Source organism: Phodopus roborovskii, unplaced genomic scaffold (genome assembly GCF_943737965.1).
Source record: "Phodopus roborovskii unplaced genomic scaffold, PHOROB, whole genome shotgun sequence".
Classification (NCBI taxonomy): domain Eukaryota; kingdom Metazoa; phylum Chordata; class Mammalia; order Rodentia; family Cricetidae; genus Phodopus; species Phodopus roborovskii.
The window spans coordinates 18,294,556-18,366,644 of record NW_026126434.1 but is presented as its reverse complement, the minus strand read 5'-3'; the positions used below and the strand labels follow the sequence as shown (position 1 = coordinate 18,366,644).

Sequence of the window (72,089 nt, the reverse complement as noted above, 5' to 3'; positions counted from 1 at the left end):
CTGTTCTTGACAGACACGGGGAGAACAAGTCTCCTGTAAGTAAAGACACCAGCTTGAAACCCAAAGCTAGGCACAGATGGTGTCACCAAGCCAATTGCTTTTCTTTAATTGTGAAAAGCAACTAAAATAAATGAAGCTCCTAAGATAAAAAGCAAAAGCAAAAACATCCTCACCACCACACCCCAGGGGTGTTTCCTTCAAAGAAGCAATCCCACTGTTTATATGAAATAATTTCTGTGCATCAAAAGTGAGTTCATAAGGTATTCTGTAGTCAACAAAGGAACAATTCATCCTGAACTGAAGTCAGAAGCTAGTCCTCCAAAACCTTGATATACCAAAGAAAAGATAGGAGAGGCCATATAAAATGGTGTTTTCACATTGTTAGTGTGGGGCAGTCCAGAAATAAGGAGACATATCTGCCATGATGATGAAGAGAGAGCAAAGTGTTCTTGATGCACATGATGACTACGTGACCATGCATGAGACATTTTAGATGCACAAATGATCTGGGGTTGAGTTGGGGTTATTGTTCATGAGGGGCTGATGCTTGAATAGGGAGGATGGCCCACCCCAAAGATAAATACCCACATCATCACACCTTCTATCACAGTACTGGAACTTCAAGCTGCTACACAGCAAGACAAAGAAATAAAAGGACACATTTGAGCACTGGGACATCAGCAGAAGTCTGAGAAGAAGGAAAATACAGAGGTCAATCAATAAGAGGGGGCTGCCATCAAAACTGCCCTAACTGTGAGTGTAGATGAGTGAACCTACGCATGGGATAAAATCACACAAAACTAACTGTGCTCACACTTTACATGCCAGTAATTACACATACTAAACAAGAAATCAGAATAAAAGCAACACAATAGACCAATGTCTGTATTCTAGTCGGGCTACTTGTAGATTGGAAAATGTCATCAGCCAGAAAATGAACAGAGGGTTATTTTGCAGTCTGTATAATTTTAAAAACAAGATAATTGCTAAACTTTTTGGCTTTGTTTGTTTTTGTTGTTGCTGTTTCAAGGCAGGGTTTTTCTGAGTAGTCTTAGCTGTCCTGAATGCCCTCCACTGACCAGGCTGGCCTTGAACTCAAGATCCTCCAGCTTCTGCCTCCTGAGAACTGGGATTAAAGGTGTGTACCACCACTGACTGCTAAAAAAAAAAAAAACAAAAAAAACAAAACAAACAAACAAAAAACAAGATAATTGATACTAAGCAATAACTAAATTATGCTAAAACATACGACCAAAACCAGAATCCATTGTGAATATAACTTTCAAAACACTCACTGTTATGTAATTCATGGCTTCCTATTTAGGCTACAAAAGTCTGAACCAGATGGTAAAATCAGAGTTCATGGCCCCACCTCTTAGCTTTAGGACTGAGAGCCGGAGATTTGGGGCAGAGTAGCTGTGTTCACATTCTGTCTGATTTATCAACCCCATATCTGGACAAATATTTTCATGCGGACATATTTTTAGCCTTGTAAGCTAAGATTTTTGTATAGGATGTTTCTTCAAAATATGCATCTTCTTAGAATCCCCCCTTACCAGCAGGAAGTAGTTTGGAAAGAACGACGCCCAAATTCCCAAATATTGTCTATAAATGTTTGTTTTCATTTAAATGGACTTGTTTATATAAAATAAATAAATAAATAAATAAACAAAATATGAACCAAGCCAAATGACACAGGTTGTCATTCACCTACTGAAAAGCTGAGGCAGGAGGATAGTGAGTTCAAGGCCAGCCTCATCAATTTAGTGCAACTTTATCTCAAACTTAACAAAAGTAAGGGGGAAGGGGGAGGGCTGAGGATATAGCTCAGTGATGAGACACTTGCAAAAGTCCTCAATTTAAACCCTAGTATCGTGCACCCCAAAAGTTTATGTGTTTTGTGTATGTGTGTGAGAGAGGGAGCTATATTTGACCAGCTATGAGAATTCTGAGGTCTCATGCATTTATCAGATTAGTGTAAGAAATCATACATGTAAATCATTTTTACAAGGAAATGTGTATTCTTTCTACCTCCCATCACCATCATTATAACTGCCAAAAAGTGTACATAAATAGAGAAGCACCAACCAAGGAACTGATTCTAAATGTATAAAAATAGAAATATAAATAATACACATTGCTTCTGTGGCTATTAGAATGGAAATCCAGAATGTTCTCCCTGGCTTACACAGTGGAAGCTGCTGCATTCTTGGCCCATTCCTACTCCCACAGCCAGAACTTGTGCCAGGGAGTTTGGAATTTGAGCATCTGTTCACTGCTCCCCCATCAACCCCAAGAGCCACATACAAGCTGCTGCTACCTTCGTTAAGGTTCTGAATATAAAGAAAATTCCAAGGAGATTTCATTGCAACTCCTTTTCCACACATGGTCGCACATGTCCTCCTGTCAGAACTCTACCATCTGGCCACAAATGCCCTCATGAATTGGTGCACATTGTCTAACAGATACACCCCCATCTGTGCACACAAGGAATAATCTGGAAATTCTTTTCCCAATAATGAGCATGGGGAACATGTAAGTTTCTGAGACGACACCAAGGGAGACTGGTGTGCACTATCTATGCAATGATCCCCAGGACACTGACTGACAGGGAAATGTGGACAGCCTGCTGGTACAATGAACACTGAAGACAGCTGCAAGCAATATGGTTCTTGTTTCCCCAAAGTGGTCATCTGGTTTCTTGTCGAGTCTTGAATTATCAAAGCCTAATGACGCCAAGTCTGTTTCTTCCATGTGGCCCTATATCTGCCCACCTCTCATTTCTCTGTTTCTCTCCCCCACCCCATAACAACCTAACAACTTTAGTTACAACCCTGAAGAACAGTTCTCGGCTGCTCATGGGGGCTGGTAAATACAGCTTACTACCAATGCAAATCACATACTGAATTATATAAAGAGAACATATGCAATAGTTTATAAGCATTCTAAACGTTCTAAAATGTAGAGCCCCCACCCATTCCATTGACCAGCAGTTGTATTATGCAGTGTCTACATTCTCCTTGGGTGTGGTATAAACATCCGGAGAGTGAAACAGTGAATGAATGTTTCCATTCATGACACACTGTCCATAGAAAGTAAACATTAGACACTGTTGATATTTCAGTCAAAGGTTCAATGAAACAGTAAGTTGAAGGTTCATTGAGACGCATGAGAGACCTCAATTGAAATTAGTTTTGTTCTGATGCTGGCTTTTTAGAAACTAAAATCCTTAGAATGTGTCAACTTGCTAATGATTAATTTGCATTTGATATAAAGTGGACATAAAATTGCCTTGGGTGTTATTTTAACTCATAAATAACATGGTTTAATAATTCAGTAATATTAGGGCCCTTTTTTTAATTTTCTGCCTTAAGCCATGAACTAGACATCATAAATCATAGTTAACTAATCTTGAGGATTAAAGAGTTTTGATTTTATTCACTTTTTAATGTTCATCTATATGGAGGACAGTGGACAATGTTCAGGAGTTTCCCCTTTGATAAATAAACTTGGTTCCAGGGAGTGAACTCAGGTCATGAGGCTTGCCATGAAACACTCACATCCCCTGAGGCATCTCAGCAACACAGTTTTGATGTTTTAGAGTTCTTAATTGAAAAAAAAAAACTATATCAATATCTAGATTCAAGACACTCTTGGTTATTAGCCCAGAAAACCAAATTCAGGATCTCTTAATGCCTTTGGGACATAGAGGCTGGTTTTCAGCTTCAGTGGACTGACCTTTTTCTAAACTGTAAGCACTTGTGTGCCAGCTACTGCTCTGGGCTTTGTGGATTTTGTTTGAATATGATTAAAAAGTGTGTGCCTTAAAGATGTCTATACTCTAATGCAAGCAAACAAAAATATTCACAGTTAAGAAAACTCTATGAATAAAAGTCACTGTAATGGCTACACTTTGTATCACTGTGAAGAAGATGTGAATGAATCAACTCACGAGAGGAAGGACTGCTTTGGGCTTTCAGTTTCGGAAAGTTCCAGTCCATCATGGGAAGGAAGGCTTGGTGGTAGAAGTGGCTCCGTCCATCTTGGTGGGAGTGAGAATCAGAAGCAGAGAACGCAGATGGAAACATTAGCTCCCAGAAGCTTCCTACTTCCTAGAACCTACACCTTCCCCCAAATGACACTACAAAACATAAACCTATGGGGACATTTCTGATTCAAACCTAGCATCCACCTTGGTCATGTTCTTCACTGTTTTACAAATGCAAATGATGATGCCAGTCAAAAAACCATGAGAAATGTCAAATGGAGAGGAACTGGTTGTTGTTAGGTTTAATTAGAACAGCTCTCTACCTGGAGAGGATTCTGTGTTTGATGGATCATGATAGAGATGGGGCGTGTACACAGTGTGTGAGCCCCAACTTCAGCAGCAACCGCCAAACATGATGGATACTTACTCCAGCAGTAAAACATTAGCAATGTGGCATTGACAATTTTGTATTTAAGCCAATGAAATTATTTTAAATGGATGTGCATTAAATGATAAAAGATTATTCTGCTGTAAAATCAAGCTGACTGGGTGCTGGAGAGATGGCTCGGTGATTAAGAGTGATTTCTGATTAGTCATGAGGACTGGGCTTCAAATCCCAGTATTGATGTCAGACTGTCCACACTTTCTGGTTTCACTCCAGCTCCAAGGGATCTGATATCCTTTTCTGGTCCCCCACCAACATCTGCATACACATTTGTGCTTATACACACATAGACACATGTGCACACATACTCATGCACACAAGACAAAATTAATACATTTAAAAATCACATTCACCTAAAGATTAATATTCTATTTTGTGTGAATTGTTCTGACCTCTCAGGAGTCAGGAGCAATTCATAATATATATTTCAGAGAAGTCTTGCTGTGAAAAAAAATCTTTACAGAGAGTTTACACCTTCCTTTCACACCTCAGTACACTGTCTTGTTGATGGAGTTCAACATCACCAAAGTCTAGAAATAGCAGTTACCAATATCAACTAAAACCTGAAGTGGTATATTTCCCCAGCCACAGGTTTTAGTAGAATGACTTGGTGACAGAATCCTTGTACACATAAAGTAAAAGTAAAATCTAAAAACAATATAGTGTTTCTTCACAGCTGGGTCACAGTGTGAAACGCAATTCCTCTTGATTTGGGACTATAATAGACATATGACCTTATGTTATAAAAGTGATTGGCTTCTAAGTAAGCTTAGAACATATTCTTTATGACTAGTTATTTTTCTTTAACTACACTCACCAAAATATGACAAATGGGTTATGTACCTGAGGAAAAGGCCACGTCAAAGACAAATGGGTCAAGTGGAAACCTTTGGCTTTTACTAGAAAAGCAAGCCTTTAACAGATTTACTGCAGTCAAGACTGTTTCCCCAAATGTTCTTAGAAAAAAGGGAAGGAGCTAGTGACAGACTGGAAAGATCCATCTTTGTTTGACACTGGGGTATTACATAGTCATAGTGTCCTCAAAAAGATCCTGAATTCATTATTCTATGAGTTTTGAAAATGACACGGGTACCAGGTTACAAAGTAGGTATCCACCTTGAATAAGCTAAAATAGAGAGTATTTTTATCATCAGGATACTGATTGCCTCAGAAAATTCCAAATGAGGAAGGAGTCAAGACCCCACAACAGCCTGGGGCTCTGGGACTCAGACCACCACAACAGCTGTCCCAATTCTTCCATCCCTTTCTACAGATTGACTCTGATCCTCTATTACTTCCCCCTTCAAAGACAGGTAACTTCTTTTCACAACCATCAGGCACATGTTCTTGGATCAGTCTTGGCTTTGAGGAAAAATGAAACCAGTCAATTCCCCTCCCAGAATCATGAATGAGAAGGAAATCCATGCCACCAACAGCATGGAAGAAGAGGAATCTGTGCTGGGACACATACTGGTCTCGTCCAATATAACTCTTTCTCATCACATACATCACCTCTGAGACCTGACAAGTGCCCAGCTGCTACTCTCCCCTGTAAGCCTCCACATCTGGTTGCAATCTCAACATTGCACAGAGAAGGTGAGTGTAAAGCGGAAGGACTTCATGAACTTGCAGGTCTTGGTTATTTAAAAAGCAAGATGACTTTGCACCACCAAACTGGACAGACTGAGGTCAGTCCCCAGGATCCACATGGTGGAAGGAGAAAGCCAATTTCCCCTCTGACCTCCAAATAAATAAATAAAGGGATAGACAGATAGATGATAGATTTATAGATAGATAATAGATGATAGCTAGATAGATGATAGATAGATGCAATTGCAACTTTTAAGTTAAAAAGAACAAAAAGTAGGAGGTGTTCCCACAGTGCCAATTGGTACAGGTGTTTCATTTTCTTAACCCTACAAGCAGACAAAAGGGCAAGAATGACAAGGCAATGTTAGGGAATGCATTGGCAAAGCACATCCCCCAAGTGGGGATTGGAGACTCATGACTGTAGAAAGCACTGAAGGACAATTTGGATTATTTGATAAATAAATAAAAATGTTTGTAGGAAATAAAAGTCGCTGGTAGGGATTTCAACATGAAATTTTAATGAGCTTTAGAAATCAATGCTCCTTCCAATCTGTAAACATTCACACAACAATATTAAGAGTGAACCTAAATTTTCAATTCTTAATTAGGAGCCAATTTTTATCACTCTCAATGTAGATTGTTAGTTAATAACCAATTTTCACAAAGGCACAGTAAATAAGCACATGAATAAGAAAACACCCTCAAAGTAACAAAGTAATAGAAAATGTGAAGTTTAAATTTACTTTTATTGGTTTCTGCTCTGAAACTTCCAAGCTTATTAATTAAAAGAAAACTGGAGATACTCAAATATATTCATTATTGCTGTTAAGGAATTCATATTTATAGGTATCAAATATGTATTCAATTCATAGCTCAATAGTTTTTCTTAATTAAAAACTTGGAAATTTAAAAAGTATGCAATGAAGTGTCACCATTTTAGGTATCTTCAGAAAGACATCAAAGATCAGCTAATTAATGATAGAATATGAAAGCATTTGCTTAACTAGTAATATTGAGAAAAATTTAGGATTATGCCAACCAAACTAAAATTCTATTCAGGAAGCAAAAATAAGTTAACAAAAGCAGGTGGTAATATTTTTTAAATTTCTTAATTCATGAAATCTATCATATGTCATCTAAAAATCATGGCAGAAAACTGAAATATTATTTCATAAGTAATTAAAACATGAGGCTAGTTTTTCATGGGTTTGCTTAAAATAAATAGAACAGAAACCATAGCATCTAGAAAAATGCATGCATAATTCCATCAACATGTTACACTCTTGTCCATCAAGTTGTTGATTTCCCTCAGCCCTTATGCTCTTATATGACTGCTCTATTTACAGTCTATTTACAGTCACCCCAACAGAGAGGTGAAAACACAACCAAGAAACGGAAATCTCCAACTCCAGTTGAGCAAATCAACGGGTTTATTGGGCTTACTTACAGGAAGGGGAACAGATGTTCCTAAAACAAGCTGCATCACTAAAAGGTCCCACCACAGCAAGTTTGATGATGTGTAGGGAAGCTGCATAAATGGAGCCCTACTCCAGTTACTCTACCACTCATATCTATTCTAGCATCTCCTAAAACTACATACAGAAGGAAAGGAGTGATGGGGATCTCACTAAGGAGGGTCTTATGACTCTTCTCACACACTCATGAGGGAATGGAAGTAAGATCGATCTTTCGCCAGTCTCCTGAGTGCAGGTGAGCAAAGCTACTCTTATTATTAGATGCCAGCACCCACACTGTACCCAGACAACATTCTAGAAATGCAAGCCAATGGTTAATCTACACATTGCATGAGTTTGCATTCCAAATATGATGACTCTACATCTACCCTTTGCTTATTGGATTTTGGAAGTGTGTAATTCTTTAATTTTTCAAGTTTTTGCCTGATTTTTTTTCTATAAATATCATGGAGAATGCTACTATGGGCATCCATTTCTTAAATGGCAATTTAAGTAGGCTGATATAGATTATCAAAGACATATTCTCTTTTCTTTTTTTAAATTTTTCTTTTTGAGACAGGGTTTCTCTGTGTAACAGCCCTGGCTGTCCTGGAATTCACTCTATAGACCAGGCTGGCTGCAAATTCACAGAGATCCACCTGCCTTTGCCTCCTCAGAGCTGGGATTAAAGGTGTGGGCTACCACCACCCAGCCCAGTCATATTTTTAATCAATGCAATTGGTTGTTACTGAGATAGAACTTCTAAGTTGGATCTTCAACTCTCTTCAATGGAGGGTGAACTTAGGTGATATAAGGCTACTTTCAGGCCCAGCCTCAAAAGCATCCCTGTATCATCTTCCCCAGAAGCTGGAGACCCAGTATAAGACTCTAAGGAGATTTCACTGGAGAGGAGCCCCTTGCTCTGGGACTGCACCAGAGAAAAGTGCTACAAACTTACACTCATCCCATGAACAAAATAAGAGCAAAATGAGTTCTGAGAGTTTAGACTTCATTTATAAAGGACTGTTATGGTATGACTCTGAAAAGTACCCCACAGGCTCATGTGTTACAGATTCGGTCCATAGCTGGTAATGTTATTTTGAGATGTAAAAGCTTTAGGATGGAGATTAGCTTGAAGCAGATGACTGGCAGAGGGCCTGTGTAGGTTCTTCCTAGTTCCTTGATCCCGCTCTGCTTCCTGGTCACCTTTGACCTCACAGCCTCCAGCTGGGATGTTCCATCCCAACACATGAACCAAACACAAGAAAGACAGCTGCTGATGAATTGACACTCTGAAATCATGAGCCAAAATGACCCCTTTATATTGCCTCATATATTTGTTGCAGCAACACAATCCAAGTAACAGAACCATAATTCATCCCACCCAGCTTCTTACATGTGTACTGGAGGTGAAACATGGACCCTCGTGTTTACATAGGGTCCATCCATGTTCACATACTGATTGAGTCAATTTTTGAGCCATAAAACCTCTTTCTAATACATCATTAGGAAAATGAAATGGCAAGCTCCTTGGAAATAAAATATCCTAAATATAAGAACCAAGGTTTTTTCCCAACATATATGTTAAAAAGTCTCATTGATAATAATAAAAGAAAAAAAACATAAGAACAGGACTAAACACCTAAACATACTCCATAAACACATACTCAAAATTGTTAGTTAGCTTGTGAGAAATGATCCTGGATAAATATCCTCAATCAAGTGTAAATTAGCAACACTATGAGATACATCTTCTACCTGGCATAGGGTTAGAGTTAAGGACTAGTAACAGTGACAAGTAAGGAAAGGGAGAAACCAGATTTCCATGTATTGATGAAAGGGAGTATTGCAAACTTAATAGTTTACTCAATACAAGGTTAAAATTATACTCATTTTAAGTAGCAAATTCACTCTATATATTTACTGGAAGAAAATTAAAGCGCTGTGATAGTACAAACACTTCTACCCAGATGTTCTTAACAGCCTTGATCTTATTAGACAATAATAACAACAACAGTAAAAGTATCTCCCACAAAGAGAATGGATGCATATGTTCTAGCATTTTGTTCACTACTTGTGACATACCTTGGCAGTGGGAGGAATGTGGATAGTCATGAATAAACATGATTACTGGAGTAGCATGGGAAAACACATACACGTTAAGCCAAGTAAAAGAGGCAAGAATCATTTACAAGGATTATAAGTGATTACACAAGGATTCTATTTGTGTGCAATTCTAGAGGAGACAAATTAACCTACACATGGTAGAAATGAGGTTAGAAATTTTCTGGGATGAATAGGGTTGAAAGGCATTCATATCAAAAGGGCACAAGAGAAATAAACTCCCTAACATGGATTGACTTAGTGGAAATACAGTCATTGAACTTAACTACATGAACTGCATGGCAAATAAGCTTCAATTAAATATTGGGATATGGAACAATATTCTCTGGTGAGTGGACCTTTGACTAACCTCTTAACTTCTGATGTGCTATTCGACACTTTACTGCTGGACTAAGCCTGTTAATAAAAATCCATGTGTTTGTCTAATAAAATGCTAACATTACAGGCAGCTCAAGCTTTGTCAGTAAATACCTGTTGTGTGAAATTGTAATCAGTTAAGCATTAAGGTCGTATTGCAGAGCCTGGTCAAAGCCCTGTGGCTTAGATATCTTCTAAATTAGGGCATTTCTTACATTAACAAAACAATTTCCTTGTAGGAAGAGAAAGCAGGGATCCCCTTGTTCTCCAAATATAAAAGTGAATTCCACACTAACCTGGGACTCCTTATACATATGATCTTTTCTATGTAACATGGATTGGAGGTGTGAGTTGATTATACAAGCCATGATTAGCCCACAGACATGTTTCACACAAGCCACTGTCACTCCTGGACTACACAATGTTCAATTTTTTAAACTGCTCTATAGCATTTAAATTTAGAAAGAATTCTCCAATATTGTGGGAAGAAATCCACACTTGTTAGTTTCTTGAATAATCTGAACATCTGGCATGCTGAGTTCCATTATTGCCTGGTTCTTCCCAGACTCCCACAGTCCCTGCTACTCTATTGTCCATGCCTACATTGACACCAGGGATGTCAAATCATCATTTGTATTTTAACATGAAAGGAATTAATTTGGTGGGCCTTAGAAGTCAACAACTAGGAGGTAGATATATAAATTATAGATGACTATATGCTTTATATAAATAAGCACAAGATTTTTGAATAGTTTTATAAGCAAATATAACTCAATCTTCTTTCAAAGAAAAAGCTCATTGCTAACTGAAAGCTTTAGAAGTTCATGGAAGTACGTTCTAAAGACTGACTTTAAGTGAGTTATACATTCAACTACTATAGACATTTCCATATGTTCATACCACCTAAGGTCATAACAAAAAGTATTACTATGGAAAAAAGAAAAGACTATTAGCAACATTAATTACATGATGATGGTAACATTAGGCAAGAAGGTATCAGAACCACTAGAACTAGAACAGGTAGTTATGAGCCAACATATGGGTACTGGGAACTGAACTTGGGTCCTCTGCAAGACCAGAAAGCACTTGTAACTGCTAAGTCATCCCTCCAGCCCCTGAATTATTATATTATCATCTAAAACATAGCAACTGAATCTAAAATCCTAGCACCATGTTATCACATATTAGCTAAAACAGATGTTTAAAGGCATTATTGTCAGATACCAATTGCCTTACATTTGTATGTGTTGTATGTAAATTACTTCCAAATGGATATAAAGACAAAGGAAGAATTTTAACCCAAATTGTGATGGGAAATATTGATGGGCTAAAAATGTCAACATATAACTGGTCATCTGAGTCTATTTGGGAACCTGCCCTTGAAACAATACAGATGCAAAATCTCCAGATGCTCAAGCACTTGAATAAGATGGTGCTGTTTCTATAAGAACCTTTTGCATACTTCATTCTTGGACTACTTTCAGTACCTAACGAAATATACATTTTAAATAATTACTATAAAGGATCATTCAGGGAATAAGAGCAAGAAAATAGGTCTGCAGGTGCTCAGTATACATGAAATGTTTTCAAAAGACTGTCAATGTTCAGTTCCTTGATTGACTTCCAAGTGTGGAGAACCCACAGATATGGAAAGCAACTGAATTTATCTGCCAGTCCCTCTTCAAAGTCAACAAAACTCCATGAGGAGTTTCAAGTATAAATTGCAAATCATAAATATTAAAGAAAAATTTCTCTTCTTGTTCTGACAACTAGAAATACTTTATTGGAAATTACATTGAATATGGTTCATTTTTTTTAGTTTTGTTATTCACTGAAAAATATGTATATATGTATATATATGTATATATATACATATATAAAACTAAAAATATGTATATGTATATACATATTGTATGTGTTTCTCTTGTGTGGCTATACATGTGCCATACCATATGTGTGGAGGTCAGAGGAAAGTTTAAGGGAATCAGTTTTCCCCTCTACCATGTGTGCTCCAACTCGGGTTGTCAGGTAAAGGCCAACACCTTTGTGCACTAAGCCACCTTGTGTGGTCTGATGTGGACCTTCAGTATGTGCATGGTATTTTTCCTGTCTCCTTCTCTTGTGTCTGGCTTTCTCTTGCTTCTCCTGATACATAGGTTTAAGGAACCAATCATCCTTCCTGCTTCTTTGGGGACAAAACTGAGTCCTTATCTCTGATACTCATTTTTGAACCTGTCTTTTGAAACAACAGGCTCCACCAATAACTGACCCTACTGCTTTGAATCTATTTCTTCAAATTTTGTCTATAAAAATCATAGAGAGTAAAGCCTGAGTCTTCCTGTCCTTGTTCCAGTGCTCTGTCTCAGTTCATTTGCATAGCATTCTAGGGTGGGAACCCACTCAGCAGTGGCTACAGCCTGCTGCCATAGTCACATCTCACAGTTTTTGAAACTGGAGGGTTGTTACCGGCTGACACATCACTTCCAGTTGTGAAGTTATTAAACATGGCATTGAACTGTTTAAAATGAAGATGTGGCTCTTCAGAACCCCAGGTATATCTTTTTCTTGACAAGAAGAAGAGATTCATAAAACACAACAGGGATGAGCACCTCATGCAGAGGCAGTAACTGGGTTTTATTGCCAGCCTCAGAGAAAACATTTCCCATTTAAATACTAAATGTGACAGGTAGCAAGAAAAACTACAAGGAGATATGAAAGTTTGCAAATACCGCCAAAGTTCAAATATGAAAACCCATCTTTCTAAAACTTTCCCAACTTGGACCTACTCATGGATTGTCATCTGTCTGTTTATGCTATCCATGGGTAACACTGTGTGGGATTTTCTAACCCACCTGACTTTATAAGGATAGGAGAGCTGTTTACACAGAGGTCAGGAAAACTGATCTTAGGACAAAGCCAATCAGAGTATCTTCAGCTTACAGAATTCTGAGTTGTAAATGGGTGGGGGGAGGGGCTGGAAATAGGGATCAGCAGTTAATAGCACTGGCTGCTCTTGAAAAGGCCCCCCTGAATATGGGTCTCAGCCAGAAGGACTGAGCAGTCTGAGAGACCTCCGACAGTGGAGCCAGGATGTATCCCTGGTGCACAAAAGGACTTTGCGAACACATCCCCCATGGAGGGATAACTGCCTTAATCTAGAGACAGGAGAGAAGCCCTAGTCACTACTTCACAGGACCTGTCAGATCTACATGACCCCAACTGGATGGCATTCCCCTACATATGGAATTGGGGTGGGGGGATGGGAGGGGAGGGTGTTTAGAATGCATGTGAGAGGGCAGAGAGGGTAAAAGGGAGGGAAGGAGGGAGGGAGGGCTGGGGGGGAGGGAGGGAGGGAGAGGGAACTGGGATCGACATGTAAAATAATAAATTAAATTTAAAAAATGCTTTGACTCCAAAATTTAAGTTGAAGGACAAGTTACTGGGGAAAAGGATTTCTATTTTTGTTTCCACAGAAAATGAGAAGCTGTGGATTCCTTCCAGACTAATGTGGTTTGATCACGCCAGACCGCCTGAAACAGAGTACAAGCTAATCCTACATTCAAAACAGCTGGACAAAACAGCCCTACAGACTACAGCTAGGATATCTGAATCTTCTTCGAATCCCCCAAGACAGCGCCCCTTACCAGCAGGAAGTAGTTTGGAAAGAATGACGCCCAAATTCCCAAATATTGTGTATAAATGTTTGTTTCATTTAATTGGACTTTGTTATATAAAATTAAATTTAAAAAAAACAGGAAAAAAAAAAGAAAGAAAAGAAAAGGACCTCAACTCAGTTTTCATATGCATATCCGGTGGCTCACAACTGCCTATAACATCAGCTGCAAATAGTCTAGAACCCTCACCTGGCCTCTTTGAGCACTGTACGTGCACATACCCACCCAGAGAAACAGAAACACACATACACAAATACTCCAAAGAAGAAAAATATCTGAAAATAATTCTAAATCCAGTACAACCACCATTAAAATAAGAAAGTAGAGTGAAGATATTTCAAAGATCTGAAGAGAATTCATTACCTATAAGTATTTTTCAGAACAAAAGATATATAAGAAGCAAAGTGACAAAGAAAGAAAGAGAGAGAGAGAGAGAGAGAGAGAGAGAGAGAGAAAGGACGGAAGGAAGGAAGGAAGGAAAGAAAGAAAAAGAAAAAAAGAAAGAAAGAAAGAAAGAAAGAAAGAAAGAAAGAAAGAAAGAAAGAAAGAAAGAAAGCTTAAGACAGTGAGAGAAATCTCACATTTAAGAATACATACCTCTCTTGTGGAAGACCTGACTTCAATTCCCTGGACCCATGCGGGGTAGTTCAAACTGCCCATAACTCCAGCTCCATGAGATGAAGTTTCATTTTCTGGCCTCTGCAGGCACTATGCTCATGTGTACGCACACATACAGACACACATACAGATACACACAGGCACTCATGCACACACAGATACACAGGCACTCATGCACGTGCACACACACACACACACACACACACACACACACATTCTATTAACAAAGACTGGAGCAGGAGCATGAAGAAAGGAGTTATAAAGGTCAGCCCTCCAATAAAGAAGAACATGGAAATGATGAGTTCTATAGCAGCTGTAACTGTAGTTTGGAAAAGTTCAGGAACACTTTAGTAACTGTGGCAGTTTGAATAGGTATGGCCCACATAAACTCATGTGTCGGAATGGTTGGTCCACAATGAATAGCACTATTAGGAGGTGTGGCCTTGTTGGAGGAGGTGTGGCCTTGGTAGAGGGAGTGTGCCACTGTAGAAGATGGTTTTCAGGTCTCTTATGCTCAAGCTATAGCCAGTGAAATACGCAATCTCCTTCTACTGCCTGTGGATCCAGATGTAGAACTGTCTAGCACCATGTCTGCCTACATGCCTCCATGCTTCCTGCCATGATGATAATGAACTGAACCTCTGAAACTGTAAGCCAGCCCCAATTAAATGTTTTCCTTTATGAGATTTGCCATGGTCATGGTGTCTCTCTTCACAGCAATAGAAACCCCTAACTGAGACACTATCTTAAAGGCTTAACCAAAGGACACTACATTGTTGTAAGTCAAAGATAATCAATATTGGCAAGACATTTATTCAACCTAGAACTCCACATGTATGACATGAGTGGAGTAAGAGAAGAAGAAATACATCTAAAATTAGTAAAATGAAAGAGAAGATGGCAGAGAGTATTTCAGAAATGTAGAGTCATGCACCAAAAGAAATAGCTTATTGAGTTAAGAATGGTTCACACAGAGGGACAGGAGTCACAGAGAGACTTGATATATAGATATTCAGAACTGCTCAACTTGCATACCTGCATGCATGTCTTATCATAGAAAAAAATATTCATGTTTTCTAAGTAAAACACATTTATAGTTTATAGTTATTTTCTAAGTATACAAAAATTGCACAAAGGCAAACATGCTATAGACAGTGGTCTCAGCCTTCCTAATGCTGTGACCCTTCAATACAGTTCCTCTTGTGGTGACCCCAACCAAAAAATTCAGGGTTTTTGTTTTATTTTGTTTGTTTGTTTGTTTATTTTGTTTTGTTTTTTGCTATTTCACATCTGTAATTTTGCTACTGTTATGAATTGTAATATAAATGTCTGATATGGAGGATACCCGATATGTTACCCCAAAGGAGGTTGTGTACCACAGGTTGAGAACTGCTCCTGTAGACATGCTTAGAAGGTTCCTGATACTAATCAGGAGGTTCCCTGTGTCCTCAGATTTCTTACTGGAGTTTCAGGTCTGCAAATAGTGTCATGTGACACATTCCCAAGACATCTTTCCGACAGCTTGCTATGGAGTGACCACCAAGCTTTCATTAAAGAAAATACAAATTTTGGGGTGAGGACCTAGGCCCTGCTCCAAATAATATGACAGACTTTGAAGATCCCCCATAGAAGGCCTCACCCTCCCTCCCTGAGGAGCAGAAAGAGGATGGGATAGGGAGTTGGGGGGTCAGGAGAGGAGGGGAGGGAGAGGGAACTGGAATTGACATGTAAAACAAGCTTATTTCAATTTTAAATTTAAAAAGGGGAGGTAAGAAAATACAAATTTTAGGGACATTTGATAAAATACCATCAAGGTTTTTCAAAAGTTTTCATGCTATCAAAATAACTCTAACTTTGAAGGTACACATAAATATTCCTTCCACTGAAAATCATGCCATTAAGAACATTACACGGAGAGACTGTTCTAGAAGAGTAACGTTAAAAGGCTTGTTTTCAGAGTCTGTACCACCAGTTTGACACATAACAGACAAATTGCCTGCAAGATAATTTCCACTGTGGCTCCATTTTAATTAGTGGCAACCCAGAAGTCAAGTGATTCCTTGTGAAACTATGAAGAAGTAAATTACATCACAGTGGATCACATAGCCACTATATGGCACGGTGATAATGTCCCATACATCAGCAATGACAGCCCATTTCCATCCACTGTTATGAAAAGGTGTGGGTGATGGAAAGTCATTGCATTTTCAGAGCTAATGTCACATTCTAGAACCAACCTGTCTCTTGCTCTGTCAATTTTCCCCTAAACGAAACAAATAAGGCTGCCACTGGCTCACACAGATAACAGCTTCCATGCTGGCCCACACATTCAGCACTGATGCATTCAGCAACACAGCCCCAACAAGCAGAAAGCAGATTTAGAATGCCAACAGCTCCCCTTAACTGCTTCATGTCTCTGCCTTCTGGAAATAACTGCACAGAGTCTTGCCTCGAATGACTCTTTTCAAAGCAACAGTTTCTGTATGCTATGCAGATAATAATCAAACCCACTTCATCAGGAAACATAACACTATGGCCTAGTTTTAGCAGCTAATGTAATGTCTAGTACCTAGTGTTAATACTTAGCACAATATCTATCACCTAGTATTAGCACCTAGTACAATTTCTAGTACCTAGTTTGAGTACATAGCATAATGTGTAGCACCTAGTGCCAGCACTTTGTACAATATCTGGCACCTCGTTTGAGCAATTAGTGAAATGTCTAGCACCTAGAGGTAGCACTTAGCATGATGTCTAGTCAACAATGTAAGTAAGCACTTAGCACAATGTCTAACACCTTCTTTGAGTACTTATCACAATGTCTAGCACCTAGTGTTAGGAGCTAATGGAATGTCTACCTCCTAGTGTTAGGGCTTAGTACAAAGTCTGGTACTTAACACTATTACTTACTACAGTGCTTAGTACTAGTACCTTCTGTCTAATAATACAATCACTAAAAGCTTGAGCCACACAATCAAGATGTGCAAGAAAGGTTTGTGCAGATATCTGAGAGGACCCCTCCACAATTGCACAAAAGCACTGAAGGCATAAACGAAGAAGTTCAGCTAATCTCTCTCCAATTGCAGGAAACAACCACTTGCTAAAAGCAGTCATCTAACCTGCAGCAGTCTCTTACTGTCCCAGTGGTCTGCAATATTAGAACAAAAGAAGAACATAAGAACCTTCACTCTGCAATGACAAGTGTTCCACAACTTAGGACTTAGGAAAAGAGAACTTGAAGGATGAAGGGCATCATGGGTGGGGAGGTACATTTATTCAATAGCTACCTGAGCCTCTTCTATGCCTTCTTGTGCAACACTGTTAGTAGCAACACTTAAAAAACATAAGGTCTGGCACTGAGGAGACAGTTCAGTGATAAAGAACATCCACTGTTCTTCCAGAGGACCTGAGGCCAGTGCCTAGCACTCATGCTACACACCGCCCAACTGCTTGGAACTCCAGCTCTAGGAGATCAGATATCCTCTTCTGATCTCTGCGGGTACCTACACATAAATGCCATGCACACACACACACACACACACACACACACACACACACCATGCACACACGCATGCACAGAGAGACCACAAATATTATAAAAATGAAATTATAATTTTAAAAACATAGGATTGAGTAGATTCATCTTCGGTAGAATTACTTCCACAGGATCCAAACTGCCTGTGGTACTTGGCACTATGTGGGCCACCAGCAAAGATCCCACTGGGATCTCAGCAAAGGCATCCATGAACAGTCATACAGAGCAGGGAGATACAATCCACCTGTTCTACCATTTACTGGGTTTTATCCTCATGTCAAACTCTTCAATGAGTTCTAGTATGATATGGATCAAGCACACAATTATATCACTTCATTATTTTGATAGAATGACAAGAAAAATCTCACATGAAAGCTGAAACAAGCAGACATGAAACTGCATAGATATTTCATTTAAATTAAACTATTCCCTCCTGGGGAAAGATGAGAGGTTAGTCAACTCAAGAAGCCACAGAAAGTACAAGACTGAATGAAGGTCTCATAAAACTTCCAGACTTGCGTCTTCTCCAGGGTTGGATGAGCAATGAACAACTGCTATAGAGGAGGAAACTCTGGGCAGCTGTCAGTCAGCCCAGCAGAGGGCACTAGGGAGTCTGTATGCCTGAGCTACCACACTAGGGAGCTTTGGATGTGCATCTCTGTTGAGTCATCGACACACCTGTAACTAACAATAGTGAATCACTCACTGGCTATAAGCTAGCCTTGAGTGGAGTCCTTTCTAAGGCCTGTCATGGATACCCTGTCTAAAGTGAACAGAAGTTAATTCCAAAATCCCTGGGAAAGTCATGCAGTCTCTTGAACCCTGTACTGGTCTCCCTATACCTCAAATTCTCCATCTGCCCATATCTAGTAATCTGATAGGCCATGTGTGCCATACAAAATGGCAGGACATACTGTGATAGGAGAATCATTGTATAAAGCATTAGAAACTCCTTCCAAGTCTCACTCAAGATTTATTTCATCAAAATCTCTCTTCCAGGAAGCAATCTGTCAGATTGATAGTGTACTTCTAAAGTTCAAAGTCTTTTGTGAGCTATTTAACTAGATTAAAGATTTTTTTGAAATATAAAAAAATGAATTGCTTTAGGAACAAATGCCCTCTATCCATAATATTTAGAAAATAAATATACAACAAACCCCTAAAACACTTGGTACCAAAAAAAAAAAAATGGTGTTTGTCTTTGCAGTGTATAAAGTAGCTTAGGCCATGATGAAATGAATATGACAAGAGGCATTGTAAGGTCATGCTTGAAATAAATTCTCATTTCTTCTCCCAGGATGTCAAGAATATAGTGGTGTCAGACAGAACAAAGATGGGAAATGAGAAGGTGCAGAGGAGGAAAGTCATGCAGAGAGAGGACATGAGGTGGCTTGCAGCCTGTAAGTCTCAGAAATGTAAACTGTAATACAATTAATGGAAATGGAAATCATCCATAAACATTGTTCCTTAAGCCTTCTATATATGTAGGACTCCAATCTGCAGCAAGAGAAAAAAAAACAGGGATTTCTAAATCACACCAAGACCCTTGAAATCACGAAGGAAAATAATGCAGGCGAGATGATTTGGAAGAGAAGCTGTGGACCAAACATAGATAGAGAAAACGTAAGGAGATTAAGAGCTAGACAGAATGCTTCCATGGGCACCTCTAGATGGGGGCTGCACTGGATTCTGGAGTCAAGGAAGCACAGGACTCCATATTACAGGATATGTAAATATCTTTTAAAATTAGTAAATTCAGAAGACAGCACAGGGCTCTAGAATTTCTGATTTTGGGGTTTTGATGGTTTGGGAGGATGCTCCTGCCTGTCTGTCAGTCAGTAGGTCTGCTTGTTCATTTGTTTATAAAAGAATCTCATCATGTAGCTCAGGTTATCTTTGAACTCCCAATCCTCTTGATTCATCTCCTCACATGCTAGGATAACAAGTGTGTGTCACCTGCCTGGATAGAACTTCTGTTTAATATGTCACAATTAACCTGTTTCTTGCTACTAAGGTAGAAAGTTAGAGAACTCAGATACCTGAACCAGATTAACTGGCTTCAACTAGTAAACTCTTACGAAGCTAACTACCCCAAGAATGGCAATTCTCCAGCCTGTTGTAAGTTGTCTGAGTATAAACAAAGGTGGGCATCTTCTCCAGACCTTTGAAGCAGGGTCACCACTGACTGAACCCATACTCTGTCACTTGCAGCCTGAGAGGAGCCCTGCCTGTGCCATACTCACTCAGTGGTTGTAATGCCAATAGAAAAATAGTCTCCTGCTGGCCCAGAGCACCAGGGGTTAGGATGCCAAGGTACCACAGGCACTCCACCAGTGAGGAGGGAAGACAGAGAAAAGATGGGGCCAGAGAGAATACCGAAATTCCAGGCATACCCTCTGTCCACATCACTGTTGGTCCCTGAACTATGAACAGATGAGGAAGATTGGGAGCAGCTCAAACGAAGTCCAACGAAGTGAGCTACGGTGAGCAAGGGGCACCACATTAACTTGAGGTCATGTGCAACAGACCGTTATCTGAACTAAATTTTAAAAGACTCTACATGACTAGAAAGAATAGATGACTGTGGGCATGGCTCAAGAAGTTCCTATTGTTTAGATGTCAGCACTCTCCAACTTTCCTTCTGAATTATGACCTAGAGGTCATGATTCTAGCAATCTCTTTACTCTTTCTTAAAATGATATTTATGTCTTAGGGGAGCCTGGAGCATGTGGCACAGCACACATGTTAGGGTTAGAGGACAACTTGTGGGAATTAGTTCTCTGATTCTCTTGTTCCACCATGTGGGTCCTGGAGATCAGGCTTCATTGCACATGCCTTTCCTGTTGAGTCATCTCACTGTCCCCTTTAATAATCTCTTATTCAGAAACCATCAAAGATGCTTTATAATTTGGTCACAGTGACAAAGAATATTAAATTCTGTCCAGTGACAATGAGCCTTCTGAACCCAAAAATAATTTTTAAAATTGTCAGGCAAAACTAAAGGACTTGGGCCTCCGAACTTTGAAAAGTTAGAAGTTAGAAGATGCAGTAAGTAGACTGAGGTACTAGAACGAAGACTGACAAAGACATCAAGGGACAGAGAAAGGACTCTCACTTGTGCTGCCATGCAACATCCAAAAACCTAAAGAGTCATCAAAGCAAGGCTGGAGGGAGGGAGTTTTAGTCAACAGTGTAACACAACAACTTGACAAGGAAAAAACAAATAGCCATTAAGCCATGGCTCATACTACACACATATAAATCATCTAAGGTAGGCTATTGACTGAAACATCAAAGCGAAATTTATTTTTTAAAGAACTTGGAAAGAAAATGCAGGATATATCTGTGTCTTGAGACTGGATAAGTCCTCTTTTTAAAAAATAACTAAAATGTAAAAGGTTTTGTTTTTCTAAAATAATACCAAGAACAGCTTGATTATTGACATCCTTCCTAGAAAGGAAAATGCATATAGAGCATATTTCTGATAAACAATTACCAGAAACATAAAGGGGTGCAATTTAATAATTAAGAAATAAAGAACTGTCCAAGCAAAATAAATGTTTCTCAAAAGGAGGTATAATGTCAGCCAGTACATACATAAAGAACTGTAGGAGCATTCATGTCAGCTCCATGAAAAGTGGAACCATAGCAGTCTACCAACATACATACATTCACAAGAACAGCTAGAAAGAAATTGGATGATTGGTAGCCTTTAATGTAGGGGAGGAAGTGGAGAAAGAGAATGTTCATACTTGTTATGGTGTCTCAGTAAAAGGTAAATCTAGCAGACACAAGCAGATGTACACACACACCTGAACAGGTACACACACACACAAAATATGAATAAACATGATGGTTATTCTGGGTTGTTAATGTGACCAGATACACACACTTAGAAATCAGCAAAGCACACTTCTGGGTGTGTCTGAGAGAATGTTCCACAAATGACCATCATGCATGTAGGTGAGAGGATGGAGTTGGGAAGATCGGCTCCAAAGGTGGGTGGCCCTGAATAGTGGGCTAGGAGCCTAGGTGCAATCAAAGGCAGAAGACAGGGAAACATACCCAAGTTTGGGCTGCTGCCATGGCCATGAACCCTGGACTCCAGAGTCTTCAGCTTCTGTACCAACCCTGCTTCAGTGACACTGCAGGGTACTCCCAGGCCTTCAGCCTCAGAAAGGATTGCATCACAGGGTCCATCTTTTTGGACAGAGTAGCTTTGCTTTCCCAAGATATCCAGCTTTGTGGCAGAGTCTTACTATATAGCTGAAATGGTCCTTCAAAACAAAACCTTATTACTCTAGCCACCAAGTGCCAGGATTACAGGCACATACCATACATGATTCCAAATCTCAGCTATTTTCTTAGGGGAAACGAAAAAGAAAATATACCAAAAGACGCCTTTTTTTTTTTTTTTTTTTTTTTTTTTTTTTTTTGAGACAGGCTCTCTCTGTGTAACAGTCCTGGTTGTTCTGAAATTCACTTTGTAGACCAGGCTGGCCTAAATATTTTCTTAACAAGAATGAATTGGAAACTATTTTCAAAGAGATAAAATCAGTCAAGGACCCAGGACTGCATTACTAAGAGTCTGGTGTGCAGTAGAATGCTGTGCAATAAGAAAAAGAAACTATAGTGTTCTGAGCCTGCTAAGCCACACAGAAAAGCATAAGCTCAGTGCTAAGTCATAGAATTTATGCAAAATTCCCAATGAGACAAAAACAAAGTTTACGGAGGAAAAAAAAATCAGGTGACTAATTTTTTGAGGAGAACGTGGAAGAGAAAGATAACTTTCTATGAAGGGGAAAGGGGTATTCAAGGGTGGTAGCTATTCTTTACATCTTGAACAAGTGATGTGGGGAAATAAAGCATCTATCAAAATCCACTGAATGGTATGTTGATGTTTTTCTATGTTTTGGTGGAAATGATCAGAATTAAGCATGGGAATGTCCTCAATGAAACTATACTGAAGTGTGTAGGAGGACATACATTGACTTCTGGAACTTACTTTGAAATTCATCAAAAGGTAAAACAGAGTCATGGACAGATGGACAGATGGTAGATATGTGATAAAATTAGTATAGAAAATATTCATTGGTAGAACCTAGCTGATTGATGAATGTTCTTTCAATAAACTAAATCATTTCAAACTGTCTGCATGTCTGAACATTATCAATCTAAAGTATTTGAGAAACGAAACAAATGACCCCAGGCTGTCTTCATTAGGATCTTTATGCTCACAATGGACAGACCTGACAATGTGAACATTTTACTGAGTTTAAATAATTTTTCCTGATTAACATCATTGTATTTGTCATCTCAGATCATTCTTAAAAATAATCCCATAAAATGAGAGAGTGTCAACACTCTACTTGAAATGTTCTCAAATTTGTATATGCCTTGGAAAAGCATCAGTGCTGGGGACAGTTTCTAAATCTCCTTTTTGGAAAATATAGCAGTTTAGGTATTGCATTTCTAAATGAGTGTGCCACAACGTGGCTAATAAGAATTTCCATTTAAAATTTAACAAAAGCTTCAAAAAGGGTTTTAAAAACAAAAGAACAGAGACAAGCAAGGATTCTTGGTAGCAGCATTTTTCTGGATTGGACTCTGTTTTGTGTGAGACAAGCAAAGATTTGCACAGCTCCTTTAAGGGAGGTTTCCTGACTCAGCATAAGCGGAAAAAAAAAAAAAAAAAAAAAAAAAACAAACAAACAAACAAAAAAAAAAATGCACAGCTTTTAAGAAACTCTGCTAACAATTCATTGGTGTGTACCAGAGCTGGCAATGGCAGTGACCACATCTCCAAGCCAGCAACATGCTGCTGGGTGCAGCATAGACCAAGGCAATGAGCACAGCTCTCACTGCTGGCAGTAAAGGTACCCACTGACATCTTTGATAAACGCGGCTGAAACAAGTATGACTTTCTTTTTAGCAATGTTGTTGTTTACCAGATAAAGACTCGAGGCTACAAAAACATAAAGATTTACAGTAAAGACAGATTCACATTAAGAAAACCTCTAAAGGTTTACAGTGTGTTTTAAAATATATGTAGGCTTGGGAGAGAAAAAGAATAAAATGGTTTTAAAAAGACAGCGAGGAGCTAGGTGTGGTGGTACACACCTTTAATCCCAGCACTCAGGAGATAGAGGCAAGCAGATCTCTGTGATTGCAAAGTAAACTTGGTATGCAGAGTGAATTCCAGGACAGGTAAAAGTTACACAGAGAAACCCTGTCTCAAAAAATAAATAAATAAATAAATAAATAAATAAATAAATAAATAAAAGTAAAGATGGAGAAAATCTGCATACTGTACGACATTATATTGTCATTGTATCGTTTGACTGCTAAGGAAATAACAACAAATGTTAAAACAAATGCTGCTGGATCAATCCAATTTATATATTTTAAAAATGCTTTGTCTCAAAAATTTAAGTCTAAGGACAAGTTACTGGGGAAAAGGATTTCTATTTTTGTTTCCACAGGAAATGAAAAGCTGTGGATTCCTTCCAGACTAACGTGGTTTGATCAAGCCAGACCCCCTGAAAGTGTCCCGGGTAATCCAACATTCAAAAGAGTTGGGACAAGCCAGCCTTGCAGACTACAACCAGGATTTCTGCATCTTCTTATGATCCCTGTGACAGTGCTCCCTATCAGCAGGAAGTAGTTTGGAAAGAATAACACCCAAATTCCCAAATATTGTTTATAAATGTTTGTTTTCATTTATATGGGGTTGGTTATAAATGGTTAATGAGCACAGTCAATCTCTTTTTAAAGGTAAAAAGGGGATTATGGTATAGATATGAATACTTTGTTTTGGAATGGATTTTCATTTATTGGTCCAAATTTAAAGTCAATTTTGTGATATGTATATTTCTCCTCTTGTTTATGTATTGTGTTTATATAGCTCATTTAGAAATGCAATGTATAAATTAGTACATATTATAGATAGTCACTTATGATAGTCAAAACTTAGAGTTAAGTTACTTAGATTTTCAAGATGTATTTGAGATGGATAGGCATTCTTCAAACCTTTCAAAGACCTACAGAATATGGCATTTAAAATGGTTTATGGTTTTTCTTGACAGTGAGGCATAAATGCTCCTGGCAACACCACCTGCGTCAGAAATATAAATGGACATCAAAAAAAAAAAAAAAAAAAAGGGTTATAAAGTTTGCTTTCAATATGGCAAGACTAGCCATTTGGGCAAGATACTACTCTTGTCTGGACTGTTCGACTTTATGCTGTATAAACTGGACATGCAGGACTGCTGATTCAAGATGGACATTTCTACAGGGTTCCCGCTTCATGGAAGAGTCTGCCAGACAGTCTACAGGACACAGAGAAAAGTGACTGACAAACTGCCAACACAGGCAGACAGTTTAAAGTTTCCTGCTTTGCTGAAGAGTCTGCCAGAGACACTATGGATTAAAGATAAGTTTCATATAGGACTTTAGACTCACAAAAATAAGATAGATGATAGAATATTTTTTTAAATCTTGCTAAATGTTAATGGACTAAATACTGTTAACTGTGACTCTTATTTGATAACTGTTGTGTGATATATTTTGCTATGTTAAAACCTTCTTTTTATTTAGACAGAAAAGAGGAGATGATGGGAAATGTCATTCTGTATATATGTTTCTCATACTGTTTAATGAATAAAGTACTGTTGGCCAATAGGAAAGCAAGATAGGTGGGACTAGGAGACAAGGAGAATTCAAGGAAGTAGTAAGGAGGAGTCAGCATGTAGAGACCAGGGAGAGCACAACGCCAGCCCCTCTCCGGTAAGATGAGACCATGTGGAAATACTTAGATTAATAGAAATGGGTTAATACTTAAGACAGAGCTAGCGGATAAGAAAAAATAACTGGCCAACAGAATTATATCTAATATAGTGTCTCTCTGTGTATTAATTGGTGGGTTCGGGTGGTGGGGAAAACCTTACTTCTTACATAGCAGGGATGTAAACTTCTTTGTCTGAAATAAAGCAGAGTCTGAGAAGTTGCTTTGGCTACAGAAATGTGGGTGGAAGTCACTACCATCCACTTCCAAAGAAAGCTTTAAGAAGATCCGCCAGTCTACCATAAAATTTAAACTGCTATACTTGGTAATAGTCTGTTGGTTAAAGAAAACAGAGTGAGGATTTCACAATACAATGCAGGCAAATGGACAGAACTGGGGGAAAAAAAAAAACTATCCTAAGTGAAGTAACCCAGACCCAGAAAGACAAATGCAGTATGTACTCACTCGTAAGTGGGTTTTAGACATAAAGCAAAGAATAATCAGCCTACAGTCTACAATCCCAGAGAAGCTAGATAACAAAGAAGATCCTAAGATAGACATACATGGATCCGTCTAGGAAGGGAAAATAGACATGATCTCCTGAAACCTTCATCCAGTAACTGAGGAAAGCAGATGCAGAGATTCACAACCACCCATCATACCAAGCTCCTGAAGTGTAGTGGGAGAGAGGAGGAGAGATGATATGAGCAAAGGGGTCAAGTCCGTGATGGGGAAACAAGCAGAACCAGCTGACCCAAGCTAGTGGGAGCTCACTGACTCCAGATTGACAGTTGCGGAATCTGCATAGGACCAAAGTAGACCCCCTGAATGCAAGTGACAGATAATTATGTGCCTTGGGCAGTTTGTGGGGTCACTGGCAGTGGGACCAGGAGCTATCCCTAACGAATGAACTGACTTTGGGTAGCCCATTTCCTATGATACCTTGGTCAGTCTAGACCCTGGGAAGGGAGGAGGAGGGCTGGTCCTGCCTCTGTGATGATGGATCAGAATTCGTGACTTGCCATGGGAGCCTTACCCTCTCTGAGGAGCAGGTGGAGGTGAGATAAGAGGAAGGTGTAGGGAAGCAGGAAGAGGGGAGGGAGGGGAAACTGGGATCAGTATATAAAATAAAGCAAGAAAAGAAATGAAAAGTTCACTGTGCAGAGCTGTGTGTCACTGAGCCCTGTACAAGAAAAAGAGTAGAATCTGGTCTCGTTAACAGTGGAAAGCAATAGCTGCCTGAACCTTACAGGAAAGGGGGTGAACACTTCAGGCTGCAATCATTGTCTGGCTGCAGTAAGAACACTGAAGTTCAAGCTCAGCTCAAAAGATGAAATCTCTCTCTATTGACAGCAGTCTTCTGTGGTGACCTCTCCAAAGAATGCAACAAAAGAACAAGGCTAAAAACTATGTCCAGATATGACATCTGCAAGGGTGTTTGTAAACAGAGAGTTAGCAAAATGAAACTCACTGCCTCCCTTCTCTTCAGGTTAGGAAATTCCTAAGCTATAAAGCAACTTGTAGCATCAGTCCCAAAGGGCCACAGTATAGCAATGACTGCCCATTCTTCTTCCCCAAGGACTCTTTTGACACTTGATTAAATACCACAGAGCCTTCCTCAATTTCCTTAAACCTGACTTCATCAACCTTCACCAGACACTACTGCCCTGCAGGTGCAAATGTATTGAGGCTATAGGATTCTGAGAATATTTTTTGAGTATTGGACTTGTTTAGAGGAGTGTGTGTGAGTGTATGTGTGTATGTGTGTGTGTGTGTGTTACAATGTTTTTGTGTGTGCACATGTGCCTGTATGCATTTACAGTCCAGAGGTCTACATTAACTGTTTTCTTGAACATGGTCTCTCCTCTCTCCATGACCTGGAAGCACACCATCATGGGAAGTCTGGCTGGCAGCATCTGCCTTCTCAGCACTGGGAGACATAGGCAGCTGGGCCTGACATGTTACATGGGTACAAAAGATAAAAACCCATGTCCCTGTGATTATGTAGAAAGCACTTGAATAAAACAAATCTCCAGCCCCTGGACTTATTTCTTCAGAGACCACACCAAACTACTTGGCTTACACTTGATGCATGACAGAATACCTCCTCCCTTGTCCTTATCACCCCATATGATGTCATCCCATGTCCCAATTTCATGTTGCAAATTTGGTGCAATGATAATTAACCTTCTACATAAGAAGCATTTCAAAACAGCGAAGCAACCTCTAACGTCACCTTTTCAGCTGCCAGAACAAATCTCTCAATACTAGAAAAAAATGAGAAAGTGGTTCCTTAGGGTTATGCTTAAGTCACAGAGTCTCCTCGTTTACTCCTATTGTACTCTGTCAGATGGAATATATTGTCAGCCAAGCCTTCTCGAAGGCCAAAGTCTCTTAGCATTTATGTCACTACAAGAGTATGTGTCACTCATAGCTGTTGCTGTACCTTACTATTTACAATAAAAATTCCTGTGAAATAGGCCACAATTATCTGCAGAAGATATGCTGGCTTTGGTCACATCTTATATTTTATTCCCCCTATTTCCAGTCCATAAATCCTTTCTACTAAGAGTAATTCTTCTTATTTGTTGTAGTTATAGACATCAGGATAAATTCTGATTGACTAAAGCCAGTGTGAGTAATTTGTTCGTGAATGCACTCCCACAATAGGATGAACTGGTTCATCCTATGGGTAACAGACTGTTGTTCAACATTTCTCCCTAAATTTTGAATAAGACCAAACCATCTACTACAATATACATTAGCTATTTAATTTAGCGGCCCACTATTGTATGGTTAATTTGTGTATGAAGGTGTAATGAAGAGACTAGTGAGTAAGAAGCATGCTAAATTCAAATTATGATGGTGCAGCAGGCTGTGAACAGCCCACAAGCACCAGATATATACAGTTCACAGGCTCCTCATCATAAAAACAGGTCCCTAACAACCAGCCTAAAGAACAGAGAGTTATGCCCTTAAAAGCTTAGTGTCATGGCTACCTAAACAAGACTGCACATGTGGGGTGGTGGTGCATGCCTTTAATCTCAGCACTTGGGAGGCAAAGGAAGACAGATCCCAGGGTCTGAGGCCAGCCTAGTCTATAGAGTTGAATTCCAGGACATCCAGAGCAACATAGAGAAACCATGTCTCAAAAAAAAAAAAAAAAAAAAAAAAAAAAAGACTGCACAATGACAACAGTTGATAGGACTCTTACAAGGCTCTACCACTAAGTGAAGAGCTACTGGCAATTAATAGCTACTGAGAAAGAATCAGCCTTCCATAGGGTGAGCTCCTAATAGGTTATCCAATTCCAAGAGGTCACCTCTAAACATGTATACATATAAGTAATACTAAAGATTCAACAGGTCTGTATACACATGTGTGAACATAAACGTGTATTTGTGTGTATATGTGCATGTTATATAACAATAATAATTAAAGACTAAAAGGTTAATAATATGAGTAGGAGTAGGTGGAACATGGGAGAAGTTGGAATAAGAACCAAAACCCAAACTACAAACTGCCATTAAAAGGCAAACCAATTCAGAACAGTGTTGACTGTGTTCAATACTGGTCACGTGTCCCTACTGCAAAGTAACAGGCAAAATCATACTTGTTTTGACATCTGTACCCACATGTATCACACTGAAAGGATTTTCCTGCCCATGGCATCCATGTGAATTTTGTAGAGAATATTATCCACAAAGCACTTGCCACAGTGCTGGCAGCTGTGCCGAAGGTGATGGTCCTGGAGCACCCTGTGGAGGCTGGAAAACTTGGCTGCCTGTTTCCTATGCTGTGGATACTGGTGTGAGAACTTCTCATCCCTGCTGCCTGGACCATAGTTCCTCTTACTATGCAATAGCTGAGGTTACTGGGGGGGGGGGATGCTCTGAGGAATACTTCCTGACACAGCAGAAACTGCTGCTTGGCCAAAGGACTGCGGAATCATGAAAGACTTTTCACCTAGCAGAAAATGGCATCAGAGAGGCAGAGTTTGGCTTTTTCAGGCAGCAAGCTGGCCAGCTCTCCTACTTAGAGCTGACTAAAAAAGCCTCATCAATGATGAGTTCTTGGGGATCTCTTGGCAGGCCATCAGATGGTGTGGATTTCACCACAGATTTATAGCAGTCAGTCTGGGACTTCATGGGTAAAATCATTAAAGGAATTTGGTTTCTGGACCACCTTGGAAAATGAACTTAAATTGATTGGTGCTCTTCTTCTATACCCCAGATTGCCTGTTTAACAGAATCCCCAGATCTTCCAGGCATTCCTGGAACCCTTTCACCAAGTTAAAAGGATCTGCTTTCTTTTCATCTGTCATTGTGCATTTCTTTGATGGGAGATGTCATTCTATAAATATGTTTCTTGTATGAATAAAGCACTGTTGGCCAACAGGAAAGCAAGATAGGCAGGACTAGGAGACAAGGAGGTTTCAGGAAGAGGTAGGAGGAGACTCAAAATGTAGGACCAAGAGAACTGAGGTCCGGATCCTCTCTCTGATAAGACCACATGGAAATACTTAGATTAATAAAATAGGTTAATATTTAAGTCAGAGCTAGCCAATAAGAAACACTAGTAACAGGCCAACAGCATTATATCTAACATAGCATCTCTGTGTGTTATTTGGGGCTAGGGCGGTGAGGGACCAGGCAGGTGGGTAGGAAAACATGCTCATAACATGTCTCTCTTTCTTTTAAGTTGAAAGTTTGTTGCTTCTTTTCACCCCATGTCAATTCTACCTCTTTCTTCACACTGCAACACTGATGAACTATCAAATAACTGGAGACACAGCAAAGGACTGCAGAAGGCTACTAAAACTCAGAGCCCCACAGAGGTCTCATGACTACCCACTGAGGGAAATCCCCCACCTCATTCACCCCTGCCACCTCCTCAGCTGAGGCTGCTGTTTATACTATTCTTTTAACTCATGCTTCTCCTGTAGAAGGGAAAATTAAATATAAGTTATCTGTAACATTACTTAGGCAATCACCGAGAATGTACTGGTTACAGTGTCTGGATACAGGTGCCCCATAAGGAGGCTCACAATGTCCCTGGAAATTATGGTGCAGCTGAATTTGTGTGACATTTTGTGGAGAATTTAATAAGGTTTAACCCCTCTGCTTTTCTAGACAGAAAATACAGCACTTACACTTTTAATGAAATTTTACTTAGCTAAAGCTCAATGGGGGGAGGGCCTTTTATCACAGGTAATATTAAAATCATAAATATTTTAAAATAAAATTATCCATTACCTCTAATACATGTTGGTGTCCAAGTTCTTTGCATATAAAACCATTTGTATTGGGCAGCCAACCAACGCTGACATTTAATCTCCAGATTTCAATCATTTGTAACTATAGCTAAGAAAACAAAAATAAATTATGCCTTGTGGATAAGATTATCAGATACTTATTAGAAAAAAATAATCTCATTGGGAATCTTTGTCCAAAATTTATAATCCTCACTTCCTCATCACTCACAAATTAATATGATACATATTATTCTCTAGTCAAAACCAAATTTGCTTAGAGCAGTAACATGAACAAATACTGTTTCTTCCGGTGTGAGAATGCAGAAAGGGCAGAAAAGCGGTGGGGGGGGGGGGGAAACCAAGTGAAAGTACAGGGAGACCTTTAGGGAGCCATGACTGCAAAGCTGTGACACTACTCTGCCAGTGCTGTGACCTGAGTAACAAATAGCCAACTGTAAGAGTGGCGCTCTAGGCTTGCCATGGGGGATGGGGGGGGGGACAAAGACAGAAGAGCTCATTGCAGTGGCTTAATTAAACGTGTGAGATGAGAAAGACTGTACTGAATGGAGAATCACTACAGTCTGTGAGAGTAAACAATGGATAGTTCTGCAGAGGGCCTAAATTGCCTTCCAAGAAATCCTCATTTGGCAGAATAGGAACCATACAAAGAAACCAGTCAATTAACTTCTAGTTCACACGTGACATACTGCAACAATGCCAAGGCACATGAGATTGTTTGTATAGATATGAACCTTTAATACCCTTGATACTGACCAGGAAATCTGCTCTCAGAGATATGTAATGGTGAGGTGACAGAAAATTGAATTAGAGAAATAGGAGAATTTCCAACCTATATAACAACATGGTTTCTCTCGCTTGGTTTGACAAGTCACACCATGCTAACCCTCATGAAAGAGAAAGAGATGGAGTTCAAGGAAGCAAGTCACACATAGATCAATAACCATGTGTGAGAGTCAGTAATGGGCAATTTCAGTGGAAAGATTGAACAATGCCAGTTCATATCCCAAGTGCCTTAATGCCTTCCAGTTTGTCACTGTATCCAATCCACATTTGGGATTTCACTTAGTCTTTTCATTGCCTTCTCATCACAGATCCAAAGGTTTGACTCCTGTGACCCAGGTATTCTGACAAGTCATAGCTACTACCCATAAATGAACAGTTTGTGGACAAACATTGACCTTCTCCACATAAGGTCCTCATGCGCTTACTGTTGAACTAACACAAGGCAAGGAAAATAGACGTCAGTTAGGTCTTATGCAACCTCAACAAATCTGCACTTGACAGATTGCTCCATAGGCTTGTTGCTTTGTGTCTCTTCTGATCAAACACATCAACCAAATAGACAATCACCAAGGATACAGACTGATGTCCATGGGCCCATTGGTTCACTGATACTACACAACCTCAAACAAATGCACTCATCTGGTAGCTCTCATTGAGCTGTTCATAACAAGCATCATAGTCAGAAGATTTCAAAAAGGCCTTGAAAAACAAAGGGACTTAAACTCAATCCCCATAATAAAACAAGATTTCTTCAGAATTGCATTTGTTTGGGCTTCAAACATCTAGAAGTTACTTTTTGTAACCTGGTGAAAGCTAGGTCTTTAGATAGAAATAAATGGCTGTTTCCATAGCAGCCAGTCTCCTAATTACTGAATAGGTGAAGTCCCCTAGCCAGGCTCATGTCTACATTCCAGCTAATAGAAACCCAGGAGATGTGTGGGTCAGAACTGGCTCATGCCTCATGTCAATAAGCACTGGAGCATCATTTGATTCTATAAAAAAAATTAAAATAAACAAATAAATAAACTATTTTATTTGCTTTCTGTCCCATTCATCAACTCTGCAAGGAAGTTGTTGTTACACCTAACAGAAAACGTGTTTTTAAATACTATTTTCTTTAAATAATCCCCCTGTGGTTATACCATGGCAGGCATTCCCCAGTACTGAACTTCACAGCATCTCTTAAACCAACATGATCACCAGAGAAATGATTCAGATGCCATGGACCATCTTTGTAGACACCTGAATGAGAGGCAGGTGATGCTGCTGGACTGGGATTCATCCTTCAGAAAGGTCACAATGAAATGTTTTTAAAGAGAGCTTTAGAATCAAGAGAAAAAGCTAGGGAGGCTATAATTTGGGGTCAAAGAATTGGAGAAAAATCTAACTCAATGGTATATGAAAACAATTTTATATACCAAAAGCCTTCTGCTTTCCTCATATACAGCAGGTTAAAAGTTATTCTAGACAAAGCCCACATTCTAAACCCAGTGCTATACATAATTTTCTGACAAGTCTCGATTTGGTCTTGTACGACCAAAGATCAAAGGTTCATAGCCAAGACTCTGTAGAGAAGTACCTTCCAGAAGCATCCAGCCTCAACTCTCGGTGAACCGTGTGAGATGCCAACGCACTTTTGAGATTAAAAAGCTCAATTCCCTTACTCAAATACCTAAAGTTCAAAAAATTTGTCTTAAGGGAAAATTGTTCACCGTGACATTGAAGCTGTAGTGAGAAACTGCACAGCAATCTTTTTGCTAAAAGCACACAGAGCTCATGACACCTCAGAACATTCTCTCATGCAGTTAAAATTAATCAGCCAGACAGCAGTCTGCTGGGTGGCTTAGATGCTAGCTGTCTCTGCAGGCTCCCTTGGTCTAGTGCCTCATCATATCATGCCTGCATATCCACTGCTTGTGTCTTTCTGCATAGTATTCTATCTTGTTACTTCTAATTTCCTTTATGTAGGATCTCGTGTCTTCTAGGCTGACCTCATACTTGTTAAGTGGGCAAGGATGATATTAAACGACTGATCCTCCTGCCTCCAGTCTCTTTATTCAGGACTAGGGAAGCAACCAACAAAAGTACTCTATAAATTGAGCCATATCTCTCCTCACTTTACATGAACAGAAGAAGATGGTGGGGCATGGGCACTCAGAGGGTGCTCTCGAGTTGATCAGTGCTGTGACAGATAAGTTCTGGAACCTACTTAATGGAAAGTCACGAATAACTTACATTTCATTTTCCCCTCAAAGTGAAGAGTTGATACACAAACACAATAGCCTCAGCTGAGGTAGTGTTGGAGGTGAACGAGTAGAGGTTTTTTCCTTGTGTATTGTCAGAGAACCTCTCTGGGGCTTTTGAATTTTAGTTGAAATCCTCTGTAGCCTTTTGGAATCCCTTGGCATGTCTCCAGAGTAAATTTCAATTCTTTGACATTTCATCAATGATACAGTAGAAAGAAAAAAGTCGAACTGACATGGGGTAAAAAGATACAACAAACTTTTAAACTTACAAAAAAAAGTGCAAACGAAGGCTCTCTCTCAAATTTGTTGAACTTTCAATAAAACCAAGTCCATGCAATAAAGGAAGGAGTGTGGCTGTTCAGAGTTACTCAGTTGACTGTCGCTGGAACAAAACTGGTTGTAAGTAAGGCACTTTTTAAATTCTCAGAGAGAACACCCTGCAAGCAGTTACAGCAGAGAAGTTTCTTCATAGGCTGTGAGCCTTGGGTTTTACTTCTGAGTTGGGAGAAACAAATACTTCCCAAAATGGTAGGAGTTAGTACATTCCAAAAGATTTACTAAGTGAGATATAGATAAGCAGGTAAGGGACCATGCCACCAAGCCTAACAACCTGTGTTCAATGATGAGATGGGAGGACCAACTCCAACAAGTGCACACACAGGCAGGCAGAGAGAGAGGGAGAGAGAGAGAGAGAGAGAGAGAGAGAGAGAGAGAGAGAGAGAGAGAGAGAGAGATTTCTTAAGAAACCTTGAAGAGCCCCTTGATCTTCACAGTGAAATTAATGCAAAAACAGAGGTGGAATGTGAATAACTGTTATGGGATAAAGATAAATCCAGATCATTTGGCTCCACATCAGCAGTATTCTAGGCTCTCATCACAGAGGTTCAGTTGATGGATCAATCCAATCAACCTTGGAGAATTTTGAGCACTGAGGTAACTTTTTCTGGGATTGTCAGTTCACAAGTGTTTTATATGCATGAACTAAAACAAACAAGCAAACTTCATAAGACAAAAAGGACAGAAATAGAAGGAGAGCTATGAGCAAACGCACACCAACTATCATGGGGGGGGGGGGGGACATATCTGAAGACTTGTCAACCAAGCCATACCTGAGATTCACATGAGCAACTGTCAGGAAATCTCATGAGTATCCCTTGCTAGGGTCTGACTACAGGCAAGTTGCTCCGATCCCTGTAGAGTCCTCGTAAAGTCACATCCTAAGTAAGGACATTGTGGGCCAGAAAACTGACTCTGCAGATAAAGACACTTGCCACTAAGCCTGACAACCCAACTCCAATTCCAGACCCCAAATGGTGGCAGGAAAGAACCAACTTCACTGTTTGTCCAGAGTTACTGCCCATGTACTGTCAGACACATGATCCCACATACATACATAACCACACACACAAAACAAATAAGTGTAATAATTTTACTATGAACTGAGTCGGTTGTGCTTCATAACAAAATTTGGCATGTAGCCTCACTAAATGAAAATGTGCAAGTTCAAAGGAGGAGCATCGTGGGAAGTAGGCATTTGTCACCAAGAAGACAGAAGAGCTACTATCCTGAGTGCATCTTATTATGCCCATATTTAGTTTGAAAGGCAAGCAATCAAAACTTTTCCTCTTTACCCTCTGACTCAAGACAATTAAATGGAACGAAATGTTAAAGCAGGGTTCACAGAGTAGCTTGAGCTTTTAAAAGAAAGCTTGTTCAACTGAACCTGACATTTTCAAACAAGCCAGAACATGGTTGAGGGCCTGTGGCTTTGTGAGGAAATTATTACACTCTTTCAGGCTAAGTCCTATTGATATTCTCAAGAGCCCGTTCTTCCAGCTTCTAATAGACGTTGATAATAAAGGGATAATGCCAAGTGTTTGTCCTCTTCTAGCCCTTCTAAGAGTCTTAGATTATTTATTTATCTAAGAGCAAGAGAGAGAAACATCTCCACTAAGGGCAGCCAGCCTTGTTCTCTGTTTCTATTCTCGATGAGCTCAGCATCCATGCAAAATGCAGGACATGTAGCTTACCAAGCAGGCTTCAGTCCCCAGTACTGCACAAAGCACAAGCATACAACCACAATGATCGGGAGGCAGAGGCAGAGGGTCTGGGGATGGGGGGTGAGGGGTAGATCTGGAGTTCAAGCCCTCCTCAGCTACACAGGAAGTTCAGGCTCAGCCTGAAACTGTGTCAAAAATAATTAAACTAGGATTTTAGCTATGAAGTTAGGCCACCTCATTCTTTTCATTTCAACTGATTGGAAATTCCACATGGAGAGAAGCTTCAAAGGCCAAGGATGTCATTTATTGAAGGATTCTCCTGGAGACATGCATTTTTTCCCCTTAAATGACATAGTCAGTAGGAAATGCTGTGTCCTGAGCATGGCTTTGTTGTCTCTGTGTCAATTTCTTATCGTATCAGAACAGGAGCAGTGGGGACAATCCAGTCAGATGCTTCTGAGGACTGCTGGGACTTAGAGAAACGCATTTAGTGTCATTAGTTGCCAGACAGTAGCAAAACTGAAAGGCTTTGCATGTAGGGATTATTACAAAAAGCCATTTGTTCCATATTAAGTGCAAAGGGGATTTAAAAAAATAATAATAAATATCGGGCTATTTGTTAGTAATAAAGAATACTAGTCATCTGTATTGTTTGCACATATCATTCTTTCATTTTTCTGTGACACTATGATGCTGGTGGCTTTCAAATTAAAGACTATGAGAAGCAAATTCTCTCAAATGAATAACACTTGTACCTGTGTTTAGTCTCCCCCGGAGCCTTTTTGTAAGTATGAAGAAATACATATGTACTGCCATCATGTTAGAGTTCATTGTAGTAATAGCTGGGCTCTTCCTGGTGTTTTATACATGCCATTATGTAAAAGCTCAGCTTTTACAGGAGGAAAATCACCCTTTTTACTGCACAGGTTGCAGCATTACAATACAGACATTCCCACCGTCTTCCACCCTGAGGGTTAAGAATTACTGGAGAGGAATGGCATTGGCTGTGGACTGGTGCCCTCCTGAAACACAGAGATGAGTGTGGTCTCTATAACCAGTCAGCTAAATCCTCAATCATCCTGGGTGAAAGCCCTGAACCTATGTGGTTAATTCAGAATTTTTAACGAAAGACATATTATTGAAGTCACTGGCAGTTAAAAGCATCTCTTCTCTCCAAGGGCACAGAGGATGAGAGTGGCAGTATTCTGACGTGGTGAGGTGAGGATGTCTTGTGGCTTTGACTTCTTCCCTTAACAATTAAGGACACAGGGCACTTTCCCCTCTGCCAGTTGTCCATTTATATTCCTTCCTTTCAGAAATATCTCTTTAGGTTTAGTGCCTACCTTTTATCAAGTTTACTTTAGCTCTGCTAGTGGGTCTATCTTTCTCTGAATATTTAGCCCCCATATGAGACAAAGGATCGTAAATATTTTCTGCTGTTCTTTCTGTTGGGATCTCTTTGCTCTACCAACTATGTCTCTTGTTGTACCGAAGCATTTTAGTGAGAATGTGAACATGTTATGAGAAATAGTATTGAAGTTTCAAGAAAACATTCACTACTCTATGACACAGTCATCCACTGTAAAGGTAAATGCTGTGCATTTACTCACAGAAATTAAATCAGTATTTCAAAGATGTCCTAGTCTCACATATGATACAATTCCATGCTAGCAGGCCATTTAGGGGACAACAGGCACCCTTTCCCTCACATTTCCAGGTTACAGTCCATCTCTGTGAGGAGGTAACAGCTGTTTGAAGAGCCACCAACCACCACAGGAGATTCAACCCAACCCTCGATTAGGGTGAAGCCCACCCTCAAGGACTCCCCAGTGCTCATACAACACAATGAGATGTAGGGTCACAGGCAACCTGGTAACAGGAATGTATCCAATCCAATTATGGAAAAATTTGTGAATCAAGAAGGCCTATTTTCAGCAGCCAGTTTTCCTGTCCTTACATGACACTTCATCTTGAAGTTTAGTCAGCAAAAAAGCATTGACCCTCAGCTCTTTAACACAGGACTTTGTGAAATACCCAAGCTTTTCTAGCAGGTCTTCTGAGGCACTGAGGAAACACACTCAAGACATCAAGCTTCACTCTGGAAGCCACCGATGTTTCATTAACACCCAAGACACTGCCAGGACATCCTGGAAACACTAAAGTACTAACCTGCCTTCACACATGTCACAGTGGTACAGCGGAAAGAAGGGAGACCAACCAGCATTCAAACAAAAACAGATCATTTTTCTCAGGCTGGAAACCATAGTCTGTAAAGGAAATAAATTTGAAAAGAACCACAAAACAAAACAATTTCTCTGAAGAATTGACTATTTACTCCTAGTAGCAGAAAATCACAGTTAGCCTATTCTGGAAACACATTTGTGAGCAAGAATGGGTTTTCTACATACAAAGACCTTCATTATTCCTCTTCAAAGACTTTAGGCAGCCTGATGTTCAGAGAATAACAGGGGGGTAGCTACATAAAAATTTCAACATCAGTGAAAATAGAAATGGATAGTTCTTGTCTCTTTCAAAATTCTAGCTACAGTTATCATTATCTCAAAGCCAATATTACAATATCAGCAGATTCTCTGAGTTAATTTAAATGTTTTTTAAAGCTAGCTTTTGAATCCAATAATAATCCAAATAGTATATTGCAGTTTTCAATAAACAGTGTTTAGAAATGAATGTAAATATATTAGGTAGGTATCCAGGTACCAGAGGAAACAGAAAGACATTCTGGGGCAGGAGCTGCTGGAGCTGTGAGAGTCAGAACCCAAACCCTGGCAGCCATAACAATATAGAGTCAGCCACCTGACCTCAATAGGTCAATTAAAGAAACAGGTGACAGTGAAAAACAGAGAAAGGAGGCTCATTCTGTGTGACCATACTTGAAAGGAAAAGAAAAGGTCCGGTAATTCACACACATACCAGCCCCAAGCTCATCCTTGAGTCTTGACATAAGGTTATCATTAAAGAAGGGCAAGTGCATAGCTAAGCAGTCTTAGTCAAGGTGTTGCCCATCACTGACCCACCATTGTGTTGTAATTTAGCAAAGCAACACTAGAGAGAAATACACCATGCTACAGAGCTTGGGAGGAGGGGCTTCTTTATTGGGAGAAAGTGGGGAGTGGAGAGGGAAGAACAATCTCTGAGACAGGAACAGCGGAAGAGAGAGTGGGGAGAGAAAGAAAGACAGAGAGACAGGCAGTGAGGCAGAAAAACAGAGAAAGAGGGAGGAGAGGGAGAGAGAGAGAGGGAGAAACAGAGTAAGAGAAAAATGGGAGGTAGGCAAGGCCTTTTAAAAAGGGAACTTAGTGAATGTGCACAGGTGGTGCTCTTAGTGGCTGCAGGTGAGGATGTATCCTGTCAGAACCCCAAGAACAGGCCAGTACAGATGCCTGAATACTAACACATGGTCTCATTGAGATTTGTCATTCAAGGTCCTCTGAAATATTATCACAACAATATGAACTCTTTTTTCTGAGAAACAAACTAGATTTAGTTGACCACAGGCTCTTGGTATGAGATTCCTGGGGAAATTCTAATTTCATGGGATCTACTGCTTCAAAAATCTGATAGCCTAGAAACAGACACAGCATTTCCCATTATGATATCTACATTCAACCAGGACAGGAATATGAGAGAGCATAGAAGAGTGAGAATAACAAGTGTCCCTTAAATGTGTTAACCAAACAGTGAATGGCAGCTCCTACATAGAATTCAAACACTCTGAAGGATGAGTAGAATGTTTGCCAAGATGGTGAGCCCAACCTGGACTCCATGGCAAGTTCCAGAATAAACTTGAATATATAGAGAAACCCTGTCTCAAAACCAAATTTAAAAAAAAAAAATAGTCTACCCAAATACAAGAAGTTCTGCCATCTCTCTTTACTAGGATTGAAAACCAGACAAAACAGTGGGTCATCTAAAGGCAAAATGGCTCCAGAGGGTGTTGGTACATGAAATAAAATCTTCACAAATACTTTAACATGAGATTTTTAAAAACACAGATTAGGTCAGAATAAGGGATTGTTAAATGAGGGATACGTGGAAAACAGACAAGGAAATGTAAAAATTAAATAATCACCTTGTTTTTCTTTTCTTTTTTTAATGTAGACATCACACATGTATGTATGTATATACATTAAATCTAATCATGTAGCTAGTAAGAGAAAAACAGACATCTGGAAAAGACCCTCACTTCAAAATCACCTTGTTTTTCTTTTCTTTTTTAATGTAGACGTCACACATGTTTGTATGTATATGCACTAAATCTAATCATGTAGCTAGAAAGAGAAAAACAGACATCTGGAGAAGACCCTCACTTCAAAAAAGGGTTCCAAGGCTACCCGTAATTCCAGCTTCAGGCATCTAACACCCTCATCTGGACTTGAGAAGAACCACACCTATGTATGCAAACTGACACAAGCTTCATGGATCTGATGACCTCTTCTGGCCTCCAAAATCACTGCACCTTCATACACATACACACATATACACATAATTTAAGATAAAATAAATATTTTTAACTATCAAAAGTAAAACGGAGAAAATAAAAAACTAAGTTAGAAAACCATTTAAAATTGCTAGAATATCAAGTGGTCTTATTTGACTATAATTGACTTTCCAGAGAGGAGTCAGTTTAAAATGAGGCAGAAAAAAATATGCAAACAATTACCAATAATTTTCTTAAATATCCAAAGACATCACTCCATGTATCTAAGAAGCTCAAAAAACGCCAAGAAAAACAAATACAAGGAAAAACAAATGTTAAGTTCATCCTATCTAAATTGCTGACACCAGAGAGACAAGAACACTTTTTTAATGGAGCTGGAGAAATGGTGCAGAGGTTGAGAGCATTAGCTGCTCTTCCAGAGGACCCAGGTTCAATTCCCGGCCCCAACATGGTGGCTCACAACCATCTATAACTCCAGTTACAGGAGATATCACAAGCTCTTCTGGCCTCTGAAGGCTACTGCATGCACATGGTGCATGACACTGTAAATAAATAAAATTTAAAAACGTGTGTGTGTGTGTGTGTGTGTGTGTGTGTGTGTGTGTGTGTGTGTGTGTGTGTACATGAAACTGGAGCTCACTCTGCATCCCAGGCTGACTATAACTTACTACATAACTCAGAACAGGCTCAAATTAGAGATCATCCACGACAAGACCTCTTTTTAAAAAGTTTTTTTTTTTCTTTTTAATGTAGCTGAATTGTCATCAGTTGCAATATGTGACAGGAGAATTAAGATGTGAATCTCTTAACATGACGAGGGGGAAGAAAGCTTATCCTAGAATTCTATATCTAGAAATCAATTCTATAAAAAGTGAGAGTAGCAAAACCAGGTTGTTCTGACTGAAAAAAGGCCCAAGGACTTCATTCTAGAAAGCCATGGGGGGGGATATAAACGGAAGTGGATTATGTTAAAGGCAAGCTATATGCAGACTGTCAAGAAGGAAGTAAAGTCTTAAAGTTACAATAGCCTTCGATAAACTAAGAGTTTATGCCATGACATTTAGTCTGACCACTAAGATGAATAAAAAATATATGACTTCCCAGATGTTAAAGGAAAATGAATCCAAAAGGAACCCAATAAGATTAAAAGACTATAAGGTGATTGACAAAAATACTTTTTAGGATGATATATCTTAAAGTCTAACATATTGATGATTATGAAAAGCAGTTTAATCCTATAAAGGGGTAAGACAGGGAAGCTGGAAAAGTAGAAATAGATTTATAAAGCAAAGACAGTTAAAAATAAAAGATGAAAATGATATTCCATACAAAAAGAAAGCTGGAATCATCAAAGTAGTCTTTAAAAAAAATGTTTTGTTTTTATTTTATGTATGTGTGTGCCTGTGGGCATATGCCACACCTGTGTGGGTGCAGAAGAGGACAGAAGAGGGCATCAGATCCCTTGGATCTGGAGTTACAAACTGTTGTGAGCTAATGGATATAGGTGCTGGGAACTGAACTCTGGTCCTCTGGAAGAGCAGTACTGAGCCATCTCTCCAGTCCCCAAGTAAACTAAGGAGAAAGGTGTTAGCAATATTTAGAAAGACTTTATAGCGGCAAAATATTCATATCCCTGCATTCCCTCTAGAGCAAGTTCAAATTCTTTCCTCTATTGCTTTGAAGCTGGTTACAACATATAACTTTCACAGCACAGTCTCCCTCATTCCAAATGTTAATTTAAAAATTCATTACAACTAGCAACAGTATTCCCTTTTCTTCTCTAAATATTTGGAATTATCTCCTCACGCTGGCTTGTTCTCCATAGAAAAGCAAGGGTATTCAGTCATTTGCTACAACACGGGTGGGAATGGAAGCCATGAGTTAGTAGAAATAGACCTTGTATAGATCAGCAAGCTCAGCTAGTTCTCCTGTATCCTGGGATTCAAAACAAGTTGATCTCACAGAAGAAAGGGTTTTGACCATAAGAAGTGATAAATGTTAGAGGACACAAATGTATACATATCACCTGGTGTAAACACCACAGTTTATATGTGAGTAAAAACACACCCCGTAAGGGGCCAGTGAGATGGCTCAGTGAGTAAACACACTTGTTGCCAAGCTTGAGGACCTAAGTTCAATCCCTGGGACCCACATAGAAGAAGGAGAAAGCTGACTCTGACTAGTTGCCTTCTGACTTCCACATATATACTGTTATACATATGTTCCCCAACAATAAACAAATAAAGATTTTTTTAAACACCCCATTAAGCTGGGCAGTGGTGGTACACACCTTTAATCCCAACACTCAGAAGGCACAGGCAGTTGGATCTCTGTGAGTTCAAGGCCAGCCTGGTCTACAGAGAGAAGTCCAGGACAGCCAAAGAAACCTTGTTTCAAAGGGGGAAAAAAACACTCCTTAGTCTATAGAGTTTTGATGTTCTTATATATCCATTAAAATATAACAAAAATTATAGAGAAATAATAAGTGACTACAATGTAGTCAATTGTGGTGCCTCCTTCCTTTAATATGCAATGTCCTTTTCTTTTTTATTCTCCATTTCAATTCACTTATTAAATACACAGACTTTAGGGCTGGATAGATAGTCCAGTATGTAAGAGCTCAAAGCATGAGTTTGGATCTCCATCACCTACTAAGGTTGGAGGGGCCTCGGGGTTTCCTGGCCATCCAGCCTAGCTAGCTCCGGTTTTAATTAGAAACCCTCACTCAAGCAAACAAGGCTGAGAATAATATAAGAAGACACCTGACAATGTCTCCTGTCCTGTGTGTGCTAATGCACCCACACATACAAAATAATGGTCATTTGTCCTGTAGAAGGCCCTTGTTCTAGATTTGCCAATTAAACTGCCACATCGATGTGTTACCTAATTGTGTGCCATGTTTCCTGCAAAGAGTTAGTTAAATTTGGAAGCTTATTTGAGTCAGGTTAAATTTGGGACAAGAACACCTAGTAGATGGGTGTGTGAATGCACCAGGAAAGGCATAATAAGTCACCTTTTGGTCTTTGTAATATTAGCAGGGCTGGCGATCTTTGCCAAGATCTATCATTTCGCTGGCAAACTAGGAAAAAATAGGATTCTCGTTCCATTTGATAAAATTTTGTTCCAATTGTAGCTATAATCCTCCTGACTACAGGATGTTGATTGAAACGTGTCAAATTGTTCTTCCTGAAAATATCTTATAATAGCTCCATTCTGAATTTATTGAGCATTTAAAAAGTTCTTCCTGGCTTCTAGATTGTGAGGCCATGGTAAGAACAAGAGTAGAGGGTCTCTGCTCTAACGACACTGTGCCTCAAGTGAGAAAGAAACAGCGAACCACAGTAAGGTAATTCCTGATGGTAACAAACAGAATGAGGAAGTGAGATGGCCCTGTCTTCCCCACTGTTTCCCTGACAGAATGTTTATCTGCAAACTCCGTGTGGAAGAATTCGATTACAGCATGAAGAATAGGGTCTCAGGACAGACAGAAGCCAAATAAAAACAAAGCCGTATAGTCCCAAATCATAAAAAGAATTGGAAGAACCTAAATTTGACCCCAAATTTTCTCTAAATATTCATTAGAGCATTTGCCTTTAAGAATGGTGATATTCATTCCCCCATCAATGATGGAATGCTGCCTGGCTTTGCTTGTTCAGGTTGTGTGAAGGCAATCGAAACTACTGTGTGTTCGTTGTTAGCATTCAGGCAGTTGTATGGCCCTGCCCTTGGGGTCCTGACAGGATATATCCTCAACTGCAGCCACTAGGAGCACCTCCTATGCACATTCACTATGTTCCTTAATAAAGGCAGGCCTTGCCCACCTCTTGTCTCCCTCACTCTTTCTTCCTACCTCCCCTTCCCTCCCTCTCCTGCATGAAGAGGCTGGTCTTCCCCTTCCTTTTCCCCCTTTCCCATTCCCTTTCCCCAATGAAAAACTCTCCAGATGAGCTCTGTGGCATGATGACTGACCAACCTCTCTCTCTCTCTCTCTCTCTCTCTCTCTCTCTCTCTCTCTCTCTCTCTCTCTCTCTCTCTCTCTCTCTCTCTCCCTCTCTCCCTCCCTCCCACCAATTTTTAAACAACATCACTCATGAACACACAATCCTGTCCTATTCAGAAGACACTGTTTTCAGGGGGAGGCACAGGAGACTCGCCCCTAGTTATTGAGAGTTGATTACTGCAGGGGAGGGAAAGCAGATTTTCTTTAGAGGTTTGAACCCTGGTAGCTTAACCACGCTCTAGGCCCCATGCCCATGTGTATATGGGCAGCACTGATTGGACTCAACTGGTTCAAAAAACAGGGACACAAACTTCAGAGGGACAAGAAATGAAGGACAGGGGAGAGTTGGAGGAGAAATGAAGAATGGATTTGATGGAAATATATTGCATGCATCTATAAATTTCTCAAGGAGTAGGTAAAATGCCAAACTAAAATAATAGTGATTCTCTAAATTCCACTTTCTTAAATTGTGAATTCTGATTTTTGAGGAGCTGAAATGTATAGAACTGATGTTTGTTCGATTCTGGTCCCACCCCTATCTTTACTATTAGACCAGCATCCTTGAAAAGGCTGAAAAAAGAGCTGTACTCTTCTAAAATTCAAAAACCTCGTGCTGTAATCAGAGCTGGTAGAGAGACCCACCCCACTAAGAAGAAATCTTACCTAACTTGGTTCTCTCTCTACTCATTCAGAACCACCTCTGCTCCCTTCAAGGTTCCTTTCTTAGGAGACAAGAGGAGAGTAAAAGAAACGATTGGGACAGTTCCTGGGACAACAGCAGGGACCACACCCTCAAACAAAAGCCTATGTCTATCATCAGCTCCTGCTCCATCCTAATTTTGAAGGAGAAAGGGCATCTGTTCATACCCAGGAGGTAAAACCTCCATTACCACCAGAATAAAATCTTACATCCTCACTTGAGGTTCACAAAGGAATAAGACTATGCTGGCAGGTAGATGTTAGAGTCAAACAAGCTCTGCCTCACAATCTTCCCACCACTGAAGCCTCTGTTTGACAGCAGACAGGCCAATGTAGCCCTTTAGTATCAAACCAGGAACCCTTTAATCTTAACACTCAGGTTTCCCCTGAGAACCAAACATAAAGCAGACCATGGGGTGATTGCTTGTGGCTGACACTCAGACCTGGGGACAGTTATGCTTACTGTGCCAAGAGACAGAGCCACTCCTTCTCATGGCCACATTTGTGGTCAGCTCCCAGGTTTTCCTGCCACACTTTCTTGAGCTACAGAGGGACATCTGGACCCAAAGCTCCACCCAGACTTAGCAACAGGATTTTACCCATTGTTTTAAATCTAAGCCCTATAAGTCACAAAAGTACTAAATAGCATTATGACTCTTAAGACCCTTTTCATGAGAAGCAAACTAGATTTACTAAATCAGGCATATGGTGGCACACGACTATAACACCAGCACTTGGGAGGCAGAAGCAGGAGGGTCAGGAGTACAAGTCTAGTTTGACAGCCTTGCCTACAGGAGACCTTGTCTAAAGAATTAGAAATAAATGTAGTATTTTTTTTTAATTTAAAAACAGGGAAAGAGATGAGAAAGGAGGTCATGGGGAAAGTAAAGAGAACAAAGACTTACATGTAAAGTGTTCTGTGAAACAGGCCAAAAGGACAGTGAATTTTCCACTGTTGAAAAGAAAAATAGCTGAGCTTAAAGAGAAGGGAAAGTTTGCTTTGGCTCACAGTTTTGGGGTTTCTGTCCCTGCTCATCTGGCTTTGTTGTTTTGAGCCTGTGCTATATAGGAATGGCAGCAGTGGGGGGAGTGGCAATCATTTTACCGGAAGGGGCTGGCATCACAACACCCTTGTTTTTAAAGGTCCCATCACCTCCAAGGACAGTCACAGGCTGGGGCCAAACTCTAAACACTACTTTGGAAGACCCCTCACTCAGATCCAAAAGTATTGCATAGGGGCTGGCAAGATGGCTCCACAGTTAAGAGCACTGGCTGCTTTTGCAGAGAACTCAGGTTCAGTTCCCAGCGCATACATGAAGACTCACAACTTTCTGTAATTCAAGTTCCAGGAGATCCAACACTTTGTCTTCCAGCCTCTTGGGCATACTGTATACACATGGTACACATACACACATAGGGGAGAGATGAAATGCACATAAAATTTAAAAAAATAAAGTTTTATTTAAAAAGACGTGTAGTGCCAAGAAACACCACACACGTCACACTGACTGGTCCACTTGATGAACACTCAAAATCTTCCTGGAATACAATTTGACACAACCAGTGGTTTTTCTGCAGTGTAGTATGATGACAATGATGCTTAAAAATCTTGCTTCTCTGCCTCCCTGGCATCCCTTAGTAGGGTGTGTTCAAGTCATATGCAGAATCCTCAGACCCACACTTAAAACTTCACGGAAACAGAAGGAGCTTGATGTACCTCTAGTTCTTTGACATCTATTCAAGAGAGAGCAGAAATGGTAGGAAAGCCTCCACCTCTCTCACCATCCGTCCTTGAGGAGAGGCATGGAGAGTTGCTGCTACTTGCTTCTTGAGACACATGAGCAGCGTTGGAAATTTTGTTTAAAGAAACTACATCCTTATAAAGGAAAAAAAAAAAAAAAAAAAAAAAAACTCCTTGACACTTACTTGTTAGATGGCATCCCTCTTCGAGGAAAAGTTCAGGATCCATGGCTTATCTAATAGACCATGCTGGGAGGTTACACAAGCTTCTTGTGCTGAGTGGAAACCATAGTTCCTGCGATCACCTTCCAACTGCTCACAAGCGATATCAGTATCAATTGACAAGCTACAGAAGCCACACCACAGACAGAGGACAGATGTAGGGAAAATGAGTTTACTCCTATCACATAATTATAAAGTTTTTATAACTATCAATGCCTAAGCAACACACAGGAGATACCTTAATTGGTATCAGATGGCCTTAAGAAATAGAGTACCTGTAGTTTTGTGGAAAAAAGGGAGACATGGGATTCTCCTACTCTGTTACGTCCAGTATTCAGTTTACAACGCAGAACCTGAGATGTTCACACTCTGTAAAGATTCAACCACACCCGAAAATTCAAGCAAAGTAAGTCAGATAACTTACCATATTTTCTAACACATAAAGCCAACAGTGAAATACGTGGTGCTGATTGAGTAAAAATTTGTTACCGTTATTATTATTCTAACATCAATTTTATAATGTGCATCTGGGCTTTATCTCAATATTGTACACAACGAACCACCCTGGCTTTCTCCAGATAAGAAAGTGCACAAGGCGCCAAAGAGAGAAACTTAATGCTACTTGAACTAAACATTCAAACAGCTGAGTTTAGGCCCGAACCCCAGGCCTAACTTCCCTGTGAGTGGTAAAGAACATTTGCAGTGTACACACCCTTTCAAGCTGAATCCCCCATGCACCTTCAAGCTGCAGACATGTGTATCTCAGGAAGCCCACACACTCCAAACGTAGCAACAGACAAGAAAACATGCAATATAAAATATATCTACTTATTTACTTACTTTTATCTTGGGGATTATACTTTAGTTACAACATTTTTTTTCCTTTCATTTCTCCCCAACCTTCCTATGTACTAATGGCCTATTTTTGACTAATTGTTGTTGCATTCATATATATATATATATATATATATATATATATATATATACTTTTACATTCAGATATGTTACTTGTAATTATGTTTACAGGGCTGACCACATGGCACTGTAAAAAACCAATTGGTGTGTTCTTCCCTAGGGAAGGCCCTTACCCTCTCCCTGATTTACTCAGTTACCTGTAGTTCTTTGTATTAGGTTGAGGTTTTATGGCCTTTCCCTCATCTAATTGGCATGTCAATTGATGTCATTTCTTGTCCATCTCACATTGGGCAGTCATGTTGATGGAGTTGATGGGAATAGCTTCTGGACTTGGGCACCACAACTCTGCATTTTGATTGATTGTAAATTTTCGTAGTGGTCTCTGTCTATTGCAGAGAGACCACTTTGATGAAGAGTAAAGCCTACACTTACCTGTAGGTATCGAGACAAATATTTATAGATTGTTCTTAGTAAGTTAGCAGTTGTAGATTCTCCTTCAATAATCGTGACTTCACTGGCACAAATTAGAAAACCAGGTTTCCAGTACCAGGCATGGCATCACTTTATTAAACTGGTCCTAAGTTCAGTTAGAGAGCAGTTGGTTACCTTCAAAGTATGCATACCACTAATGTACCTGTAAGGTTACCCGGCCATGCTGGTGATTTATATGGTTCATAGGTGTCATAGCTGGGTAGGACTGTTGGCTGTCTGATTCCTTTGAAATGTTGAATGGCACTTTCTTGTACAACGAAAGCTAGTTCTCAGGGAGGGGACATTCTGGTCAGTTACTGCTCGGGGGTCTTTGGACCTTGTTTTGGATGTCCATAGTGTCTTTAGCAATGGAGACTTGTCTTCCCCCTCTGGGGAGTAAGCAAAGGTAACAGCAATAGACAGTATGTTTAGGGAGTCACTTAGACAGCCATGGCCAACAACTCAAAAGAGGTGCCTACCATGTCCAGTATTGGTTTTTTTTTTTTTTTTTTTTTTTTTTTTTTTTGGTTAGGAGGTCTTTGAATCTTGAAGGAAATAACATCAAGCCAGATTAGAAAAGCGTATTAAAACTGTATATGGAGGCAGGAGGGAGGGCCTAGTCCCTACTCCAAATGACTTGACAGATTTTGTTGACCCCTCCTGGAAGGCATCACCCTCCCTGTGGAGTGGGAGGGGATGGGAGGATGGGGGGGTGGAAGGGAGAGAGAGAGGGAGGGAGGGAAGGAGGCAGAAGGAACTGGAATAAGAGCAAAAAAATTAAAATAAAAAAAACCTATATATTTATAGGCTAAAGTGAATGTATTATAGTATGATTCCTTGAGGCTTTTTTAAACATCCTTATTGTTATTTTTGCCCACCTCCCTCCTTCTCCTATATTTGCCTCCCTCCCCCTTCCATAAGAAGTCCTAATTGTCCTATTTCCCCTACCAGATCTCTTGTATTTTGCCAGTCCCCTTTACCCTTTCTCCCACCTATTACCCTCCCTCTGCCTCTCTAAGGAGCCCTCTCTTTCACATTCCCCTAATCCGGTTACTCATACCCTGCTATTCCCCTCTCTACTGCTCCTTAACCACCTATCCTAGCAATGATCTCTTTTTATTTTCCTAGCAAATAAAGCCCAGAGTTAAGGCAAGCACTACTGCATGTCTCAAAGCCCCACACTGCTTGGGTGGATCTATAAGGGAAGCATGCCAATTGTGCTACAATGCCTAAGCAAGGTGCTTCTGCTGCAACACTTCTCTTTGCCCAACCCCATAACCCCCACCCCAAATACTTTCATGCTTCAGTCCTAGCCATGCCTAAATCACAGTAGTCATACATGTAACGTGGTCAGTGAGGCACTTCCTTTAATGATTTTCAAACCATTTTGAAAGCTAAGACCATTGTTTTCAACTAGAACTTACAAAGATAAAAATAGATGTTACTGGAGTATTGATGGCAGAGGGACATGAAGCCCAGCCCTATTAACTCCTATTTCCAGCAGACAACCTGGGAATCCTCAAGACTTTATTCTTAGAGGAAGTTCTGAAATTGATGGAGGCCTCTAGGGCATCACTCTCTCTAAACCTGAGCCAAAGAGAACAGAACCAAGTCTCAATACACAAACCAATGATGCCGCATTCCTTCTTGCCTCACCCACCCCTGTCCTATAGCCCCTCTTCTAAGAGATCCATAGACACATTTCACATACACATTTCTCTGCCTGAAGTCAACAGAGCAATTCTCCAAAAAACACTCTGCCTGCTTCTGCTCCTGAATGCCTGGCAATAACATGGGACAAGCATCACTTCTAAGTTCAGCCACAAACCATAACATTCACAGAATTGTCTGCTTCCAATGGTGTTTGTTGTCTCTCTGTACATCAACACCCATCACCACCTCTGAAGAAGAGTCATCCAGATCAAAACCAGGGCTTGTCACAAGCAATAATTAATAATAATAAAAATAATAATAATAATAAAAGAGGTGGAGGAGAAACCACCCTAAGAAAGGTTGGGAGTTGAATGCAGGGTTTGCTTTTAACAAAGATGGAAGCTGTTGGTCAGAGTAACATCACCCAGACACTGTAGCCATTGACAGAGAATTAGATCTCAGAAATGCTGGCTTTTACTTAAGAATATCTTCCAATGCTCTAAATTATTACATCTTACTGAGGAACAAGTCCTTTCCAAATGTTCTCACTTGACTCTCCAGCAACATTTTCTTTCCTCGGTGCCTCTACTACTACTACTGATGGTTACAGCATCCAAAATGCACTGCACCCCAGCACACACAGCCAGTCTGTTCCTCCAGCCTGCACAACAATTATTTTTCACTAAGCAATTGTCACAACAACCAAGGACTTGGCATCGCAAGTAGGATGCTCTTCCTGTCTAAGCAAGCATATACCAAGGAAGTAAGCCATTATAATCTAAGGGAAATGAGCTGTGGAAGATTGGGGGCAGCAAAGAACCATTTTGTTTTAATGGTTTAATGTAATTACCATCAGTGAACCCATCCTGAAAGTTTCAGAAGACTTCCTGAATCAGTGCCCAAAGTTGATTCCTAAAACCTGTAGAAGACAGCCCAATAAAGTAGAGAGAGCATCTGGGATGACTTGAGTGTTAAGTCATGTCTGAACTACCAGGAAAATCCCAGCTCAATATTCCATCCCATTTCCCACAGATTATGTCTTTGTCCACGTACCAATTCCTGCTCCAGTGAGATAATACTGATATCAACCAGGAAAAAAAACCTAAAACTTTCTAAGCACAAGGAACTACAATTTAAGTAAAAATTGCTGGGAAGGTCTCCATTTTCCTTCCAATTTGAAATTCCTCTGTAGCACCACATTAATATTCTCTACAAAACTAAAATATATGATGCTGAAATATTCAAGCATTTCATGCATGAGGTACTGTGGTTTTAAAACTTTTCTCTTCAACGCCTTGGAGATTGATGAGGCTTTTAATCATGTACATAGATGGGAGTGGCAAATGGGCTGCAGTGTAGTCTCCGGGTCGAGCCATCATCTGCCTCTACAGTCCCTAGAGTTAAATGAGGAATCTTCCTGATTGATGGCTGAAGTGCAAATTGCTTCACGAGTCACTGGTCTTCCAAAAACTGCAATTATAGATGTGGACGCTTGTTGTATTTTATTAAATGTTTAAACAACTATTAAAGTTATTCATGCCCCATGTAGAACAACAAAATAACACATTTGGTAGATGCTAAAATATTATCATAAAGCTTTAAGCTAATTTAAAATAAGTAAGAGATGATAGAATATATATATATATATGAATATATATATATATATACACATATATATATATATATTCATATATATATATATATATCACAGGATGTTTATTTTAAATCCATAGGTGCCATTACTTAGTTGTAGAACATATATGCATAGCCTGCCCAAGTTGCTGGATTCAGTCCCAGGTACCGCTATCACCCCTAAACACAGTAAAAAAAAAAAAAAAAAAAAAAAAAAAGACACAAATATGATTGCACACAAGGTGCCTAATAGGTCAACATAAAGAAACTCTTCCTTTCCAAAACATACACATCTCAGAATTTATAAGATATATTATGTGATGAGACACTCTGAACATTTGCATCTGATATGCAACAGTTCTAAGAAAAAGTGATTAGCAATACAGCATGGAGCTCAATCAAGGACTGTCTACACACAACCCAACACAAAGCCACCCATTAGTCATGCAGTACAAAGGGAGACATTGTGTTCAGTGAAGATAAGAGAAGGAAAGCAAACACAAACATGTGTTAATTACAACTTACAGGGTGAATAAAACTTAATGCCAAGTCAAATGATCTTATCAAGCTAACTTATCTTAAGACTCTACACAACTCATAAGTCTCACTAAGTCATCCTTTTGCTAAAAGCAACAGATGTTAAAGCTCCATGTAGACATTGTTCTCAGGCACTGAACATCTCCCGAGTTCTGGGGAACAGGGTGCTTAATGAGCAAGAAACTTAAAAGATGTCTCCAGAATTAAAGTGTTCATTTCACAAATCCTATGAGGACAATAACAGGGCTGTCCCCATCACTGTTTACTTGCCGAATTCGTGTGCTATCTCTCAATGCTCTGAGCCATGGCATCCTTTCTCCCTATATTCCAGTCAGTTCTTTGCAACTACTTTAAGAGAAACTGGCTAATTGGTAACATAGTTTTAACCACCAAAAGCTAAAAAGCAACAATAAGCCCTTTCCTAGGTGCTCCTGCATAAATCCTGGTAATGTGCACCTAAAACAAGTTCAAATTTGCTTTTACAGTGTCATCAGCTAAACCAAATATGACAAAGAAACCGTTTAAAGGGCAGGCTGTACAATGCTTCATGCTGACCAAGATAATTTCTTCTTCTAGCTGTCTAGAGCATTCTCACGTGTTCAAGGCAACAACTTTGAGAGTTTAAGCCAAATTTCATCAAATTTCGTATCAGTAAGATAGATAATGCCTTCCCTCAACCCCACCCCACCTTAACAATTCTACACTGATTCCATTTTGATTAGCAAAGCACCTGGCAGCTCTGCATGCCTGTTTGGAACTAGTCTGTGGCTCTGTCCTCACTCTGAGGCCATTTTTACACTTATTAAAACGAAGAAAAATAATGTTACTGACTCCTGATAGAACATCTTTTAATATTAAGGGAGCTACACATTTTCATCATTCATACACACACACACACACACACTACCTTTCCAGCTCAATTCATCTGCTTTCAGCCTGGCTCTCCGCCTTCCACATACATGAGGAGGATACATTTCTCTGGTCTGCTGAGATTGGGTATGGCCATGAACTACATAAATGAAAGCATCCATGCCTTCTGTGAGCAATGATTGTCATGGCCAATGTAAACTACCCAGAAAGCTGTCCAAGGAGGATTGCCATTCTTACTATGTTGATCCTACCAATCCAAGAGCATGGGAGATCTTTCCCATTTTCTGTTATCTTCTTTCTTTCTTTAAAAACACAAAGTTCTTGCTATATAGATCTTTCACTTGTTTGGCTAGTGTTACCACAAGATACTTTATGTTGTTTGTGGCTATTGTAAAGGGTGTTGTTTCTCAGCCCCTTTATCACCTGTATATAGTAGGGCTACTGATTTCTTTTTTTTAATAATCTTATATCCTGCTAATTTGCTAAAGGGTGTTTATCAGCTGTAGGAGTTCCCTCGTAGAGTTTTTCAGGTTACTTATGTACACTATCATATCATCATATCATCTGCAAAAAGTAACAGTTTGACCTCATCCTTTCCAATTTGTATACACTTTATCTCCCTTTGCTTTAGCTAGAACTTCAAGTACAATACTGAATAAATATGGAGAGAGTAGGCAGTCTTGTCTTGTTCCTGATTTTAGAGGAATCGCCTTAAGCTTCTCTCCATTCAGTTTGATGTTGGCTGTTGGTTTACTGTATATTGTTTTTATTATGTGTAGGTATGTTCCTGTTATCCCTGATCTCTCCCAGACCTTTATCATGAAAGGGTGTTGCATTTTGTCAAAGGATTTTTCAACATCTAGTAAGATGATCAAATGATTTTTCTTTTTCAGTTTGTTTATATGGTGGATCACACTGATAGATTTTCGTGTTGAACCATCCCTGCATCCCTGGAATGAAGCCTATTTGGTCATGGTAGATGATTTCTCTGATGTGTCCATATTTTATTGAATATTTTTGCATCAATGTTCATGAGGAATATTTGGTCTATAATTCTCTTTCTTAGTTATGCCTTTGTGTGACTTGAGTACCAAGGTAATTGTTGTCTCATAAAAAGAGTTTGGTAATGAACCTTCTGCTTTTATTGTGTGGAACAATTTGAGGAATATTGGTATCAGCTCTTCTTTGAATTTCTGGTAGAATTTTGCACTGAAGCCATCTGGCCCTGGGCTTTTTTTTTTTTTTTTTTTTTTTTTTTGGAGGCTTTTGATGACTGCTTCTATTTCATTAGGGGTTATAGGTCTATTTAAGTTGCTTATCTATTCTTGATTTAATTTTGGTAGCTATCCAGAAATATGTCAATTTCCTTTGAATTTTTGAATTTTGTGGAGTACTGGTTTTCAAAGTATTACCTGAAAAGTGTCTGGATTTCCTCAGTATCTGTTGTTATGTCCCCCTTTCATCTCTGATTTTGTTGATTTGCATATTCTCTCTGCTTTTTTGGTTAGTTTGGATAAAGGTTTGTCTATCTTGTTAATTTTCTCAAAAAACCAACTCTTTGTTGCATTGGTTTTTTTTTATTGTTTTCCTGGTTTCTATTTTGTTGATTTCAGCCCTCAAATTGATTATTTCCTGGCATCTACTCCTCCTGGGTGAGTTTGCTTCTTTTTGTTCTAAGGCTTTCAGTTGTGCTATTTCAGTTGTGCTGTTAATTCTCTTATGTGACTGTCCTCTGTTTTCTTCATATAGGCATTTAGTGCAATGAACTTTCCTCATAACACTGCTTTCAAAGCGTCCCATAAGTTCAGGTATGTTGTGTCTTCATTCTCGTTGAATTCTAGGAAATCTTTAATTTCTTTCTTTATTTCTTCCTTGACCCAGGAATGGTGCAATTGTGTATTGTTCAGTTTCCACGAATTTGTATGGTTTCTGCAATTTGTGTTGTTGTTGAATTCCAACTTTAAAGCATGGTGGTCTGATAAGATACAGGGTACTATTCCAATGTTTTTTTTTTTTTTAATCTGTTGAGATTTGTTATATTGCCTAGTATGTAGTTGATTTTAGAGAAGGTTCCATGTGGTGCTGAGAAAAAGGTATATTCTTTTGCATTTGGATATAGATGTCTGTTAAATCCAATTTGGACATAACTTCTGTTAGTTCTTTTATTTCTTTGTTAAGGTTCTGTGTGGTGGTCCTTTCTAGTGTTGAGAATTATTTCTACTTTTAAAAGTATGATGTTCATAAACAGCCTAAATAAATGTTACCTATTCATTTTTCAGTAAATGCCTTTATGTAGGAGCACCTAGGAAAGGGCTTATTGTTGCTTTTAGTGGTTAAAATTATGTTACCAACTAGCCAGTTTCTCTTAAAGTGGGTGCAAATCCATGAAAGTTTATACTATTTAGTCAAAACTTTTGTACCCAAAACTTGGTAGTAAGTATCAGAAAAAAATAATATTCAGCACTGTCATCTTCTAGCGATTAGGGACATGTCAAACCAAAAGTTACCTCAGCCTGAAACATAGAGTTTACTACCTGGCTCAAACTGAAGTATGTTTTTCCTATTTTGTGTTGTTCATACACACAAAGATGTTTCTAGCTGGTGCCTCTGTTGATGTAACCCTTTGTGTCTTGTTCTTATTTCTTTCTTACTTCATTTAATCTGTTACACTTCATCAATTGTCTTGTATGGTTTCTCAGGGTTTTCACACTAAGTTCAGCCATTTTTCTGTTAACCATTTTAACTCCCTTCTTAGATAACTACATACTAGAAAGGCTACAGCATATTTGTGTTCACAGGAACATTGAATACCCAGACCCGACCCCCCCCCCGCCAAAAAAAATGGTGATGACACTAAACTTTACTCATAGAGGCAAGCAAGCGGCAAGCTCTATGCAATAAATGAATGGAAACCTTGGGAGTGTATCCACACCATATGAAGAACCTGCCTGGGCCAGGAACTTTGTGGGCCAGTTCATTGTGCTTATCCACATGGTCACTAGATGAAGTATTTTTAAATGCACACTCTACCTATTAACTATGTCTGTGCCAATCATTCCATCAGATGCGGGGGGGGGGGGAGACACAGGGATGACATTACAGAAGAGATTCTTTCATTTGTTCCAACTCCTTATAACCAGTACAAGTTTGACACATGCTTTAATAAAGCATTAATAGATTGATGCTCTATTGACATATTTTATTTCTTTAACTTAACCAAGGGATATTCATTTGAGAGACTTGAGATTGTCTCCATGATCTTTGCACTAAAACCTGTTCATTCCATGTTGTGTATGCCCACTCCAAAATGGACAACTCTCTCCCTTCTCATAACACTATTGTGTATCTAGACTAGACAGCTCTCACATTGCCTTGCAGAGAAGATGAGGCCACCCCAAAAGAAGAAAGCAGGTAACAGCTCAGAAGTGTACACACCATGATGGGAAATGCATCCTCTCCCACAGTGGACACTTCCTCCTATGTAGGCTTTCTAAGCAGATGTTCATTCAAAAGCCACATCTCCAAAACTGTCTCAATGTCTTCACACTGGTATAGTCAGCTTAGTCTGTGCAAACCACATTACACAGTGGCTAAGAGTCACATATTCATTCACTCAATTGCTTATTTGTCTTAATTGAAATTTTCAATTACTTATAGAAGTTTTATATTTTCCCTTTTGGAATACAGAAAAGACCAGGAGAAGTTTTCTGGCAATAAAACTATTCTCTGTGGGTCTATAATGATTGATACATGTCATTGAACATTTGCCAAAATTCACAGGATGTACAACAAGAGTGAGCCATTATGCACAATAGGGTGATAATGGCATTCCAAATGTAGGTTCATTAACTGTCATAAATGAACCACTCTACTGGGAGACACTGATAGGCTAGGAAGTTGCTGGTGCCTAGAAGCAGGGAAGTTATATTGGAAATCTCTCTGATTTCCCCTCAACTTTATTTTGAACCCTTGGCCACTTCAAAACTCTCTGTATCTTACATGCTGCTTCAATCTTCACTGAATAAGCTAAGTCTGGCATCTCCAGGCAGTAGTTGCTACTGGAACAAAGATGGATATGGAATGGACAACAAGGGTCAAATCCACAGTTATGATTTCCTCTGTGTGTGGGTTGGGTGTGTATATGACTGTGCAAGTGTAATATCTGAGTGTGTATATGAGCATGCATGAATGTGCATATGTGGAGGGTGTACATGTGGGTATGTATGTATCTGAGTGTGCATATGCAACAGGGGGTGCCTGTATATGTGTGAATGTGAGTGGGAGTGTAAATCTGTATGTGTGTGCATATATATGTGTGTGTGTGTGTGTGTGTGTGTGAACATGTGAGTGTGTACATGTGAATGTGTATATAAGTGTGGCATATGCATATGAGACTATAAGTGTAGAAAGGGATGTGCATATGAGGGTGTGTGCTCTTGTGAGTATGTGCTGTACATTTGTGTTTGTGTGCATAAGAACAGTGGGCTCAGCACTTTTTGGAGGCCTCCTACATCACCCCTTTTAAGGTGACTTCCTTCTTTGATAACATCAAGGCAGATCTGATGAGGATCTGTTCTCTGTCCTTAACTTACTCCAGGCCCATATAAATCTGATATTTTCATCCATTTAATCTTACAATATGTTTCTGAAGAATCTACTGTGTTCCAGAGCCTTCCCAGGCATTACAGATACATCAATGACAAAATAGACATAATTTGACTCCATCAACTCCAATGGGGGGTGGGGACTCAGGGTGAGAAATCAAGCTTTAAAAGTAACTCTAAATATATGCAGATGATTCATTCATAAAATATAAAACAAACAACAACAGAAAATATATATTCATAAAAGGATAAGGATGGAACAGAAATAAGTCACATCAAACTGGAGAGCGGGGACAACTTCCCTGGAGAACATACATTTTAAACCATGACAGAAACACAAAGAAACAGACATCCAGAGCACAAGGAAGAATATTCTAGAACGAAACTGCTAAAATAAGAAAGCACTTGTCTGAGGAGACCCAAATGAGAAGGTGTGTCCGGAGCACAGGAAGGCAAAGAGGAAGACAAAATGGCTCACTTCCGGAAAGGAGCCCTGCTTTCATGGCAAATGCAATGCAAAGAAGCTGTTGGGTCTTTCAAGTGGGAACTACACATTGCAGGTACCCTGGCCTGTAACTAACAAGGAGCAGAGTGGCCATCTCCTTAAGAGCCAGTTAGTTCGCCTAAGAGCAGAAGGAAAGTACTTCAAACTGAACTGTTAACAGTAAAATGGCATTGAAAGTGGAATGTGCAAAATTCAGTACATACAAGTAGAGGCACGGAGATTGTGGCTGACTCAGACGGCCCGGAAAATCGCCACAAAGGCCTGCAGCGTTTCCCACAGTACTAAACAGTTACACTCTGGGGGTTCTGCACAGCCAGTGTTGTATTATGTTTGGTTTGAGGCTCTGTAAACCCTTTATAGGGGAAGTGTTCCCATTTGAGAGAGAGCACAAGGTGGTACCATTTGTTGCATCACCCACCGATGGCACCATACTACAAAGCTAAAGTAAAAGCCTTAATGATCCCAATTAGACACATATTTCAGCCCCTTCTCTGCACCCCATTGCAAGATTTCAAATATAAGAGTAAGATTCAGAAACCAAATCCATCTTTAAAATGGCTTTCCTGGGTGAGTTTTAAAACCTCGTTAAAAGCACAATTAAAGAACTAATGAGGAATTCACACTCCTTGTCCCCGGGTGTCTACAGAGCCCTATCCTCCCCTACAAACTTTCAATAAAGTTAAAGCAAACTGAGTCCCAACAAGGGACAGTTAATACAAATTTGCATTCAATCCAGGGCACTCATGGGACAGCTGTCCCCATTTCCCATCTGGCTGACAGCTGCCCAGGCCCAAACCCAGAGTTATAACGGGGCCTGCCCCAACATCCACCCCATCTATGGTCTGCTGGAACATGGGAAGGGACCTGACCCACAGACCAACAGACCAAAAGCTGCAGGATCTCCGCAACACAGGGAAGAAGCTGGATGTCCAGGAAGAGTCCTAGTGGGGGGAGGGGGGGCGGCATCAAAAAATGTAGTAGAGATCAGGGTCCTCGAACCAGATCAATGACTCTTTGCAATGAACACTTGTAAGTAGCAATGTAGGGACAAAGAAATACACAGCATGACTTGTTGGGTGGCGCACTGCAGCTTCCATGAGGAGATTTTTGTTTGTTTGTTTTATTTGGGAATTAGGGAAGGCACAGGGGCAGATAGCAAATGCAAAGAGACTGGGAATGGGTGGGATCAAGATCAATGATGTGAAAAACATATAGAATAAACAAATTTTATTAATAAAGAATTAAAAATTGGTGTTGCAATTCACAGGGTAAACATGTCCACAAATGAAGTTCCTAAGACCCTAACTAATAAGAGTATTGCAGCAATAATTTCTACTTAAGTATTGTTAGTGAGATCCTGTATGTTTCTATGTGTTTTTACCATAACTGGTAAAGAGGGGTCAAAATGTATCACGGCCACCAATTGGAATTTCCCACATTTACTTAGACTCCGTAACTTGTTTTACACTCCTCAAGCTGTTCTGTGCTTTAGAACGGCTGTGTCCCTATTCCCCCTCTACCTGCTTGCCTTGTGACCTGGGAGAACTCATGGTCCCAGGGACTCTTCATCTGCATGAGGACATGGGTCATCCAGGCTTTCTCGATTAATCCCCACATTGTCACCACAGTGCAGGCATAGGCAGGCCACTCTGCACCCTAATATTGCCCCAAGTCAGGCCACCATCACCCCACACTGTTTAGAAGAAAAGTTTTAGGAGTTAGTGATTGCTACATGTAACTGTCCAGTCTAGGTTCTCTCCTTCCTTTATCTCTGGAGAAGAAAACTAACAGAAAGCAAAGAATAATGCAGTGCTTCTTGGTTTGGCGTGTACTATCTTCAACTCGTTGAACACCAACCAATTCTGCATCCATTTATGAATTTATTTCCGCATTCCTAAATGTGTGACGTGCACGTGGCTTTTTGAGTTTTCTTTTCAAGTTAGGATTCTAACACGCTCCCACCACAATGGATGAGTTACTGTTTTGTATGTATTCCTTTCATAATCTAGGGAGTTTATAATTGAAGTTCATCTGACCACTCCAGGAATCTCCCATGCCGCTTCCTGAAGGGAGGGTCATCCAGTCTTTGCTTCAGTTAATCCAGTAAAATCAAGTTCAGTGCTGCATGCTGAGCCATTTGTTTCTTACCCAAGTAAACATGCAGAAAATTAACTCCAATCTGTTTTTAAAACCCTCTGCTTTAATCCTTCAGTTTCTTCTATGACAGCTCTGCAGAAAGGGACAGATTTACTTTCTGTGTGACAACAGCCAGTGACACTTCCCAACAGAGCAGTAGCTGGCTGCTAGGAATGCAGAATGTAACTACCATAATTGAAGCATCAGGGGTCTATACACACAAGATCTACAATGCTTTTACAACTTCAGAGGGTGCAAAATACCTCATCCATGCTTCAGTGTTTACAAAATGAAATGCTTCACATATATTAAACTGACTAGATTACATTATTAAAGGTCATTTGGCTTTTTGTTTTAGTCTGCTCGGTAAGGTGACTAGAATATTTAAATCACAAATGGCTTGCATTTGCAGCTGTCAGGCTGTGTCTACAGCACAGTCTTATTCTAGCACCCCAATCTCCTCCCTCCTTACAGTCTCCCCCTACATATTCTGAGCACATATCTCCAGATCCTCTAGCCATTGTCAAACCATCTGGCTTTCCACTCCTTCTGAGTGCTGGCTCATTCACCTGGCATGTTTCTGCATGCTGAAATTTTGAATAAAGCTTGTAGCCAGGATGAAACCTATCAAGACAGATGGGAGTTGACTACCCCTTGATTGAGGAATTATACTTCCATCAACAGAAATCACACTAAATTTAGATAGAGCTTTTCATAGAACTTTCATAGAAACAACAACTTTCCCATCTAGTATCTATATTAATTTTGTGCCTAGTATGCATGCATGCATGTGTGTTTTCTTATAATTCAGCATTTGCTCTTTTTGTTTTAATTTTGTATTATGTTTACTTACTTATTTGGGTTGGGAGAAGGCATGTACTTCACAGCACCCATGTGGAGGCTAGAAGACAACTTACCAGGGAATCAGTCCCTGGGGATTGAACTCAGCTTGTTAGGCTTGGAGGCAGGCACCTTTAACCATTGAGTCATCAGCCCAGTTTGTTCTTCACACTGACAAAAATGACTTCTGTTATCTACAAATGCAAACACATATGCACTTGCTACTGCTGACTTCACCCACATTACAGATTGAGTGTGCTGGTCCACAAGCTACACCAGGGTCGTGTGCAGGCCTAGCAAGAATACGAAAAAGAATGTGGACTCCTATGTGATATCCAATCCTGCAAGAAAATACTGAAACAGTTCCTCAGTGCCTTCCAACAGAATGGTAAGTTTTGAGGGCAGAGGGGAGGAAGTGGCCATGTTCTCTGTGTAGCAATCTCAGCCATAAAATGACACCAGGTGGGCTCTGGAGAGCCAGAAATCTAAAAATTTGGACTCACAAGGCAATGTTAACCTTTATTGACTCCCTTTTTGTTTGTTGTTTGTTTGTTTGTTTTGTTTTGTTTTTTTCAAGACAGGGTTTCCCTGTGTAGCTTTAGAGCCTGTCCTGAAACTCATTCTGTAGACCAAGCTGGCCTTGAACTCACAGGGATCCTCCGCCTCCCGTGTGCTGGGATTAAAGGTGTGTGCCACCACTGCCTGGCTATTGATTCCTTTCATAAGTACTCAGAAATACTTAATAATCAATTTGAGTGTCTAAATGGACACCAAGATAATAGTTTTAGTTTCTAAAAACCCAATTTTTTCCATTTTTGAAATTTGAAATAACTGTCTTTTTCTAGACTTTTGTTTTTATCTGAAACTGTCTGGTATGATACAAGGGCTAGGCAAGCATCCACTCTGGGACTATTTGGAAACTTTGGAGCACACTGTTTAATCTGTGCCTTATGGATAAAATAAGAGGCATGAAGTAATTTCCTGGCCATTTGCAAAAGCAAGCAGAACTTGCAATTTTTGAGGACAAGGCTTTAGATGGATGAGATCCCTTAAAGAAAATTTAAGCAAATTAAGTCTATGTGACTGGCACTTACTGTATGTCTGTCTCTGTGTGATTAAAGTAGTTCATCCTTTCGGGGGCCAGGAAGACAGATCAGTTAGTAAAGTGTTTACCATGCAACCTCAAGGCCTGAATTCAGATTCCCAGCACCCACACAAAAATCCTGGCGCTATGGCATGCTCCTGCAATTCCAGTGATGGTGGAACAGAGACACAAAGATCCTCGGGATTTACTGGCTGTCTCAGTCACTAATTCTGTTGCTGTGATGAGTCACCATGACCATGGCAACTCACAAAAGGAAAGCATTTAACTGGGGGCTTGCTTACAGTTTCAGAAATTCAGTCAATTATCATCATGGTAGGGAGCATGATGGCAAGCAGGTACCTGATCCATAGTCAGAGAGAGACAGATCGGGCCTTGCCTGGTCTTTTAAAACCTCAAAACCCACCCCCCAGTGACACACTTCCTCCAACAAGGGCATACCTCTTAATCCTTCTAATCCTTCCAGATAGTATCATTCCCTGATAATTAAGCATTCAAATATATTATTATATTAGCCTATGGTGACCATTCTTATTCAAAACACCATACTGGCCAAACCAGCCTAGCCAACTCCAGGTTCTACAGGTTTATCCCAAAACGATAAAGCAGAGAATGATAAAAACATCTAAGTAGCCAGCCATCATCGCTCCATCAGGCAAGGGTTGTTTCTTGCCACACTGACTCCTGTCTACTCCCACCATTCTTGTTCACATACTCACGATGATGCTTGTCTAGACCACACGATAAGTGCCCAGTGGCTGTTTCTCCCATCCAATGCATTCCAAAAACCAATGTCAAATTGATCTCATACAGTTCAGAATAAGCTGCTCTCTGTAAAAGGAGTTCTTAAGTGGTCTAAATAATAAAAACCTGGAGTCAGATATAGAAAATGTGGAAAGATTGGAGCAAAGAAGGAACAAGCCAAAGCCAACTTGTACCTCCTTGGCATCTCAGAGGACAAGAGAGCAAGTTCCTGTTTCTTCCCACTTATATCCTCTCTCTGCCCAGCCACCTCACTTCCTGTCATCTGTACAGACCTCTGGACCTCTATGATTAGACACTGGCAAGCTTCATTCTCTGATCTTCAGACAGGCTTTATTTGTAAGCAAGATATCACCACAGTTCTCCCACTAAAAACCTTCAAAGGCTCACTATAGCCCCAAAATAGAAATCTTCCTTCAGGCTCTTAGCTCTTATACAGGGACCTAAAGTATATTTTCCAACTTCACTTCCCACATCTCTACAGATGTTTGCCTTCCAGAGAAGGGGATGAGAGTCTTCAGAAAAGATGGTTGGTAGCTTCCAATGTCCCCACTAATCTGAGTTATGTAAGATTTAAATTTAAAAAATTGTCTTAAAGAAACAAAACTGTCTAAATTATAAATTAGTTCAACAAAAATATCAATTTATTAGATTTCTTAGTCCAATTTCCTGGCTAATGAGGTACTAAACATACTGGTTAGAATGAAGCTGTTTTATCCAACGCAGTTAAATTTTCCTTTAAATGCTGAGATAATTCTTTGCTTTCAGAAATGGTAATGAAGACTGCTACCTTTGTTTTCTTCTTGAGTGTCTACAGGGATCAAAGAGAACATTATTTTCAAGTTTCTTGCTCTTGTTCATTTTTTTTACTTTGTTTATTCTTTGAGACATTTTATAATGTATACAATGTACTCTAACCATATATTCACCTTCTCCCTTCTCCTCCTCCCAGACCCTTTTCCCCCACATCTCTCCATTAACTTCATGGCTTGCCTTTTTTTTTTTTTTTAATAACTCACTGAATCTAGCACATGGCTGTGGGGTCATTGGTCAATGTACAGAGAGCCACACCATTAACAAACCCTGACTCTCTTTGCCCCAGTGGCCATCAACTGCCAAGAGCTCCTCAGCTGGGAGCAGGTCCATCACGGCCCCAATCCCCGCCCACTCCATGCTGGAATGTTGACTGGCTTGATCTTGGACAGGTCTTATGCAGGGAGCCACAGCTGCTGTGAGATCATGAATTCAAAAGTCAGCTGTGTCCAAAAGACACTGCTTTACAGCAGTCCTCCCCATCCTCTGGCTCTTTTCATTTCCTCATCCATATAGGAGACATATATGGGATGTACTAAATTAAAAGTGGCATTAGGATACATCAGCTCTATGTCATAAGTGACCAAATTAAAGCTCCCAAAGCAGCCACTTATGTGATCCTAGGTCAGATCCATGCTTTAGGGCACTAGGGGTACCGAAATGAGTACAACTCCAACACCAAAGTTCTAACCTGCTTTCTTCTTACTGTGGTCTGAATATGATCAGAAAGTCTCCTAAATGGGTGAGTCATGCTAGTTCTGCTATGACCCCTAAACATCAAACACACTGGAATAAGGGATAATAAGAAATTTGTTATTTTAGCTAGTTGTGTTCAAATTGCTGTGCAACTAGATGCTAACAAACAGACCTTTGCTCCTCTTTTGAAAAATCATTTTCAAAGCTTCCTCAGTGCCAAGGCTGTCCATCTGTTTATTTTCTGCTTTGTGTTCACCTCTGCCCCATCTCCCTCAGAGTTACAATCTTTCCTAGGGCAAGAAACAGGTTCTAAACCTATTCTTCGTCAGTGTGGTTTGCAACACAGGCTGGACACTAAGAAATGTGTTGAGAAGGGAGGTTGCTTGCAGTCTCCCTGGGAAACTCAGGATACTGTGTGATCATTCGCACATAAGGAGAGAGCATGGAAATCAAAACTGTAACTACAAGGGGTGTATGTGTGTGTGTGTTCCTTGTTGAATAATCCATGAGCCAGAATGCCCACCCTGGAGAAAAGAGTGTTGCAACTTGCTTATGTGTTTGAATTAGTACTTAAGAAACACTAGTGGGTGAGTGGGGAGAAGACATGGAAGTCAGTTATGCTAGGGTGGTATCAGAATGATATTCACAAAACATGGGAATAAGAATGTGGGAAAGACCTGTCCCTTGTGGTCACCATAAGAGGAGCTGTTACATGTGCTTCTTCATGGAAAATTAGAAGCCCTTGAGGACTGGGGCCCTGCTGTTAGACCATAAAGGCCATGTTGTCTGGCTGCTGCAGCTTCCCCTTGCTGCCTGTATGCATAGGTCAGAAAACACATAGATCTCACAAGTAACATGGAGAGAACATATTCAACACATATAAACAAGTTTGGGTTTTTAAGAAAGGGTAACACTATTGCAGTTCAAAAGACTCCACTTCCTTTTCCACTGTCAAAGGGAAATCTAAGAAAGCAGAAAATCAAGCATCCTGGTTCATGAAGAAATGCTTCTTCTGCACATACTTCAGAGTATGGTATAAAACGTAGCTCTGTGGAATAGTCAGTCTCATTTAAAACCTACCTGTCAACTGAGCTATGTTGGGAGAGTAAGGAGAGATCAGAGGGTCTGTGGAAGGTCACACTGTGACACAGTAGGACCAGCCCCTAGGCTACCATCTATCTATCCCTGTACAGTTTCAAGCTTCTGTGGTTTCCCAGAATAGAGTAGAAAAAAGCCTGTGATTTCTCTCATGTTTACCTGCTTTGTCTCTGCCAGTTATTCGATGTTTGCAAAGTTTCAGCAACAGCTGCCTTCATAATTGACTTTTTATTTCCACCTAAGCCAACACCAATTTTCAGAAAAATGCATCACAAATACCTAGGGATGCAAAGCACAGTCCTGAAAATAATACATAGTTCCAAATTAAAACACACACTGAAATGTGTATTAATGCAACAAACCAGGATGTGCTCGCCCCCAAATGAATTATCCCTCATGGTTTTCTCCACTATGTCTTATGCATGGGCCTTGAGTAACAATGGGTATTAAATAAGCACTAAGAAAACAAACAAACAAAACCTCTATATTCAGCAATATCCTCACACTTCCTTCTACAGCAGCAAGTACCAGGAAGAACAATGCAGTTAAAATACTTTTCTGGTGTTTTATGTAGTTGCCTTGACCTAAGGAAAACACCTTTAGTGGGCACACACACTATGATCCCCTTCCCCAATAAAGGCTTAGCTCAGAGTAAAACCACTCTCACAAATCCCTGGCATTGACACTCCAAATCTCCTCCTGGACAAATGGACCTGGAAATGAGGGATGTTTATTGACCTGACTTGAAGAAGGCATCCATACCAAAGATAGTGAAAAGAAGTAGGGTTATCCAAATTTACTAGCTGTGCGATCTTATGGAAGTTAATTGTTTGTTTTGTTTTTGTTCTGTCGATCTGTAAAAGACAGAGATCTGTTGTGGAGATGACGCAGTGTTCAAAGTGGGGGTTAAATGAATTTTTTTGAGATATTATTTGTCAAAATTCTAAGACCTCAATCACCATTCTCAATAAAAGTCATTTTAAAACATTTAAGGAGAGATAGCCTGGTGGTTAGAAGTACTGGCTGCTCTCCCAGAGGACCTGGGTTTAATAAGATGACTTACAACCATCTGTAACTCCAGTTACTGGGGATCTGATGCCTCTTCTGGCCTCCACAGGCACTGCATGCGTGTGGTACACAGACATGCATGCAAGCAAAAACACCCATACACATAAAATAATAAATAATAGTAGTAAAAGTTTAAAACTATATCAAATTAGTCTATGATATGTTGTTATTTAATATATAAGCTACATTTTTTAAAGAAATAAAGAAAACTGGTCTCCAACACTTAGGGAACCTACACGGGACCATCCTATGCCCTCTGCATGTGTGTGACAGTTGTGTAGCTTGGTTTTTTTGTAAGGCTCCTAGCAGTGAAATCAGGGCCTGTCCCTGGCACTTAGCTAGCTTTGGGAAAAGTGTTCCCCATGCTGGATTATCTTGTCCAGCCTTGATACAGGAAGAGGAGCTAGGTCCTACCTCAGGTTGACGCCCCATGCTTTGCTCAAGCCCATGGGAGGTCTGCCCCTTTCTGAAAGGAGACAGAAGATGAATGGACTGGGGGTGGGAGGAGATGGGAAATGAGAAGGGACAGGAGAAGAGGTGGGAGGGGAAACTGTAGTCAGTAAGTAAAATAAATGAAAAGAATGCTAATTAATGTGTGTGAGGAGGTGAGTGTGTGGGATAGTAGATCTGCTGGAGCTGGAGTTACAAGAGGTTTTGAGTCACCAATTGCAGGTGCTCTGAGCTGAACTCAGGTCCTCTGTAGGAGCAGAAAATGTTCTTACCCACTGAACCATCTTCCCAGTACAGAAAGTAAACAGCTATGGTACTCTATAAGGTGAATATTCAAAGATTTTATTGGAGAATAATATCAAATCTTTTTAAACATGACTTACTCATCCTGATATCACTAAAGAAATGATTCAGTATTCAAAACACCAATAAAGAAATCTTCCAGGCACTGGTGGAGCATGCCTTTAACCATAGCACTCAGGAGGCAGAAGCAGGTGATCTCTGAGAGGTGAGAGCCAGCCTGGTCTACAAAGTGAGCCAAGACTACACAGAGAAACAGTGCTTCAGAGAGAGCGGGGGAAAGAGAGAGAGAAGAAGAAGGAAGAAAGCTACCGTTTAGAAGATAATTTTATAAGATCCACATTTGATCTTAGCCAAAAAGCCCAGAAACCATGTGAAAATCTTCAGTTTCCTTCTAAGAGAAGACAAAGACAGACATATAGGAATATGTAAGACACCATAAGCGTTTATTTGACTTGTGTTCTTCTGGCTTCTGGAGCTATGTCTCTCAGAACTGTGATCCATATGGGGAGAGAGAAAGGTAATGCTGAAAGGAGAAAAGGGGTCACCAGCGTGGAGGCCAGCAGAGGCACAGCCCATTCCACTGCCCCCCCAACCCTCTGAGAGCAATCTAAGCTCTGGGCTTATTACCTGAGAAATGGAATGTCTATCTTCCTTTGTTTCATTTATAAACTAAATGGATAGTTTTCAGTTGTTGATCACCCCATGGTTAAAAAAAAAAAAAAAAAAAAGAACTTTGGCATCTTGGCATCTTGTCCATTTTACAGCAATTAAGAGTGGTAATTTCTCCAGGGCCATTTGTTCCCTCTCTCTGGTTTTTTTTTTTTTTTTTTTTTTTTCCTCTGAGAGGACAGCAGTGTGACCTCCCTGCCTGTGCCCTCTCTGAGTCCCTGAGGACTCTCAGATGAGACATCGCTCCAGGGACACGCTCCATTTTGACAGCAATTTTCTCACTGTGGATGCTCTGGCTACAGGCTAAATTATCCATGAGATCAATAAACCCCAAATAACAGTCTCTCCAGAAACCCTCCTTGGAGGTGTCTGGCAGGATGTGAGCAACAGAGCTGGAGGTGGCTGGCACTGACCCACTGTCCGGACATCAGACTATTCCAGGTGGGTTGGGAACCTAGCAAGGTATTGCTTAGGCCTTGAGACAGAAACAAGAAGTAAATTCTTGCCCCAAAACACATGCATGTTTTAACTTAACATCACAAGTGACAGTTTAAAAAAAATTATGGTACGTCTGAAGTATGGAATATGATGTGGCCTCTAAAAGTGTTTGTGAAGAGACGTGTGTGTGTGTGTGTGTGTGTCAGAGAGAGAGAGAGAGAGAGAGAGAGAGAGAGAGAGAGAGAGAGAGAGCATGTGTTTGTGTGTGCAGACATGCATACCCTGTACCCAAGAAGAGGCTGGAGGATGACACTGAGTGTCCTGCTCTATCACTCTCTTTCCCTTACTCCCTTGAGATGAGTATTCTCACTGAACTTGGAGCTAAGCTAGTAAGCAACAAGCCCTGCTAGCCATTCTCCTGTCTCCATCTCAACCCTAAGTTTACAGGTGCACAACCATGCCCAGTCTTTTCTGTGAATGCCTGGGATTTGAACCCAGACCCTCAAGCTTGCAAACAAAGCATTCTTACCCACTGAGCATTTTCACAACCCTTTTACAGTGGGGTTTTATTAACAAAGATATGCTAATGGCATACCACCAAGTGGAGAAAGCTGGGCCTAAACTCACTTCACATTACTTTTCATACTGAGAAGGAAGTGAATCATTTGCAGCTAAGCAATTACACTGAGCCAACTTTCTGTTGTTTCTTGAGGGTTTTTTCTTTTGTTTTGTTTTTATTTGATTTGATTTGATTAGTCAGCTAATTCTCATAATGCATAGCTGTGGACAGCAGCACATGAGACTCCAGGAACCACTCTTCTCAAGAAATTCTAACTCTCTCCTTGTATTTTTCTGTCTCATTCCTCTACTGAAACAGACAAATTCAAATGAATTCCTGTAGTAATATATTATTTATGATTTATTAAAGCTAGCCTGAGGATTCAGAAAGCAAAGTCAGCCACAAGCTATTGTAGCCAGGCACACACCTTTAATCTCAGCAGCCAGAAACTAGGAGGTGGTGGTACACACCTTTAATCCTAGGATTTAGGATTAAGAGGTAGACAGATATCACTGAGTTCAAGGCCACCCTGGGATACACAAGATTGAATCAGTCTAAAAGAGTAATGTATCACATGCCTTTAATGCAAGCACTAGAGGGATATAAAAGATAGAAGCAGGGTCTTCAGTATTCAGCAGGAGGCATTAATTGATTCTCCAGTCACACTGAAGATAGGAAGGCTCGGTATCAAGGAGGATAGGAAGACATTGAAGTCTCAGGATTCTCCAGCCAGGCTGAGGAGAGACAGCAGTTTGAGGCTTGGTGAAGAGTGAATGCATGGATCAGCCCTTTCAGCCTGAGCTTGACGTGAGAGCTAATGGCTGGCTGCTTTGCTTTCCTGATCTTCAGGTTGAACCCCAATATCTGTCTCTTATTAATTCGTGTTACAAATTCGGAAAGAGGTGCTTTCCCTGAATGGCATCTTTACAGAAAACTAGGTCACTCACAGGAGCACTGAAGGCTGAGAAGACAGGACCTCTATCCTCAAAGAACTAAAGAAAGCTTTTGACCACCAAGGTGGACACTTGAGAAATGAACCAGTCCCTTCTAGCTTAGACATCTGCTTTGGCTTCATATCCAACCCCAGGGAATTAAAAGCCCACTTCAAGCAAGATTTTTTTTTCTCTCTGATATTTCAGCTTTTAAAAGCATCACAAATGATAAGTCTGCTATCTATTCCCTACTTTAATCCCAACTGTCTTCTACTGCACATCGGTTGATAGCCAGAATGTCACACAGTTAGTATCCTGAGTCTATTCCACAATCCTCTAGTCACTCACTAGATTTGGAATCTCATAAGCAGAGGCTAACTTTCCAGACCAATGTTATTTGAGAAACAACAAACTTAAGTAGACTCTATGCTGGGCCTTCTGAGAGTTGCCTATAAGTACAGAAATCTCTCCTCTCCCCTCAAGACTCTAAGGTTCTGAGGGAACCAGTTTGAGAAGTAAGTTGAAAGGGGCTGCATCTTCTTGTGTGGTTTCCAAGGGATCCCCTTATGGCATGTGATCAAATATGCAATTCTGGCCCAAAAGGGATCCAGCAGCTGAGGTAACAGCCTTCTCTTTGTTGGGGAGGTCAACTGTGGATGGTGAAACACCAAACAACAGATCAAGGAGCCAGAGAAATTCTGTGCCTGTTGCTTTTTGTTCATATGGCATACTCCTACAGGTGGAATGCGATAATATGATATTCCCTACAAGTGCCACATAGACCCCCAACATGCCCTCACTTCCTACCATTCTAGTGTCCTTACTCCCCTACAGAAGGACACCATTGTGGTAGTTTGAGTGACACATGTCCCAGCTGGTGACAATGTTTAGGAAGGCGGGCCAGCATTGCTGGGGGAAGCACGTCCCTGGGAGTGGGCTTTGACAGCCTTGCCCCACTTTGAGTTGGCACTCTTTGCTTCCTGCCTGTAGATGAAGATGTGAACACTCAGCTTCCTGTTCTGACTGCCTGCTGACATGCTTCCCTAGCCATTTAGACTCTCCCTCTGGAACCGTAAGCCCAGACAAACTCTCCTTTCTGTAAGTTGCTTCTAACCATAGTGCCTCATCAGAACAACAGAAAAGCAACTAATTGATACCACCCTGACAAAACTTCCCTGACAAAAGGACCTGTGACCACTGAGAGAATCACAGACTCTAGGGTTTTGCTGGGCTGGTAATGTGACCAGCTGAGTAAAGGGATTTGGGCTATACCCCCAAAAGCTGCATCCACTCATCTCTCAGCAATGACTTCTATGTGGGAAGAGGCCAAGGATTCCAACATGATTTGGGTTATGAAGGACAATGGGAGTAGACTATCATGGTGTCACAAGACACAGTTCAGGACCCTACAGCTCACCACTCACACTCACAGAGTTGTAGTTCTCTCACCTTTAGTTGAATTTTATTGAAATCTTTACATGTGAATTTGGGTGTGTGTGAAATAAAATGTAGCAAAAAAAAATTTTGTCTTTCAATATTCAGCATGTAGACTTTAATTGGGTTGTGGCATAGGAAAAAGATGGCTCTTTTGACATTTTACCTAATAGGATTGGATTAGAACATGAGGGAAAGAGTTGACTAACACTCTAGTCAAAATGTGGTTAATTGCACAGTTTAATCCAATTTTATCTGCATGAAGAGCAAATGAAAAACCCACCCATTTTAAGGATTAGCAACAATGTTAAAATGCTCAAATTAAATTTACCTTAATTATTTTTAATTTTTCCACTTGCCTTCCCTTCCTCCAACCTTTCCAATGATCCCCTACTCCCTCTCAAACTAATGGCCACTTTCTCTATGATGATTATTGTAACATAAATGCATCAATATATAAAAATAAAGCTTGCTAATTTCAAAAAATGCTCAAATTAAAACATACACACAAGTACATATGCACGTGTGTACACACACACAAAGTCTTTTGCAGATGAGAGGGAACCAACTCTGAGTCATCTTGATGTTAATGACACCTAGTATGGTGTCT

At 40.0% G+C, this 72,089-nt stretch overlaps 1 pseudogene; it reads right to left on the bottom strand.

The window, feature by feature from the left end:
- Positions 1 to 29,132: 29,132 nt before the first annotated feature.
- LOC127223896 (zinc finger protein Pegasus-like) lies at positions 29,133 to 64,192 on the bottom strand (annotated as a pseudogene).
- Between the last annotated feature and the right edge of the window lie 7,897 nt (positions 64,193 to 72,089).